The sequence below is a fragment of the Hordeum vulgare genome, chromosome 5H (genome assembly GCF_904849725.1).
Source record: "Hordeum vulgare subsp. vulgare chromosome 5H, MorexV3_pseudomolecules_assembly, whole genome shotgun sequence".
NCBI classification, from domain to species: domain Eukaryota; kingdom Viridiplantae; phylum Streptophyta; class Magnoliopsida; order Poales; family Poaceae; genus Hordeum; species Hordeum vulgare.
In genome coordinates this window covers 505,179,934-505,252,022 of record NC_058522.1, presented here as the reverse complement: position 1 = coordinate 505,252,022, position 72,089 = coordinate 505,179,934, and positions in this window count along the sequence as shown.

The following is a 72,089-nucleotide window of genomic DNA, read 5'->3' as shown; positions in this document are numbered from 1 at the left end:
GAACTCCTTCTTTGCTGATCTATTTTGAACTCTTTCAAAAACTTGTCAAGGCATGCATCTTGTTGAAACTTCTATTAAGCGCTTTTGATCTATCTGCATAGATCTTTGATGCTCAATGTTCAAGTAGTGTAATCTAGGTACTCCTTTGAAAACTTCTTTCAAACAACCTTGTATGCTTTACAGAAGTTCTACATTACTTCTGATCCACAATATGTCAACCACATATACCTATCAGCAATTCTATAGTGCTCCCACTCACTTCTTTGGAAATACAAGTTTCTCATAAACCTTGTACAAACCCAAAATCTTTGATCATCTCATCAAAGTGTATATTCCAACTCCGAGATGCTTGCACCAGTCCATTGAAGGATCACTGGAGCTTGCATACTTGCTAGTATCTTTAGGATCGACAAAACCTTCTGGTTGTATCACATACAATGTTTGCTCAAAGAAACCGTTGAGAAAACAATGTTTTGACATCCTATGTGCAATATTTCATAAATAATGCATCAACAACTAACATAATTCTAACAGACCTTTAACATCGCTACGAGTGAGAAAGACTCATCATAGTCAATAGTTTGATCTTGTCGGAAACATCTTTGCGACAAGTCGAGCTTTTCTTAATAGTGACTTATCACCATCATCGTCTGTCTTTCTTTTAAAGACCCATCTTTACTCAATAGTCCTCTGACCATCAAGTAGTTCTTCCAAAGTCTACACTTTGTTTTCATACATGGATCCTCTCTCGGATTTCATGGCTTCCAGCCATTTGTCGGAATCTGGGCCCAGCATCGCTTTCTCCATAACTCGTAGGTTCACTGTTGCTCAACAACATGACCTCCAAAACAGGGTTACCGTACCACTCTGTAGTAGTACGCGACCTTGTAAACCTGCGAGGCTTGTAGTAACTTGATCTGATGCTCGATGATCACCATCCTCAGCTTCCACTTCAATTGGTGTAGGCGCCACAGGAACAACTTCCTGCGCCCTGCTACACACTCGTTGAAGTGATGGTTCAATAACCTCATCAAGTTCTACCACTCTCCCACTCAATTCTTTCGAGAGAAACCTTTCCTCGAGAAAGGATCCGTTTCTAGAAACAAACACTTTGCTTTCAGATCTGAGATAGGAGATGTACCCAACTGTTTTGGATATCCTATGAAGATGCATTCATCCGCTTTGGGTTCGAGCTTATCAGACTGAAACTTTTTCACATAAGTGTCGAAGCCCCAAACTTTCAAGAAACGACAGTTTAGATTTCTCTAAACCTTAGTCTATACTGTGTCATCTCAACGGAAATACGCGGTGCCCTATTTAAAGTGAGCGCGATTGTCTCTAATGCATAACCCATAAACGATAGTGGTAATTCGATAAGAGACATCATAGTATGCACCATACCAAATAGTGCGTGGCTATGACGTTCAGACACATCATCACACTATGATGTTCCAGGTGGCATGAACTGCGAAACAATTTCCACATTGTCTTCACTGCGTACCAAAACTCGTAACTCAGATATTCATTTCCATGATCATATCGTAGACAGGTTATCCTCTTGTTACGACGAACTTCACTCTGAAACGGAATTGAACTTTTCAACATTTCAGACTTGTGATTCATTAAGTAAATACTCCTGTATCTACTCAAATCGTCAGTGAAGTAAGAACATAATGATATCCACTGCGTGCCTCAGCACCCATTGGACTGCATACATCAAAATGTATCACTTCCAACAAGTTACTATCTTATTTCATCTCAATGAAAACAAGACCTTGCTCATGTGGTATGATTTGCATGTCACTAGTGATTCGAAATCAGGTGAGTACAAAGATCCATCAGCATGGAGCCTCTTCATGCAATTTATACTAACATGACTCAAGCGGCAGTGCCACAAGTAAGTGGTACTATCATCATTAACTCGTATCTTTTGGTACCAATATCATGAACATGTGTAACACTACGATCGAGATTCAATAAACCATTGAAGATGAATATTCAAGAAAATAGAGTAACCATTATTCTCTTTAAATGAATAATCGTATCGCAATAAACACGATCCAATCATGTTCATGCTTAACGCAAGCACCAAATAACAATTATTTAGGTTTAACACCAATCCCGATGGTAGAGGGAGCGTGCGGCGTTTGATCATATCAACCTTGGAAACACTTCCAACACGTATTGTCACCTCGCCTTTAGCTAGTCTCCGTTTATGTCGTAGCTTTCATTTCGTGTTACTAATCACTTAGCAACCGAACCGGTATCCAATACCCTCATGCTACTAGGAGTACTAGTAAAGTACACATCAACATCATGTATATCAAATACACTTCTTTCGACTTTTGCCAGCCTTCTTATCTACCAAGTATCTAGAGTTGCTCCGCCTCAGTGACTGTTCCCCTTATTACAGAAGCACTTAGTCTCGGGTTTGGGTTTAATCTTGGGTCTCTTCATTAGTGCAGCAACTGTTTTGCTGTTTCACGAAGTATCCCTTCTAGCCCTTGACTTTTCTTGAAACTTAGTGGTTTTACAAACCATCAACTATTGATGCTCCTTCTTGATTTCTACTTTCGCAGTGTCAAACATCGCGAATCGCTCAAGGATCATTGTATCTATCCTTGATATGTTATAGTTCATCACGAAGCTCTCAAAGCTTGGTGGCAGTGACTTTTGGAGAACCATCACTATCTCATCTGGAAGATTAAGTCCCACTTGATTCAAGTGATTGTCGTACTCAGACAATCTGAGCACACGCTCAACGATTGAGCTTTTCTCCTTTACTTTGTGGACAAAGAATCTTGTTGGAGGTCTCGTACCTCTTAACAAGGGCACAAGCATGAAATCACAATTTCATCTCTTTAGAACATCACTTATGTTCCGTGACGTTTTACAACGTTTTCGGGGCCTTGCTTCTAAGCCATTAAGTATTTTGCACTGAACTATCGTGTAGTCATCAGAAACGTGTATGTCAGATGTTCATAGCATCCACAGACGACGCTCGAGGTGCAGCACACCGAGTGGTGCATTAAGGACATAAGTCTTCTACGTAGCAACGAGGACAATCCTCGATTTTACAGACTCAGCCTGCAAAGTTTGCTACTATCAATTTTCAACTAAATTTTCTCTAGAAACATATAAAAACAGTAGAGCTATAGCGCAAGCTACATCGTAATTCGCAAAGACCATTAGACTATGTTCATGACAATTAGTTCAATTAATCATATTACTTTAGAAATCCCACTCAAAAAGTACATCTCTCTAGTCATTTGAGTGGTACATGATCCAAATCCACTATCTCAAGTCCGATCATCACGTGAGTCGAGAATAGTTTCAGTGGTAAGCATCTCTATGCTAATCATATCAACTATACGATTCATGCTGGACCTTTCGGTCTCATGTGTTCCGAGGCCATGTCTGCACATGCTAGGCCCGTCATGCTTAACCCGAGTGTTCCGCGTGTGCAACTGTTTTGCACCCGTTGTATGTGAACGTTGACTCTATCACACCCGATCATCACGTGGTGTCTCGAAACGACGAACTGTAGCAACGGTGCACAGTCGGGGAGAACACAATTTCGTCTTGAAATTTTAGTGAGAGATCACCTCATAATGCTACCGTCGTTCTAAGCAAAATAAGGTGCATAAAAGGATTAACATCACATGCAATTCATAAGTGACATGATATGGCCATCATCACGTGCTTCTTGATCTCCATCACCAAAGCACCGACACGATCTTCTTGTCACCGGCATCACACCATGATCTCCATCATCATGATCTCCATCAACGTGTCGCCATCGGGGTTGTCGTGCTACTCATGCTATTACTACTAAAGCTACATCCTAGCAAAATAGTAAACGTATCTGCAAGCACTAACGTTAGTTTAAAGACAACCCTATGGCTCCTGCCGGTTGCCGTACCATCGACGTGCAAGTCGATATTAACTATTACAACATGATCATCTCATACATCCAATATATCACATCACATCGTTGGCCATATCACATCACAAGCATACCCTGCAAAAACAAGTTAGACGTCCTCTAATTTTGTTGTTGCATGTTTTACGTGGTGACCATGGGTATCTAGTAGGATCGCATCTTACTTACGCAAACACCACAACGGAGATATATGAGTTGCTATTTAACCTCATCCAAGGACCTCTCGGTCAAATCCGATTCAACTAAAGTTGGAGAAACTCACACCCGCCAGTCATCTTTGAGCAACGGAGTTACTCGTAGCGATGAAACCAGTCTCTCGTAAGCGTACGAGTAATGTCGGTCCGAGCCGCTTCGATCCAACAATACCGCGGAATCAAGAAAAGACTAAGGAGGGAAGCAAAACGCACATCTCCACCCACAAAAACTTTTGTGTACTACTCGAGAATACATCTACGCATGAACCTAGCTCATGATGCCACTGTTGGGGAACGTCGCATGGGAAACAAAAATTTTCCTACGCGCACGAAGACCTATCATGGTGATGTCCATCTACGAGAGGGGATGAGTGATCTACGTACCCTTGTAGACCGTACAGCAGAAGCGTTAGTGAACGCGGTTGATGTAGTTCGCGGGATTATTCGCGGGGCGGATCAAGGGACGTGAGGACGTTCCACTACATCAACCGCGTTCACTAACGCTTCTGCTGTACGGTCTACAAGGGTACGTAGATCACTCATCCCCTCTCGTAGATGGACATCACCATGATAGGTCTTCGTGCGCGTAGGAAAATTTTTGTTTCCCATGCGACGTTCCCCAACACCCAACCCCATGGCTGGGTGAAGACCGAAGATCCAAAATCTCCTCAGATTGGGTGACGGCGACAATGTGTGTCGTACCCTTCTTGGAGGCGATGCGTGGGACGTTCGGGTGCTCGATTAGAGGAACGACATGCGAAAGGGGATGGGACCAGTGGCAGCAGGTGGTGTTTGCGAAGTAGGAGCGACGTGACATCTAGCACGTCGACAACGACGAGTCTTGAAGGCTTGCAGCAGCGGGGTCTCTCCTGTGGGCGTGCGATGATGAACGAGCATAGGATGGTGGCGTTGTGTGGCATCTTGGTCGCGTAGATGACAGATAGACCTGATAAGGTCGATGCATGAGTAAAACTATGAAGATGGATCGATGGAAGACGCACTACACCACGACACTACAAAGGTGACATGCAACTGTTGGTATAGGTGGGCATCACCGACACTTTTTTCCAAACTATACCGACACACAATATGTGAGAGTTATATATGTTAGGGAACGTTGCATGGGAAATAAAAAAATTCGTACGCACACGCAATACCTATCCATGGTGATAATCATCTACGAGAGGGGAGACTGAATCTACATACCCTTGTAGGTCGTTAAGCAGAAGCGTATATAACGCGGTTGATGTAGTGGAACATCTTCGCGATCCAAATCGCAGCCCGTCCCGCAAAACCATCCCGCGATCCCATCACGATCCACCCCGATCTAGTGTCGAACAGACGACACCTCCTCGTTCAGCACACGTACAACTCGATGACAATCGTCGCCTTCTTGATCCAGCAAGACAGGCGGAGAGGTAGATGACTTCTCCAGCACGGTGGCGTGATGGTGGTGGTGGTGAACTAATCCAACAAGGCTTCGCCTAAGCACCGCCGAACTAGACTAGAGGAGAAACAGATCTAGAGAGAAGTAGAGGGAGCACGTGGCTGTTGGGGAACGTCGCATGGGAAACAAAATTTTCTTACGCGCACGAAGACCTATCATGGTGATGTCCATCTACGAGAGGGGATGTGTGATCTACGTACCCTTGTAGACCGTACAGCAGAAGCGTTAGTGAACGCGGTTGATGTAGTGGAACGTCCTCACGTCCCTCGATCCGCCCCGCGAACCGTCCCGCGATCAGTCCCACGATCTAGTGTCGAACGGACGGCACCTCCGCGTTCAGCACACGTACAGCTCAACGATGATCTCGGCCTTCTTGATCCAGCAAGAGAGACGGAGAGGTAGAAGAGTTCTCCGGCAGCGTGACGGCGCTCCGGAGGTTGGTGGTGATCTTATCTCAGCAGGGCTCCGCCCGAGCTCCGCAGAAACGCGATCTAGAGGAAAAACCGTGGAGGTATGTGGTCGGGCTGCCGTGGAAAAGTCGTCTCAAATCAGCCCTAAAACCTCCGTATATATAGGGGGAAGAGGGGGAGCCTTGCCTTGGGGTCCAAGGACCCCTAAGGGTTTCGGCCGAGACAAGGGGGCAGCCCTCCCCTTCCAAACCGAGTCCAACTAGGTTTGGAAGGAGGAGTCCTTCCCCCTTTTCCCACCTCCTCTTTCTTTTTCTCTTTGATTTTCTTCCTATGGCACATAGGGCCTTCTTGGGCTGTCCCACCAGCCCACTAATGGCTGGTGTGCCACCCCCAAGGCCTATGGGCTTCCCCAGGGTGGGTTGCCCCCCCCCGGTGAACTCCCGGAACCCATTCGTCATTCCCGGTACATTCCCGGTAACTCCGAAAACCTTCCGGTAATCAAATGAGGTCATCCTATATATCAATCTTCGTTTCCGGACCATTCCGGAAACCCTCGTGACGTCTGTGATCTCATCCGGGACTCCGAACAACATTCGGTAACCAATCATATAACACAAATACGCATAAAACAACGTCGAACCGTAAGTGTGCAGACCCTGCGGGTTCGAGAACTATGTAGACATGACCCGAGAGACTCCTCGGTCAATATCCAATAGCGGGACCTGGATGCCCATATTGGATCGTACATATTCTACGAAGATCTTATCGTTTGAACCTCAGTGCCAAGGGTTCATCTAATCCCGTATGTCATTCCCTTTGTCCTTCGGCATGTTACTTGCCCGAGATTCGATCGTAAGTATCCGTATACCTATTTCAATCTCGTTTACCGGCAAGTCTCTTTACTCGTTTCGTAATACAAGATCCCACAACTTACACTAAGTCACATTGCTTGCAAGGCTTGTGTGTGATGTTGTATTACCTAGTGGGCCCCGAGATACCTCTCCGTCACACGGAGTGACAAATCCCAGTCTCGATCCATACTAACTCAACGAACACCTTCGGAGATACCTGTAGAGCATCTTTATAGTCACCCAGTTACGTTGCGACGTTTGATACACACAAAGTATTCCTCCGGTGTCAGTGAGTTATATGATCTCATGGTCATAGGAACAAATACTTGACACGCAGAAAACAGTAGCAACAAAATGACATGATCAACATGCTACGTCTATTAGTTTGGGTCTAGTCCATCACGTGATTCTCCTAATGACGTGATCCAGTTATCAAGCAACAACACCTTGTTTATAATCAGAAGACACTGACTATCTTTGATCAACTGGCTAGCCAACTAGAGGCTTGCTAGGGACAGTGTTTTGTCTATGTATCCACACATGTATATAAGTCTTCATTCAATAAAATTATAGCATGGATAATAAACGATTATCTTGATACAGGAATTATAATAATAACTATATTATTATTGCCTCTAGGGCATAATTCCAACAGTGGCAATTAGGGTTAGTTCTCTCCTCTAAATCCTCTAGTATATTTATGAGGGAGGAAGGGGAGGAGGCAGCCTCCAACCCTCAAGGTTTGGCCGAAATTGAAGGTGGAGGAGTCCTACTCCAATCCTACTAGGAATAGGATTCCTCCTCTCCACTTGGAAACCTTTCCACCTTTTCCACATTTTCCACCTTTGGATTTTTCCCACACCTAGTCGCATGGGCCTTAGCGGTTGGTTCGGCCAGGCCACTAGGGGTTGGTTTGACTCCTCCCACATTCCATGAGGTCTTTTGGGTCGAGACACCCCTCCTGATGGCCCCCGGTACCCTCCCGGCACTCCCGGTACATTACTGAAGTACCTGAAACTTTTCCGGTGACCAAAACAAGACTTTCTATATATCAATATTTACCTTCGAGATCTCATTCGGGACTCCAAACAACTTCCAGTTACCAAACACACATAACTCAATAATACTGAAACGTCACCAAACCTTAAGTGTGCAGACCCTGCGGCTTCGAGAACTATGTAGACATGACCTGAGACACTCCCCGGTCAATAACCAATAGCGGGACCTCGATGTCCATATTGGCTCCTACATATTCTACGAAGATCTCTATAGGTTGAACCTCTATGTCAAGGATTCAGTTAATCTCGTATGTTGTTCCCTTTATCCTACGGTATGTTACTTGCCCGAGATTCGATCGTCGGTATCTCCATACCTAGTTCAATCTCGTTACTCGCAAGTATCTTTACTCGTTTTGTAATACAAGATCCCGTGACTAACTCCTTAGTCACATTGTTTGCAAGGCTTGTTGCGATGTTGTATTACCGAGTGGGCCCCGAGATACCTCTCCGTCACACGGAGTGATAACTTCTAGTCTTGATCCATGCCAATCCAACACACACCATCGGAGATACCAGTAGAGCACCTTTATAATCACCCGGTAGCGTTGCGACGTTTGATACACACAAGGTATTCCTCCGGTGTCCGGGAGTTGCATGACCTCATGGTCATAGGAACAGATACATTGACATGCAGAAAACAGTAGCAATAAACTGACACGATATTATGCTACGTTTATAGTTTGGGTCTTGTCCATCACATCATTCTCCTAATGATGTGATCCCGTTATCAAGTGACAACACTTGACTATGACCAGGAAACCTTGACCATCTTTGATCAACGAGCTAATCAACTAGAGGCTCACTAGGGACAGTGTGTTGTCTATGTATCCACACATGTATTTGAGTTTCCACTCAATAAAATTATAGCATGGATACTAAACGATTATCAAGAATAAGGAAATATAATAATAACCAATTTATTATTACCTCTAGGGCATATTTCCAACAATATAAGCTCATGCCATACTATCTGTTGACAAAACTCCATTAAAGTACCAACGTAATTTCTGTTGGTAGATGAAGTGTGTAACAATTGATAGTGTGTCGCCTATTCATGGGGACGGTAAAAGTGTCGGCATCGTTCGTGTCAGCTCCCACCGAAAAAATATGGCACGAAAAAGAGCCATCTCCATGCCATGCGAGCAGAAAAAGAAGGCAAAAAAAAACTTCTATCCCAAATCCCCAATCTCTCAGCCTCGACCTAGAAAGACTCAAGCGTCTAAGCATGGGGATGCCCCGGAAGGCATCCCCTTTTTCATCTTCAGTACTATCGGTATACCTTACTTTGAGCTATGTTTATTCGTCGCATAATATGTGTTTTACTTGGTGAGCTTCATTCTATTTTGTTATTATATGTGAGATGTTATTCATAATCATGTTTCTAATAAAAAGTTCCAAGATTGTCTTTAGAATGCTTCAATTGCATGTGTGAGGAGTGATCTATAAAAACAAAGAACAACTTTTGCTGTAATATTTGAATTATGAGATTTTACTGGAACGTGGGAAGTTTCTGAAATTTTATAACAAGAATTCTCCCATGTCCTCGAAACAATAGTAAGTACTCACTCTTGGGTAACGTAGCATAAATTCAAAAAAATTCCTACGCCATATTCAGATCTTCCTATGGAGAGACCAGCAACGAGAGAGCGGTGAGTGCATCTTCATAACTTTGAAGATCGCTAAGCGGAAGTGTTGCTAGAACGCGGTTGATGGAGTCGTACTCGCGGTAATTCAGATCGCGGTGTGATTCCGATCTAGTGACGAACCACGACACCTCCGCGTTCAACACACGTGCAGCCCGGTGACGTCTCCCGCATCTTGATCCAGCAAGGAGGAGGGAGAGGTTGGGGAAGATCTCTGGCAGCACGACGACGCGGTGTCGATGGAGAGACGAGGTCTCCCGGCAGGGCTTCGCCGAGCACCGTGGGAGAGGGGGAAGAAGGGGGGCAGGGCTGCGCCGAGGGAGATGGAAAACTGTGTGCAAAACAGGCCCAAAACCCCCCACTATATATAGGAGGAGGGGAAGGGGTGCCACCCCTAGGGTTGCCACCCTAGGTGGTGCGGCAGCCCCCCCTAGATGGGAGGTGCGGCGGCCAAGGCAGGGGGAGGGGGTGGCACACCCCTAGGTGGGCCTTAGGCCCACCAGCGCCTAGGGTTTCCCCCCTCTCCACCACCAGCGCCTTGGGCCCCCTTGTGGGAGGCGCACCAACCCACTTTGGGCTGGTTGCCCCCCCTCTTTTGGCCCATGCTACCTCTTGGGGCTGGTGGTCCCTCCCGGTGGACCCCCGGGACCATTTCCGGTGGTCCCGGTACATTACCGGTGATGCCCGAAACATTTCCGGTGTCCAAAACCATCCATCATGTATATCAATCTTTACCTCTGGACCATTCCGGAGCTCCTCGTGACGTCCGGGATCTCATCCGAGACTCCGAACAACTTTCGGTAACCTCGTATAACAATTCCCTGTAACCCTAGCGTCATCAAACCTTAAGTGTGTGGACCCTACGGGTTCGGGAGATAGGCAGACATGACCGAGACACCTCTCCGGCCAATAACCATCAGCGGGGTCTGGATACCCGTGATGGCTCCCACTTGCTCCACGATGATCTCATCGGATGAACCACGACGTCAAGGATTCAATCAATCCCGTATACAATTCCCTTTGTCTGTCGGTATAGAACTTGCCCGAGATTCGATCGTCGGTATACCTATACCTTGTTCAATCTCATTACCAGCAAGTCTTCTTACTCGTTCTGTAGCACGTCATCGTGTGACTAAATCCTTAGTCACATTGAGCTCATGATGATGTTCTATCGAGTGGGCCCAGATATACCTCTCCGCCACGCGGAGTGACAAATCTCGATCTCGATTCGTACCAACCCAACAGACACTTTCAGAGGTACCCGTAGTGCACCTTTATAGTCACCCAGTTACGTTGTGACGTTTGATACACCCAAAGCACTCCTACGGTATTCGGGAGTTGCACAATCTCACGGTCGAAGGAAAATACACTTGACATTAGAAAAGCTTTAGCATACGAACAATACGATCTAGTGCTATGCTTAGGATTGGGTATTGTCCATCAGATTATTCTCCCAATGATGTGATCCCGTTATCAATGACATCTAATGCCCATGATCAGGAAACCATGATCATCTATTGATCAATGAGCTAGCCAACTAGAGGCTTGCTAGGGACACATTGTGATCTATTTATTCACACATGCATTACTGTTTCCTGTTAATATAATTATAGCATGAACAATAGACGATTATCATGAACAAGGAAATATGATAATAACCATTTTATTATTCCCTCTAGGGCATATTTCCAACAGTCTCCCACTTGCACTAGAGTCAATAATCTAGTTACATTGTGATGTATCAAACATCCATAGCATTATGGTGTTGATCATGTTTTGCTCGTGGAAGAGGTTTAGTCAACGGGTCTGCAACATTCAGATCCGTGTGTACTTTACAAATCTGTTGGAATTATGCCCTAGAGGCAATAATAAATATAGTTATTATTATAATTCCTGTATCAAGATAATAGTTTATTATCCATGCTATAATTGTATTGAATGAAGACTCATTTACATGTGTGGATACATAGACAAAACACTGTCCCTAGCAAACCTCTAGTTGGCTAGCCAGTTGATCAAAGATAGTCAGTGTCTTCTGATTATGAACAAGGTGTTGTTGCTTGATAACTGGATCACGTCATTAGAGAATCACGTGATGGACTAGACCCAAACTAATAGACGTAGCATGTTGATCTTGTCATTTTGTTGCTACTGTTTTCTGCGTGTCAAGTATTTGTTCCTATGACCATGAGATCATATAACTCACTAACACCGGAGGAATACTTTGTGTGTATCTAACGTCGCAACGTAACTGGGTGACTATAAAGATGCTCTACAGGTATCTCCGAAGGTGTTCGTTGAGTTAGTATGGATCAAGACTGGGATTTGTCACTCCGTGTGACGGAGAGGTATCTCGGGGCCCACTCGGTAATACAACATCACACACAAGCCTTGCAAGCAATGTGACTTAGTGTAAGTTGTGTGATCTTGTATTACGGAACGAGTAAAGAGACTTGCCGGTAAACGAGATTGAAATAGGTATGCGGATACTGACGATCGAATCTCGGGCAAGTAACATACCGAAGGACAAAGGGAATGACATACGGGATTATATGAATCCTTGGCACTGAGGTTCAAACGATAAGATCTTCGTAGAATATGTAGGATCCAATATGGGCATCCAGGTCCCGCTAGGATATTGACCGAGGAGTCTCTCGGGTCATGTCTTCATAGTTCTCGAACCCGCAGGGTCTACACACTTAAGGTTCGACGTTGTTTTATGCGTATTGGAGTTATATGGTTGGTTACCGAATGTTGTTCGGAGTCCCGGATGAGATCACGGACGTCACGAGGGTTTCTGGAATGGTCCGGAAACGAAGATTGATATATAGGATGACCTCATTTGATTACCGGAAGGTTTTTGGAGTTACCGGGAATGTACCGGGAATGACGAATGGGTTCCGGGAGTTCACCGGGGGGGGGGGGGGGCAACCCACCCCGGGGAAGCCCATAGGCCCTGAGGCTGGCGCACCAGCCCTTAGTGGGCTGGTGGGACAGCACAAAAGGGCCCTATGCACATTGGAAGAAAAATCAAAGAGAAAAGAAAAAAAAGGAGGAGGTGGGAAAGGAAAGAAGGACTCCACCCACCAAACCAAGTAGGACTCGGTTTGGGGGGGAGTCCTTCCCCCCTTTGGCTCGGCCGACCCCCTTGGGGCTCCCTTAGCCCCAAGGCAAGGCCCCCCCATCTCCCACCTATATATACGGAGGTTTTAGGGCTGATTTGAGACGACCTTTCCGCGGCAGCCCGACCACATACCTCCACGGTTTTTCCTCTAGATCGCGTTTCTACGGAGCTCGGGCGGAGCCCTGCTGAGACAAGATCATCACCAACCTCTGGAGCGCCGTCATGCTGCCGGAGAATTCTTCTACCTCTCCGTCTCTCTTGCTGGATCAAGAAGGCCGAGATCATCGTCGAGCTGTACGTGTGCTGAACGCGGAGGTGCCGTCCGTTCGGTACTAGATCGTGGGACTGATCGCGGGATTGTTCGCGGGGCGGATCGAGGGACGTGAGGACGTTCCACTACATCAACCGCGTTCACTAACGCTTCTGCTGTACGGTCTACAAGGGTACGTAGATCACTCATCCCCTCTCGTAGATGGACATCACCATGATAGGTCTTCGTGCGCGTAGGAAATTTTTTGTTTCCCATGCGACGTTCACCAACAGTGGTATCAGAGCTAGGTTCGTGCGTAGATGTCTTCTCGAGTAGAACACAAAAGTTTTTGTGGGCGGTGATGTGCGTTATGCTGCCCTCCTTAGTCTTTTCTTGATTCCGCGTTATTGTTGGATTGAAGCGGCTTGGACCGACATTACTCGTACGCTTACGAGAGACTGGTTTCATCGCTACGAGTAACCCCGTTGCTCAAAGATGACTGGCAAGTGTCGGTTTCTCCAACTTTAGTTGAATCGGATTTGACCGAGGAGGTCCTTGGATGAGGTTAAATAGCAACTCATATATCTCCGTTGTGGTGTTTGCGTAAGTAAGATGCGATCCTACTAGATACCCATGGTCACCACGTAAAACATGCAACAACAAAATTAGAGAACGTCTAACTTGTTTTTGGAGGGTATGCTTGTGATGTGATATGGCCAACGATGTGATGTGATATATTGGATGTATGAGATGATCATGTTGTAATAGATAATATCGACTTGCGCGTCGATGGTACGGTAACCGGCAGGAGCCATAGGGTTGTCTTTATACTAACGTTTGTGCTTGCAGATGCGTTTACTATTTTGCTAGGATGTAGCTTTAGTAGTAATAGCATGAGTAGCACGACAACCCCGATGGCGACACGTTGATGGAGATCATGGTGTGGCGCCGGTGACAAGAAGATCGTGCCGGTGCTTTGGTGATGGAGATCAAGGAGCACGTGATGATGGCCATATCATGTCACTTATGAATTGCATGTGATGTTAATCCTTTTATGCACCTTATTTTTCTTAGAACGACGGTAGCATTGTGAGGTGATCTCTCACTAAAATTTCAAGACGAAATTGTGTTCTCCCCGACTGTGCACCGTTGCTACAGTTCGTCATTTCGAGACACCACGTGATGATCGGGTGTGATAGACTCAACGTTCACATACAACGGGTGCAAAACAGTTGCGCACGCGGAACACTCGGGTTAAGCTTGACGAGCCTAGCATGTGCAGACATGGCCTCGGAACACATGAGGCCGAAAGGTCGATCATGAATCATATAGATGATATGATTAGCATAGGGATGCTTACCACTGAAACTATACTCAACTCACGTGATGATCGGACTTGAGCTAGTGTAAGTGGATCATGAACCACTCAAATGACTAGAGAGATGTACTTTTTGAGTGGGAGTTTACCGTATAATTTGATTAAGTTAAGCTCTAATTATCTTGAACATAGTCTAAGTCCACTTTGAATATATTTGTGTTGTAGATCATGGCTCACGCGACAGTCACCCTGAATTTTAATACGTTCCTAGAGAAAGCTAAGTTGAAAGATGATGGAAGCAACTTTGTAGACTGGGCTCGTAATCTTAAGCTAATCTTACAAGCTCGAAAAAAGGATTATGTCCTTAATGCTGCGCTAGGAGATGAACCACCCGCTACGGCTGATCAGGACGTTAAGAACGCTTGGTTAGCACGTAAGGAGGACTACTCAGTAGTTCAATGTGCAGTCTTGTATGGCTTAGAACCGGGACTTCAACGTCGCTTTGAGCGTCATGGAGCATTTGAGATGTTCCAGGAGTTGAAGTTTATCTTTCAAAAGAACGCCCGGATCGAGAGGTATGAGACATCCGATAAATTCTATGCTTGCAAGATGGAGGAGAACTCGTCTCTCAGTGAACATGTGCTCAAAATGTCTGGGTACTCAAACCGTCTAGCTGAGCTGGGGATTGAACTCCCGCAAGAGGCTATCACTGACAACATCCTTCAATCACTGCCGCCAAGCTATAAAGGCTTTGTGTTGAACTACAACATGCAAGGGATGAACAAGTCACCCGCCAAGTTGTTTGCAATGCTGAAAGTCGCAGAGTCTGAACTCCGTAAAGAACATCAAGTGTTGATGGTGAATAAGACCACTAGTTTCAAGAGAAACGGCAAAGGCAAGAAGGGTAATTCAAAGAAGAGCGGCAAGCCTGTTGCCAATCCGACGAAGAAACCCAAAGCTGGACCTAAGCCTGAAACAGAGTGTTACTATTGCAAGGGTATGGGTCACTTGAAGCGCAATTGCCCCAAGTATCTGGCAGATAAGAAGGCGGCCAAAGAAAAATCAGGTATATTTGATATACATGTCATTGATGTGTACTTAACCGGTCTCGTAGTAGTGCATGGGTATTCGATACCGGTTCTGTTGATCATATTTGCAACTCGAAACACGAACTGCGGAATAGACGAAGGTTGGCGAAAGATGAAGTGACGATGCGCGTAGGAAATGGTTCCAAGGTTGATGCAATCGCCGTCGGCACAGTTTCACTTCAGTTACCAGCAGGATTAGTAATGAACTTAAATCATTGTTATTTAGTGCCTGCGTTGAGCATGAACATTATATCTGGATCTTGTTTATTGCGAGACGGTTACTCTTTTAAGTCAGAGAATAATGGTTGTTCTATTTCTATGAGTAACATCTTTTATGGTCATGCACCCAATGTGAGAGGATTGTTCATATTGAATCTTGATAGCGATACACAGATACATAACATTGAGACCAAAAGAGTTAGAGTTAACAATGATAGCGCCATATTTTTGTGGCACTACCGCTTAGGTCATATTGGTGTAAAGCGCATGAAGAAACTCCATGCTGATGGACTTTTGGAGTCATTTGACTTTGATTCACTTGACTCGTGCGAACCATGCCTCATGGGCAAGATGACTAAGACTCCGTTCTCCGGAACAATGGAGCGTGCAAGTGACTTGTTGGAAATCATACATACCGATGTGTGTGGTCTGATGAGCGTGGAGGCACGCGGCGGGTATCATTATTTTCTCACCTTCACTGACGATTAGAGTAGATATGGTTATGTCTACTTGATGAAGCACAAGTTTGATACATTTGAAAAGTTCAAGCAATTTCAGAGTGAAGTTGAAAATCATCGTAACAAGAAGATGAAGTTCCTACGGTCTCATCGTGGGGGTGAACATCTGAGTTTCGAGTTTGGTGCTCATTTAAGACAATGTGGAATTGTTTCACAGTTGACACCGCGTGGAACACCACAGCGTAATGGTGTGTCCGAACGTCGTAATCGTACTCTATTAGAGATGGTGCGATCTATGATGTCTCTTACTGATTTGTCGTTATCGTTTTGGGGTTATGCATTAGAAACAGCTGCATTCACTTTAAATAGGGCACCATCAAAATCCGTTGAGACGACACCATACGAACTGTGGTATGGCAAAAGGCCAAAGTTGTCGTTTCTTAAGGTTTGGGGATGTGATGCTTATGTCAAAAAGCTTCAGCCTGAAAAGCTGGAACCCAAAGCGGAAAAGTGCGTCTTCATAGGTTACCCAAAAGAGACAATTGGGTACACCTTCTATCTCAAATCCGAGGGCAAAGTGTTTTTGCTAAAAACGGAGCTTTTCTCGAGAAGGAGTTTCTCTCGAGAGAATTGAGTGGGAGGAAGATAGAACTTGACGAGGTTGTCGAACCTCTCATCCCTCTAGATGGTGGCGCAGGGCAAGGGGAAACCTCTGTCATTGCGATGCTGGTTGAGGAGGAAGTTAATGAAGACGATCATGAAACTCCGGTTCAAGTTTCTGTCGAACCACACAGGTCGACGAGACCACGTGCTGCTCCAGAGTGGTACAGTAATCCCGTCTTATCAATCATGTTGTTGGACAACAATGAACCTGCAAATTATGAAGAAGCAATGGTGGGCCCAGATTCCAACAAATGGCTAGAAGCCATGAAGTCCGAGATAGGATCCATGTATGAGAACAAAGTGTGGACTTTGGAGGTACTGCCTGAGGGCCGTAAGGCTATTCAGAACAAATGGATCTTTAAGAGGAAGACGGACGCTGACGGCAATGTGGCCGTTTATAAAGCTCGACTTGTGGCAAAGGGTTTTTCACAAGTTAAAGGAGTTGACTACGATGAGACATTCTCTCCCGTAGCGATGCTTAAGTCCGTCAGAATCATGTTAGCAATAGCTGCATTTTTCGATTATGAAATCTGGCAGATGGATGTCAAAACGGCGTTCCTTAACGGTTTCTTTAAGGAAGAATTGTATATGATGCAACCCGAAGGTTTTGTCGATCCTAAGAATGCTAACAAGGTGTGATAGCTCCAGCGATCCATTTATGGACTGGTGCAAGCATCTCGGAGTTGGAACAAACGCTTTGATGAGGTGATCAAAGCATTTGGGTTTATACAAGTGGTTGGAGAATCTTGTATTTACAAGAAAGTGAGTGGGAGCTCTGTGGCGTTTCTAATATTATATGTGGATGACATATTGCTGATTGGAAACAACGTAGAGTTTTTGGAGAGCATAAAGGATTACTTGAATAAAAGTTTCTCTATGAAGGACCTAGGAGAAGCTGCTTACATTCTAGGCATTAAGATCTATAGGGATAGATCAAAACGCTTGATAGGACTTTCACAAAGCACATACCTTGATAAAGTTTTGAAGAGGTTCAAAATGGAACAGTCCAAGAAGGGGTTCTTGCCAGTTTTACAAGGTACGAGATGGAGTAAGACTCGGTGCCCAGCAACTAATGAGGATAGAGAGCATATGCGCTCCGTCCCCTATGCTTCACCATAGGTTCTATCATGTATGCAATGTTGTGCACTAGACCGGACGTTAGCCTCGCCATAAGTATGGCAGGTAGGTTCCAGAGTAATCCAGGAGTGGATCACCGGACAGCGATCAAGAATATCCTGAAGTACCTGAAAAGGACTAAGGAGATGTTTCTCGTGTATGGAGGTGACGAAGAGCTCGCCGTAAAAGGTTACGTCGATGCAAGCTTTGACACAGATCGGGACGACTCTAAGTCGCAAACCGGATACGTATTTATTCTTAATGGGGGTGCGGTAAGCTGGTGCAGTTCCAAGCAAAGCGTCGTAGCAGATTCTACATGTGAAGCGGAGTACATGGGTGCCTCGGAGGCGGCTAAGGAGGGTGTCTGGATGAAGCAGTTCATGACGGATCTTGGAGTAGTGCCAAGCGCACTGAATCCAATAACCATGTTATGTGACAACACGGGTGCCATTGCCTTAGCAAAGGAACCACGGGTTCACAAGAAGTCCAGACACATCAAACGACGCTTCAACATCATCCGCGACTACGTCGAAGGAGATGACGTAAATATATGCAAAGTGCACACGGATCTGAATGTAGCAGACCCGCTGACTAAACCTCTTCCACGGCCAAAGCATGATCAACACCAGAACTGTATGGGTGTTAGATTTATTACAATGTAATTCGCATGATGATGTGAGGGCTAGATTATTGACTCTAGTGCAAGTGGGAGACTGTTGGAAATATGCCCTAGAGGCAATAATAAATATAGTTATTATTATAATTCCTGTATCAAGATAATTGTTTATTATCCATGCTATAATTCTATTGAATGAAGACTCATTTACATGTGTGGATACATAGACAAAACACTGTCCCTAGAAAGCCTCTAGTTGGCTAGCCAGTTGATCAAAGATAGTCAATGTCTTCTGATTATGAACAAGGTGTTGTTGCTTGATAACTGGATCACGTCATTAGAGAATCACGTGATGGACTAGACCCAAACTAATAGACGTAGCATGTTGATCGTGTCATTTTGTTGCTACTGTTTTCTGCGTGTCAAGTATTTGTTCCTATGACCATGAGATCATATAACTCACTAACACCGGAGGAATACTTTGTGTGTATCAAACATCGCAACGTAACTGGGTGACTATAAAGATGCTCTACAGGTATCTCCCAAGGTGTTCGTTGAGTTAGTATGGATCAAGACTAGGATTTGTCACTCCGTGTGACGGAGAGGTATCTCGGGGCCCACTCGGTAATACAACATCACACACAAGCCTTGCAAGAGATGTAACTTAGTGTAAGTTGCGGGATCTTGTATTACGGAACGAGTAAAGAGACTTGCCGGTAAACAAGATTGAAATAGGTAGGCGGATAGTGACGATCGAATCTCGGGCAAGTAACATACCGAAGGACAAAGGGAATGACATACGGGATTATATGAATCCTTGGCACTGAGGTTCAAACGATAAGATCTTCGTAGAATATGTAGGATCCAATATGGGCATCCAGGTCCCGCTATTGGATATTGACCGAGGAGTCTCTCGGGTCATGTCTACATAGTTCTCGAACCCGCAGGGTCTGCACACTTAAGGTTCGACGTTGTTTTATGCGTATTAGAGTTATATGGTTGGTTACCGAATGTTGGTCGGAGTCCCGGATAAGATCACGGACGTCACGAGGGTTTCCGGATTGGTCCGGAAATGAAGATTGATATATAGGATGACCTCATTTGATTATCGGAAGGTTTTTGGAGTTACCGGGAATGTACCGGGAATGACGAATGGGTTCCGGGAGTTCACGGGGGGGGGGGGGGGAACCCACCTCGGGGAAGCCCATAGGCCTTGAGGGTGGCGCACCAGCCCTTAGTGGGCTGGTGGGACAGACCAAAAGGGCCCTATGCGCATTGGAAGAAAAATCAAAGAGAAAAAAAAGGAGGAGGTGGGAAAGGAAAGAAGGACTCCACCCACCAAACCAAGTAGGACTCGGTTTGGGGGGGAGTCCGTCCCCCCTTTGGCTCGGCTGACCCCCTTGAGGCTCCTTGAGCCCCAAGGCAAGGTCCCCCCTCTCCCACCTATATATACGGAGGTTTTAGGGCTGATTTGAGACGACTTTTCCACGGCAGCCCGACCACATACCTCCACGGTTTTTCCTCTAGATCGCGTTTCTGCGGAGCTCGGGCGGAGCCGTGCTGAGACAAGATCATCACCAACCTCCGGAGCGCCGTCATGCTGCCGGAGAACTCTTCTACCTCTCCATCTCTCTTGCTGGATCAAGAAGGCCGAGATCATCGTCGAGCTGTACGTGTGCTGAACGCGGAGGTGCCGTCCGTTCGGTACTAGATCGTGGGACTGATCGCGGGATTGTTCGCGGGGCAGATCGAGGGACGTGAGGACGTTCCACTACATCAACCGCGTTCACTAATGCTTCTGCTGTACGGTCTACAAGGGTACGTAGATCACTCATCCCCTCTCGTAGATGGACATCACCATGATAGGTCTTCGTGCGCGTAGGAAATTTTTTGTTTCCCATGCGACGTTCACCAACAAAATCTCTATTACTCCACTCTGGACATGGTCCTGGATGGAGCTGTAGCGGCGTTTGATGTGCTTCGTCTTCCGGTGAAACCTAGGCTTCTTGGCTATGGCAATGGCCCAGTGTTATCACAAAAGAGTGTCATTGGACACGACGCGCTTGGAACCACTCCAAGGTCGGTGATGAGCTCCTTCATCCAAATTCCTTCATGAGCTTCTTGTGAAGCAGCTATGTACCCCGCTTCACATGTAGATGCTGCCACGACTTCTTGCTTGCTGCTGCACCAGCTCACTGCCCCACCATTCAAAACATATACATATCCGCTCTGTGACTTAGAGTCATCCGGATCTGTGTCGAAGCTAGCGTCGACGTAACCCTTTACGACGAGCTCTTGGTCACCTTCATAAACGAGAAACATCTTAGTCCTCTTCAGGTGCTTAAGGATATTCTTGACTGCTGTCCAGTGTTCCATACCAGGATCACTTTGGTACCTCCCTACCAAACTTATGGCAAGGTTTATATCAGGTCTGGTACACAGCATGACATACATTAGAGAGCCTACGGCTGAAGCGTAGGGGACAGTACTCATCTTCTCTCTATCTGCTCCCGTGGTCGGTGACCGAGTCTTACTCAATCTCATACCTTGCAAAACTGGCAAGAACCCTTTCTTTGAGTTTTCGATATTGAACTTCTCCAATATCTTGTCAAGGTATGTACTGTGCGAAAGACCTATGAGGCATCTCGATCTATCTCTATAGATCTTGATGCCTAATATGTATGCAGCTTCTCCAAGGTCCTTCATTGAAAAAATCTTGTTCAAATAGGCCTTTATGCTCTCCAACATCTCTATATTATTCCCCATCAATAATATGTCATCCACATACAGTATGAGGAAAGCTACAGACCTCCACTCACTTTCTTGTACGGACAGGCTTCTCCATAAACCTGTATGAACCCAAACGCTTTAATCACCTCATTAAAGCGAATGTTCCAACTCCGAGATGCTTGCACCAGCCCATAGATGGAGCGCTGGAGCTTGCACACTTTGTTAGCACCCTTAGGGTCGACAAAACCTTCTGGTTGCATCATACACAACTCTTCCTTAAGGTACCCGTTAAGGAACGCTGTTTTGACGTCCATTTGCCAAATTTCATAATCATGAAAGGCGGCAATTGCTAACATGATTCAGACTGATTTCAGCTTCGCTACGGGAGATCAAGTCTCTTCGTAGTCAATTCCTTGAATTTGTCGAAAACCCTTTGCGACAAGTCGAGCTTTATAAACGGTTACATTACCGTTTGCATCAGTCTTCTTCTTAAAGATCCATTTATTTTCTATGGCTCGCCAGTCATTGGGCAAGTCCACCAAAGTCCATACTTTGTTCTCATACATGGATCCTATCTCAGATTTCATAGCTTCAAGCCATTTGTTGGAATCCGGGCCCGCCATCGCTTCTTCATAGTTCGAAGGTTCATCGTTGTCTAACAACATGATTTCCATCACAGGGTTGCTGTACCACTCTGGTTCAAAGCGTGCCCTTGTGGACCTTCGCGGTTCAGTAGTAACTTGATCCGAAGCTTCATGATCATTATCATTAACTTCCTCTTCAGTTGGTGCACGCGCCACAGGAACAATTTCCCGCGCTGCGCTACTTTTCTGTTCGAGAGGGGGTGTAATTACCTCATCAAGTTCTACCTTCCTCCCACTTACTTCTTTCGAGAGAAACTCTTTCTCTAGAAAGGATCCGTTCTTGGCAACAAAGGTTTTACCTTCGGACCTAAGATAGAAGGTATACCCAATAGTTTCCTTAGGGTATCCTATGAATACGCATTTCTCCGCTTTGGGTTCGAGCTTTTCTGGTTGAAGTTTCTTCACATAAGCATCGCAGCCCCAAACTTTAAGAAACGACAACTTAGGTTTCTTGCCAAACCATAGTTCATACGGTGTCGTCTCAACGGATTTAGACGGTGCCCTATTTAAAGTGAATGTTGCAGTTTCTAATGCATATCCCCAAAATGATAGCGGTAAGTCGGTAAGAGACATCATGGATCGTACCATATCTAATAAAGTGCGATTACGACGTTCAGACACTCCGTTGCGTTGCGGAGTGCCAGGCGGCGTCAATTGTGAAACGATTGCACACTTCCTTAGGTGTGTGCCAAACTCGTGACTCAAATATTCTCCTCCACGGTCAGATCGTAGACACTTAATTTTTCTGTCACGTTGATTCTCGACCTCACTCTGAAATTCCTTGAACTTTTCAAACGTCTCAGATTTGTGCTTCGTCAAGTAGATATACCCATACCTACTCAAATCATCGGTGAGAGTGAGAACATAACGATAGCCACCGCGAGCTTCAACGTTGATTGGACCACACACACCAGTATGTATTATTTCCAATAAGTCGGTTGCCCTCTCCATTATTCCTGAGAATGGAGTCTTAGTCATCTTGCCCATGAGGCACGGTTCGCATGCGTCAAATGATTCAAAGTCAAGAGACTCTAATAGTCCATCAGTATAGAGCTGCTTCATGCGCTTAACACCGATATGACCAAGGCGGCAGTGCCACAAGTATGTGGGACTATCATTATCAACTTTACATCTTTTGGTACTCACACTATGAATATGTGTAACATCACGATCGAGATTCATCAAGAATAAACCATTCACCAGCGGAGCATGACCATAAAACATATCACTCATATAAATAGAACAACCATTATGCTCTGACTTAAATGAGTAGCCGTCTCGCATTAAGCAAGACCCTGATACAATATTCATGCTCAAAGCTGGTACTAAATAACAATTATTAAGGTTTAAAACTAATCCCGACGGTAGATGTAGAGGTAGCGTGCCGACGGCGATCAAATCGACCTTGGAGCCATTCCCGACGTGCATCGTCACCTCGTCCTTGGCCAGTCTCCGCTTATTCTGCGGTTCATGCTTTGAGTTGCAAATGTGAGCAACATCACCGGTATCAAATACCCAGGAGCTACTACGAGCGCTGGTAAGGTACACATCAATAACATGTATATCACATATACCTTTAATGTTGCCGGCCTTCTTGTCCGCTAAGTATTTGGGGCAGTTCCGCTTCCAGTGACATTTTCCCTTGCAATAGAAGCACTCAGTCTCATGCTTGGGTCCATTCTTTTTCTTCTTCCCGGCATCTGGCATACCGGGCGCGGCAACGGCTTTGTCGTCTTTCTTGAAGTTCTTCTTACCCCTGCCCTTCTTGAAACTAGTGGTCTTGCTGACCATCAACATTTAATGCTCTTTCTTGATTTCTACTTCTGCAGACTTGAGCATTGAGTACAACTCGGGAATGGTCTTCTCCATCCCTTGCGTGTTGTAGTTCAGCACAAAACCTTTGTAGCTTGGTGGGAGAGACTGGAGGATTCTGTCAATTATAGCATCATCCGGAAGTTCGACTCCAAGTGAAGTCAGACGACCGTGTAACCCAGACATTTTGAGTATGTGCTCACTCACTGAACTGTTCTCCTTCACCTTACAGCTAAAGAACTTGTTGGAGACTTCATATCTCTCGACACGGGCATGAGCTTGAAAAACCAGTTTCAGCTCTTGGAACATCTCATATGCACCGTGTTGCTCAAAGCGCCTTTGGAGCCCCGTTTCCAAACTGTATAACATGCCACACCTAACCACAGAGTAGTCCTGGGCTGCTGCGGGAGCGGGAGGGTCACCTAGCGGCGCATCAAGGACATAAGCCTTTTTAGCTGCTTCAAGGATGAGCTTCAAGTTGCGAACCCAATCCGCATAGTTGCTACCATCATCTTTCAGCTTGTTTTTCTCTAGGAATGCGTTGAAATTGAGGTTGACGTTGGCCATCTACAATATTTATAAAGACAACTTTTAGACTAAGTTCATGACAATTAAGTTCATTTAATCAAATTAAGTATGAACTCCCACTTAAATCGACATCCCTCGAGTCATCTAAGTGATACATGATCCATGTTGACTAACCCGTGTCCGATCATCACGTGAGACGGACTAGTCACCATGGTGAGCAACTTCATGCTAATCGTATTCAACCATACGACTCATGTTCGACCTTTCGGTCTCTTTCATTCGAGGTCATGTCTGTACATGCTAAGCTCGTCGAGTCAACCTAGGTGTTTCGCGTGTGTAAATCTGGCTTACACCCGTTGTATGCGAACGTTAGAATCTATCACACCCGATCATCACGTGGTGCTTCGAGACAACGATCCTTCGCAACGGTGCACACTTAGGGGAATACGTTCTCGAAATTTAAAGAGGGATCATCTTATTATGCTACCGTCGTTCTAAGCAAGAAGATGAAAAACATGATAAACATCACAATGCAATCATATAGTGACATGATATGGCCATTATCATCTTTGCTCTTTCGATCTCCATCTTCAGGCATCGCATGATCATCATTGTCACCGGCGTGACTCCATGATCTCCATCATCATTGTCACCGGCGTGACTCCATGATCTCCATAATCATGTCTCCGTGAAGTCGTCACGCCAACTACTACTATCACTACTACTATAGCTAACCGTTAGCAATGAAGTAAAAGTAGTAAGCACATGGCGTTGCATCTCATACAATAAATTAAGACAACTCCTATGGCTCCTGCCAGTTGTCATACTCATCGACATGCAAGTCGTGAGACCTATTACAATAACATGATCATCTCATACATCATACATGCAACATCACAACTTTGGCCATGTCAAACCCTGCAAAAACAAGTTAGACGTCCTCTAATTGTTGTTGCAAGTTTTACGTGGCTGATTTGGGTTTCTAGCAAGAACGCTTTCTTACCTACATGATAGCCACAACGATGATATGCCAAAGCTATTTACCCTTCATAAGGACCCTTTTCATCAAATCCAATTCGACTAGAGTAGGAGAGACACACACCCGCTAGCCACCTTTATGCACGGTGTCCATGTCTGTCGGTGGAACCAGTCTCACGTAAGCGTACGTGTAATGTCGTTCCGGGACGCTTCATCCCACAATACCGCCGGAAAAGAATAAGACTAGTAGCGGCAAGCAATTGACAAATCATCGCCCACAACCTTTTGTGTTCTACTCGTGCATAGAATCTACGCATAGAAAACCTGGCTCGGATGCCACTGTTGGGTAACGTAGCATAAATTCAAAAAAATTCCGACGCCATATTCAGATCTTCCTATGGAGAGACCAGCAACGAGAGAGGGGTGAGTGCATCTCATACCTTTGAAGATCGCTAAGCGGAAGCGTTGCTAGAACGCGGTTGATGGAGTCGTACTCACGGCGATTCAGATCGCGGCGTGATTCCGATCTAGTGCCGAACCACGGCACCTCCGCACCTTGATCCAGCAAGGAGGAGGGAGCGGTTGGGGAAGATCTCCGGCAGCACGACGGCGTGGTGTCGATGGAGAGACGAGGTCTCCCGGCAGGGCTTCGCCAAGCACCGTGGGAGAGGAGGAAGAAGGGGGGCAGGGCTGCGCCGAGGGAGATGGAAAACTGTGTGCAAAACAGCCCCAAAACCCCCACTATATATAGGAGAAGGGGAGGGGGTGCCACCCCTAGGGTTCCCACCCTAGATGGTGCGGCAGACCCCCAAATGGGAGGTGCGGTGGCGAGGGCAGGGGGAGGGGGTGGCGCACCCCTAGGTGGGCCAAAGGCCCACCAGCGCCTAGGGTTTCCCCCCCTCTCCACCTCCTGCGCCTTGGGCCTCCTTGTGGGAGGCGCACAAGCCCACTTTTGGCTGTTTGTGCTCCCTCTTTTGGCCCATGCTACCTCTTGGGGCTGGTGGCCCCTCCCGGTGGACCCCCGGGACCATTTCCGGTGGTCCCGGTGGTCCCGGTACATTACCGGTGACGCCCGAAACATTTCCGGTGTCCAAAACCATCCATACTATATATCAATCTTTACCCCCGGACCATTCCGGAGCTCCTCGTGACGTCCGGGATCTCATCCGGGACTCCGAACAACTTGCGGTAACCTCGTATAACAATTCCCTATAACCCTACCGTCATCGAACCTTAAGTGTGTAGACCCTACGGGTTCGGGAGACAGAGAGACATGACCGAGACACCTTTTCGGTCAATAACCATCAGCGGGGTCTGGATACCCATGGTGGCTCCCACTTGCTCCACGATGATCTCATCGGATGAACCACGATGTCAAGGATTCAATCAATCCAGTATATAATTCCCTTTGTCTGTCGGTATAGAACTTGCCCGAGATTCGATTGTCGGTATACCTATACCTTGTTCAATCTCGTTACTGGTAAGTCTCTTTACTCGTTCCGTAGCACGTCATCGTGTGACTAACTCCTTAGTCACATTGAGCTCATGATGATGTTCTATCGAGTGGGCCCAGAGATACCTCTCCGCCACGTGGAGTGACAAATCCCGATCTCGATTCGTACCAACCCAACAGACACTTTCAGAGCCCGTAGTGCACCTTTATAGTCACCCAGTTACGTTGTGACGTTTGATACACCCAAAGCACTCCTACGGTATTCGGGAGTTGCACAATCTCACGGTCGAAGGAAAAGACACTTGACATTAGAAAAGCTTTAGCATACGAACAATACGATCTAGTGCTATGCTTAGGATTGGGTCTTGTCCATCGCATTATTCTCCCAATGATGTGATCTCGTTATCAATGACATCTAATGCCCATGATCAGGAAACCATGTTCATCTATTGATCAACGAGCTAGCCAACTAGAGGCTTGTTAGGGACACATTGTGATCTATTTATTCACACATGCATTACTGTTTCCTGTTAATACAATTATAGCATGAACAATAGACGATTATCATGAACAAGGAAATATGATAATAACCATTTTATTATTGCCTCTATGGCATATTTCCAACACTCACACCTCATCAACATGTTAAAGATCACACGTATAATAATAGTAATTAAGGATCTGAATATAATATCTTGCACCAAGTAAGCCAACAAGCATCAACTACGATATGTAATCAACACTACTAGTAACCCACATGTACCAATTTGAGGTTTTGAGACAAAGATTGAATACAAGAGATGAACTAGTGTTTGAGATGAGATGGTGATAGTGAAGATGTTGATGAACATTGGTCCTCCCACGAAGTTAGAAGCATTGGTGATGACGATGGCTTCCATTTCCTCCTCCAGAAGGGAATTTTCCCCGATAGAATCTCTCTGCCGAAGAGAAAAAGGGCCTTTGCTCAGATTTTCGCCTTGAGAATGTGGCGCTTCATCCCGAAAGTATCCTTATGATTTTTTCTAGGTTAAAACACACCGTATAGGAGAAGGGGGTGAGGAGACCTCTGGGGGCCCCACAAGGCAACATGCCACGCCTAGGGGGTGGGCTCGCCCTGTCGGGTTGTGGCCAGGAGGTGCCCCCTGTGAAATATTTTTGGCCCAATATTTGTTAAAAATCCATCAAAATTCTCCGTGAAGTTTCGGGTCATTTGGAGTCTAGTGATTTTTGAGTCTTTTTCTTAGTTTTCACGTCTAGAATTCCAGTTTCCAGAAAATTCCCTCTTTGTGATATACCTTGCATATTCACATAGAGTAGTCCTAAGAATTGTATCATAATGAGGAATAATGAACAAGAATACCATAAATATCAATACGAATTCACGATGCAAAACTGACGTATCACGGGGTGGCAATAGGGTCGTGTCCGCCCGAATTTGTGGATGCGCCGGTCGTTCACCCAACGCGTGGACGCATTTCGGCCGCATCTCGTCCGTTAGAGATCAACATGCAGCAAATAGTTCGAACAAAACATAACAAATAGTTCCAAATCCGAAAGAGTGTTATTTTACAACCCAATCAAACTAAACACAATATCAAATATTCTTACAACCCAATCGTAAAAAAATAATGAAAAAAAAATAAACTCATAGATCTACTGATTGCCAATGTGAGTCCACATGTGCTCAATCAAGTCATTTTGAAGTTGGACATGAGGATGCCAATCACGTAGTTCACGTTGAAAATGGACAAATTGTGTGAAGGTTGTAGCAGGTGCATGCTGAGACTCAACATTTTCAACGTGAAAATCCAAAACTTGGTCATAGATGCTATCATCACGCTCATCCTCCACGATAGCTAGCGTCTCGTTATGCTTAATAGCTTTCCAATTTGTTAATAATAATGACTACTTGTATCTCTTTTGTTTCTCTTGGATGATTTGTTTCACTACTTCAAATAAAACAATGAACCTTTTACTATGTGGCCAAAGGGACTACATTCCTAAAGTTTGAATTGATCATTCAATCGGACAAACAACATAAGCATTTCCCAATATATTTATTGAGCCTGGAGCATCACACCAGCTAAAAGAGGGATATCTTGTTCCATATAATCCAATAATTGGGCCCTATTGTCCTTCAGAGAAGACACTTGAACCCCGTCATGCGCTATTGACCCTTTTGAACCTAAGTGCGGAAAGCTTTTGTGTGCTCCATGTTAATGGAGGGTTTCGAACAATACCGCATCGTGACTAAAGCACACCGAAAGCACGTTCCACATCCATCCTAGTAGTCTCTTGCATTTGGGAAAACCCGTGTCTCTTCTCTCCTTGTGGATCGGATATGGTCTTCATAGGAGTGAACCACTGATGGTAGATAGCATCAGCTAGCTAATATCCATTGTTGTACTGGTGGCCATTGACCTTAAAGTTGACCTCCGGGAAGTGACCTTCTACAAGCCTTGCAAATACTAGAGAACGTTGAAGAACACTGATATCATTATGAGAACCAGCCATGTCAAAGAAAGAATGGCATATCCATAGATCTTGTGAAGACACCGCTTCAAGTATGACAATGGCATCTTTCACATACCCCTTGTACTTCCCCTGCCAAGCGAATGGACAGTTCTTCCACTTTCGGTGCATACAATCGATACTACCAAGCATGTCCGGAAATCCCCTCTCGTCATTGATCACCAACAACTTCTCTATATCAACGACATTTGGCTTTCAAAGGTACTCAAGGCCAAACACAACCATCACACCATTTGCAGAAATTGTACATTGATTGGAGATATGTGGACTCACTCATACGGACGCACTCATCGACAAGATCACTTGAAATTCCATATGCAAGCATACGACTAGCCTCGGTGCATTTTTGGTAAGAATAGAAGCCAAGCCTGTCAAGGGCATCCTCCTTGCACTCAAAGTATGGGCCATATGCTACCACTCCCTCCCTAATACTATTGAACGCATGTATCTACATACGGAAGCGGTTGCGAAATTTGTGTGCTTTGAAAAGTGCGTTATTCTCAAAGTAATCGGCATAGAGAAGTGCATGGCCTCTCTCCCTATTGCGGTTCCAGGCTGGAGTGTGGACGGGAATTGATCCCCTAAACCAAGGCTGCATCCTACTAATGCGGTCCTAGACAACCAATGCAGCCGCCACAAGCTCTTCATCATCCGATGAAAAAATGAAGTTGTGAAAGAAAAACTCATCACCGCTATCCATAATACCTTGTGAGCAAATTATCGAACACCTTGCGGGCGTGGTGAAGACGCGGCCGAAAAAATCAAGTCCGTTTCGCAAAGCGAGGTTGTTGTTGGTGGGTGCGCGGTCTACGACACTGCAGAAGCCGTCAGAAGTTGATGGGGTCAATGTTCGGCGCCGGCGGTCGTAGCTTCTCTCCCACCGACAAGAAGGAACCACGAATGCTAGCAAAAGGTTGTGACGAAACGCGGGGTGTGGACCGTGTATCAAATGACGTCGTTGTGGGGCGGACGACCTCGATGAAAGGCGACGCGACCGGGAACTGGGATGGCGATGATGACGAGGACGACGGGCGAAGGGCACAGGGAAAAGACACTGCGTCCATCTGCACATGTCCATTCGACCGCAAGTGCGGCCTAGAATTGGACCGAAAATAGATCGAAAACGAACATTGATTTGTTTGCTCAACGCATTAGACAACTTTTTTGTCCGTTTACCATTAAACGAGCACGGCCGAACCATTTGAGATCCCCAGTTGAAGTTGGTCTAAGCCATAGCCGACGACGGGTTGCTGCTACGAACTACTCCCTCCGTTTCAAAATATAAGACCTTTTAGGGATTTCACTAGGAGACTACATACGGAGCAAAATGAGTGAATCTATACTCTAAAATATGTCTATGTACGTCCGTATGTAGTTTATAGTACAATCTCTAAAAGGTCTTATATTTAGGAACGAAGGGAGTAGATACGGCCGGTCCCATCGGAGATCCTTTAGGCCTCGTTTGGTTAAGGGGGATTGAGGAGGTTTTAAGAGGGAGGGATTTCAGGGGATTGAGTGAATCCCTTTGTTCCACCCAATCCTTTCGAATCCCTCGGGTTTTGGTTACATTAGTCCCTCAAAGAGGGTTTTGAAACACATGGATGGAAAGGGATTGAAGGGAACGGAGGGGATTGAGCTAAGCAAACTCCTTCTACCAAATGCACACCCGAGAATCTGTGAGGTTTCTGGCCCTTCCGGAAATTTTCCTTTCAAAATCTCCCAACCCCTTAACCAAACGATGCCTTATGCGGACGCCATGCGGTGGGGATCAATGCGATGCGGACGCCATGCATGCATCGCGTCGCGTACAAGTGGCGCGGTTCCCCCGGCTGTGGCACGGCCCATCAAAAGCGAGCGCAGGAATATTTGACGTGTCCAATGCCGGGGCGCCGACGTACATCGCCTCCCGCGTACCGTCGCCACTCGCCAGCGTACGGCCGGAGGCGCACGATCGAGCGCCGCGCCAGGCCGGGGCGCCGGCGTGGACGAAGGCGTGCGCGGGCGGAGCGAGAACGTACGTTTTGAGCACCCGTGAGACCGTTCTGGATTAGCATGCGTCGGCCGCGGTACGCCGGACGCACGTACGCACGCACGACTGCGTCGGCCGTGTACTCGTGCAGGAGGATCCCGCCGCTTTGCTCGACGGGCAGGATGCCAAACTGTGCGTCCCCAGGGGAGACCAATCAGAGAGTAGAGTAGAGTAGAGAGAGAGAGCGTGTGTGACTGTGTGTGCGCGCCGCTACGCTTGACCAGACCAGCACCGTCAGCTGGGTCGTGGTCGTTGTCGGGGCGATGCCGATGGCAGTGCTTTGGCCTGCGTCCACGGCTGGTACAAGGCGGCATGTGGGAGGGCCGTCCTTGGGGCCGACCCCAAGCGTGCGTTTCAAGCCAGCCTCGCCTGCCGCACCGTACCTTTGGACACCCGGGCTGGACAAAATTGACACACCACGCACCGCGCCCGTCCCGCCCTGCGCGCTTCGCCTTGGTTTATACCCGAGCAGGCCTAGCTACTACGCCTACTACTCGTACTGGATGCTGCTCGTAGGAGCACTAGTACTAGTATCTTATATAGCTAGAGCCTAGCATGTGAGAGCAGTCCATCGAGGTCGGTCTTGGAATCAATGGACCAGCCAAAGGCAGCAGCAAGCGAGCTAGAGACCAATCGGTTGCCAGGTGCGTGCGTTTGTGTACCATTGTACCCTCACCAGTATTCTGTTTTGGACGGCACACCAAGATACCGGGCCAGAGTTGTCAAGCAAACATGTGCAGCACGCATAGAGCAACTCCAACCGTGGGACCCAAACGGACACGCGGGTTGTTCGTATTTTGTTTGTTTGGGTCGGTCCAGCGATCATTCATGTTTGCTTATGTAATTGGATCGACGCTTGCGTTCAACACGGTCGTGATCCATTTTTAAACGACGTGAAAAAGCATAATAAATATTTCAAATATATATATAAATTATTAAACATTAATGTTAGCATCAAAGGCCAGCGATAGTCCCGCGAGTCCACATTGCATTAAGTAAAAACTTTAAGCAGCTAAAAACGAGGAGGTGCGTTGTCTTAGGCGTCCTCCTCCTCGTCGTTGTCGGGGCCGGTGAGGTCGACGAGCGTCGGTGTCGGACCAGCCCAGCGAAAGGCCAACTCCCATGCGACGGCAACGTCGTTCGCCGGTGGTTGCACTGACGTTGAATGGGCATCATGGTGCTTCTTTCTTCTTTGAGTCTAAAGGAGTGCAAATTGCTTTCGCACATCTAGTCTTATCTCTAGCGTCTACTTTAGCAAGAAACGCACAAACATCTATTAATTGCATGCTATCAGTACATCGATGTATTCTTTCTCCCAAAACCAAATGTTGCATCCATCCAACACAATAAATATTTGATTGTAAGCAAAACAAACCGAATCCAGAATCACAACCGAAGCTAAACTAGCACATACACCATCACTTTTGAACTAGACAAACACCCATCTAGGGTGTTCCGACATTGTAGACATGTGGTGCACGACCTTTAGTGGACATTCGTCGCACTTTTATGAGTGGCATTGGTGCGCCAATGACGGTCGTTGGTGTATTTGCCGAACAGCCGACTGAGTAGATACGAGAGGCTAAAGGCGGAGTCAGTACCTACATGCGGATTCGAGGCCTTGACGGGGTTGTGCGGATCGGTAGTCGGCCAGTCCATGGCACACCACGGCCTCCAGTGGCCTGCCACGCATAAACCCGGCTAGACCCGCTCCAAATCCGGTTGTCGGTTGCGTTAAAGGCAGGGCGAGGGGTTGGATATCTCGTGGTGTGGAGAAAACTATTGGAATTATGCCCTAGAGGCAATAATAAATGTAGTTATTATTATAATTCCTGTATCAAGATAATAGTTTATTATCCATGCTATAATTGTATTGAATGAAGACTCATTTACATGTGTGGATACATAGACGAAACACCGTCCCTAGCATGCCTCTAGTTGGCTAGCCAGTTGATCAATGATAGTCAGTGTTTTCTGATTATGAACAAGGTGTTGTTGCTTGATAACTGGATCACATCATTGGGAGAATCACGTGATGGACTAGACCCAAACTAATAGACGTAGCATGTTGATCGTGTCATTTTGTTGCTACTGTTTTCTGCGTGTCAAGTATTTATTCCTATGACCATGAGATCATATAACTCACTCACACCGGAGGAATGCTTTGTGTGTATCAAACGTCGCAACGTAACTGGGTGACTATAAAGATGCTCTACAGGTATCTCCGAAGGTGTTAGTTGAGTTAGTATGGATCAAGACTCGGATTTGTCACTCCGTGTGACGGAGAGGTATCTTGGGGCCCACTCGGTAATACAACATCACACACAAGCCTTGCAAGCAATGTAACTTAGTGTAAGTTGCGGGATCTTGTATTACGGAACGAGTAAAGAGACTTGCCGGTAAACGAGATTGAAATAAGTATGCGGATACTGACGATCGAATCTCGGGCAAGTAACATACCGAAGGACAAAGGGAATGACATACGGGATTATACGAATCCTTGGCACTGAGGTTCAAACGATAAGATCTTCGTAGAATATGTAGGATCCAATATGGGCATCCAGGTCCCGCTATTGGATATTGACCGAGGAGTCTCTCGGGTCATGTCTACATAGTTCTCGAACCCGCAGGGTCTGCACACTTAAGGTTCGACGTTGTTTTATGCGTATTTGAGTTATATGGTTGGTTACCGAATGTTGTTCGGAGTCCCGGATGAGATCACGGACATCACGAGGGTTTCCGGAATGGTCCGGAAACGAAGATTGATATATAGGATGACCTCATTTGATTACCGGAAGGTTTTCGGAGTTACCGGGAATATACCGGGAATGACGAATGAGTTCCGGGAGTTCACCGGGGGGGCAACCCACCCCGGGGAAGCCCATAGGCATTTGGGGAGCCACACCAGCCCTTAGTGGGCTGGTGGGACAGCCCACAAGTGCCCAATGCGCCAAGAGAAGAAAAATCAAGAGGAAAGAAAAAAAAAGGAAGGAGGTGGGAAGGGAGGGGGACTCCTCCCACCAAACCAAGTCCAACTCGGTTTGGGGGGGGAGTCCTCCCCCCCCTTGGCTCGGCCGACTCCTTGGGGGGTCCTTGGACCCCAAGGCAAGGCCCCCCTCCCTCCTCCTATATATATGGAGCTTTTAGGGCAGATTTGAGACGACTTTCTCACGGCTGCCCGACCACATACCTCCACGGTTTTTCCTCTAGATCGCGTTTCTGCAGAGCTCGGGCGGAGCCCTGCTGAGACAAGGTCATCACCAACCTCCGGAGCGCCGTCACGCTGCTGGAGAACTCTTCTACATCTCCGTCTCTCTTGCTGGATCAAGAAGGCCGAGATCATCGTCGAGCTGTACGTGTGCTGAACGCGGAGGTGCCGTCCGTTCGGTACTAGATTGTGGGACTGATCGCGGGATTGTTCGCGGGGCGGATCGAGGGACGTGAGGACGTTCCACTACATCAACCGCGTTCCCTAACGCTTCTGCTGTACGATCTACAAGGGTACGTAGATCACTCATCCCCTCTCGTAGATGGACATCACCATGATAGGTCTTCGTGCGCGTAGGAAATTTTTTTTTTCCCATGGGACGTTCCCCAACAGTGGTATCAGAGCTAGGTTCATGCGTAGATGTCTTCTCGAGTAGAACACAAAAGTTTTGTGGACGGTGATGTGCGTTTTGCTGCCCTCCTTAGTCTTTTCTTGATTCCGCGGTATTGTTGGATTGAAGCGGCTTGGACCGACATTACTCGTACGCTTACGAGAGACTGGTTTCATCGTTACGAGTAACCCCCTTTGCTCAAAGATGACTGGCAAGTGACGGTTTCTCCAACTTTAGTTGAATCGGATTTGACCGAGGAGGTCCTTGGATGAGGTTAAATAGCAACTCATATATCTCCGTTGTGGTGTTTGCGTAAGTAAGATGCGATCCTACTAGATACCCTTGGTCACCACGTAAAACATGCAACAACAAAATTAGAGGACGTCTAACTTGTTTTTGTAGGGTATGATTGTGATGTGATATGGCCAACGATGTGATGTGATATATTGGATGTATGAGATGATCATGTTGTAATAGAAATATCGACTTGCACGTCGATGGTACGGCAACCGGCAGGAGCCATAGGGTTGTCTTTATACTAACGTTTGTGCTTGCAGATGCGTTTACTATTTTGCTAGGATGTAGCTATAGTAGTAATAGCATAAGTAGCACGACAACCCCGATGGCAACACGTTGATGGATGATCATGGTGTGGTGCCGGTGACAAGAAGATCGTGCCGGTGCTTTGGTGATGTAGATCAAGAAGCACGAGATGATGGCCATATCATGTCACTTATGAATTGCATGTGATGTTAATCCTTTTATGCACCTTATTTTGCTTAGAGCGACGGTAGTATTATGAGGTGATCTCTCACTAAAATTTCAAGACGAAATTGTGTTCTCCCCGACTGTGCACCGTTGCTACAGTTCATCGTTTCGAGACACCACGTGATGATCGGGTGTGATAGACTCAACGTTCACATACAACGGGTGCAAAACATTTGCGCACGCGGAACACTCGGGTTAAGCTTGACGAGCCTAGCATGTGCAGACATGGCCTCGGAACACATGAGACCGAAAGTTCGATCATGAATCATATAGTTGATATGATTAGCATAGGGATGCTTACCACTGAAACTATACTCAACTCACGTGATGATCGGACTTGGGATAGTGTAAGTGGATCATGAACCACTCAAATGACTAGAGAGATGTACTTTTTGAGTGGGAGTTTAGCATATAATTTGATTAAGTTGGACTCTAATTATCTTGAACATAGTCTAAGTCCACTTTGAATATATTTGTGTTGTAGATCATGGCTCACGCGAGTGTCATCCTGAATTTTAATACGTTCCTAGAGAAAGCTAAGTTGAAAGATGATGGAAGCAACTTTGTAGACTGGGCTCATAATCTTAAGCTAATCTTACAAGCTGGGAAGAAGGATTATGTCCTTAATGCTGCGCTAGGAGATGAACCACCCGCTACGGCTGATCAGGATGTTAAGAACGCTTGGTTAGCGCGTAAGGAGGACTACTCAATAGTTCAATGTGCAGTCTTGTATGGCTTAGAACCGGGACTTCAACGTCGCTTTGAGCGTCATGGAGCATTTGAGATGTTCCAGGAGTTGAAGTTTATCTTTCAGAAGAACGCCCGGATCGAGAGGTATGAGACCTCCGATAAATTCTATGCTTGCAAGATGGAGGAAAACTCGTCTGTCAGTGAACATGTGCTCAAAATGTCTGGGTACTCAAACCGTCTAGCTGAGCTGGGGATTGAACTCCCGCAAGAGGCTATCACTGACAGAATCCTTCAATCACTGCCGGCAAGCTATATAGGCTTTGTGTTGAACTACAACATGCAAGGGATGAACAAGTCTCCCGGCGAGTTGTTTGCGATGCTGAAAGTCGCAGAGTCTGAACTCCGTAAAGAGCATCAAGTGTTGATGGTGAGCAAGACCACTAGTTTCAAGAGAAACGGCAAAGGCAAGAAGGGCAATTCGAAGAAGAACGGCAAGCCTGTTGCCAATCCACCGAAGAAACCCAAGGCTGGACCTAAGCCTGAAACAGAGTGCTTCTATTGCAAGGGTATGGGTCACTGGAAGCGCAATTGCCCCAAGTATCTGGCAGATAAGAAGGCGGGCAAAGAAAAATCAGGTATATTTGATATACATGTTATTGATGTGTACTTAACCGGCTCTCGTAGTAGTGCCTGGGTATTCGATACCGGTTCTGTTGCTCACATTTGCAACTCGAAGCAGGAACTGCGGAATAGACGAAGGCTGGCGAAGGATGAAGTGACGATGCGCGTAGGAAACAGTTCCAAGGTTGATGCAATCGCCGTCGGCATAGTGTCACTTCAGCTACCATCGGGATTAGTGATGAACTTAAATCATTGTTATTTAGTGCCTGCGTTGAGCATGAACATTATATCTGGATCTTGTTTATTGCGAGACGGTTACTCTTTTAAGTCGGAGAATAATGGTTGTTCAATTTCTATGAGTAACATCTTTTATGGTCATGCACCGAATGTGAGAGGATTGTTCATATTGAATCTTGATAGCGATACGCATATACATAACATTGAGACCAAAAGAGTTAGAGTAAACAATGATAGCGCCATATTTTTGTGGCACTGCCGCTTGGGTCATATTGGTGTAAAACGCATGAAGAAACTCCATGCTGATGGACTTTTGGAGTCACTTGACTTTGATTCACTTGACACGTGCGAACCATGCCTCATGGGCAAGATGACTAAGACTCCGTTCTCCGGAACAATGGAGCGTGCAAGTGACTTGTTGGAAATCATACATACCGATGTGTGTGGTCCAATGAGCGTAGAGGCACGCGGCGGATATCGTTATTTTCTCACCTTCACTGACGATTTAAGTAGATATGGTTATATCTACTTGATGAAGCACAAGTCTGAAACATTTGAAAAGTTCAAGCAATTTCAGAGTGAAGTGGAAAATCATCGTAACAAGAAGATCAAGTTCCTACGGTCTGATCGTGGGGGTGAATATCTGAGTTTCGAGTTTGGTGCTCACTTAAGACAATGTGGAATTGTTTCGCAGTTAACACCGCCTGGAACACCACAGCGTAATGGTGTGTCCGAACGTCGTAATCGTACTTTGTTAGAGATGGTGCGATCTATGATGTCTCTTACTGATTTGCCGTTATCATTTTGGGGTTATGCATTAGAGACAGCTGCATTCACTTTAAATAGGGCAACATCAAAATCCGTTGAGACGACACCATACGAACTGTGGTATGGCAAAAGGCCAAAGTTGTCGTTTCTTAAAGTTTGGGGATGTGATGCTTATGTCAAAAAGCTTCAGCCTGAAAAGCTGGAACCCAAAGCGGAAAAATGCGTCTTCATAGGTTACCCAAAAGAGACAGTTGGGTACACCTTCTATCTCAAATCCGAGGGCAAAGTGTTTGTTGCTAAAACGGAGCTTTTCTCGAGAAGTAGTTTCTCTCGAGAGAATTGAGTGGGAGGAAGATAGAACTTGACGAGGTTGTCGAACCTCTCATCCCTCTGGATGATGGCGCAGGGCAAGGGGAAACCTTTGTCGTTGCGACACCGGTTGAGGAGGAAGTTAATGATGATGATCATGAAACTCCAGTTCAGGTTTCTGTTGAACGACGCAGGTCGACGAGATCACGCGCTGCTCCAGAGTGGTACGGTAATCCCGTCTTATCAATCATGTTGTTAGACAACAATGAACCTGCGAATTATGAAGAAGCAATGGTGGGCCCAGATTCCAACAAATGGCTAGAAGCCATGAAATCCGAGATAGGATCCATGTATGAGAACAAAGTGTGGACTTTGGAGATACTGCCTGAGGGCCGCAAGGCTATTAAGAACAAATGGATCTTTAAGAAGAAGACGGACGCTGACGGTAATGTGACCATTTATAAAGCTCGACTTGTGGCAAAGGGTTTTTCACAAGTTCCAGGAGTTGACTAGGATGAGACTTTCTCACCCGTAGCGATGCTTAAGTCCGTCAGAATCATGTTAGCAATAGCTGCATTTTTCGATTATGAAATCTGGCAGATGGATGTCAAAACGGCGTTCCTTAACGGTTTCCTTAAGGAAGAGTTGTATACGATGCAACCCGAAGGTTTTGTCGATCCTAAAAATGCTGACAAGGTGTGCAAGCTCCAGCGATCCATTTATGGACTGGTGCAAGCATCTCGGAGTTGGAACAAACGCTTTGATGAGGTGATCAAAGCATTTGGATTTGTACAAGTGGTTGGAGAATCTTGTATTTACAAGAAAGTGAGTGGGAGCTCTGTGGCGTTTCTAATATTATATGTGGATGACATATTACTGATTGGAAACAACGTAGAGCTTTTGGAGAGCATAAAAGGTTACTTGAATAAAAGTTTCTCTATGAAGGACCTAGGAGAAGCTGCTTACATTCTAGGCATTAAGATCTATAGGGATAGATCAAAACGCCTGATAGGACCTTCACAAAGCACTTACCTTGATAAAGTTTTGAAGAGGTTCAAAATGGAACAGTCCAAGAAAGGGTTCTTGCCAGTTTTACAAGGTACGAGATTGAGTAAGACTCAGTGCCCAGCAACTGATGAAGATAGAGAGCATATGCGCTCCGTCCCCTATGCTTCAGCCATAGGTTCCATCATGTATGCAATGTTGTGCACTAGACCGGATGTTAGCCTGGCCATAAGTATGGCAGGCAGGTTCCAGAGTAATCCAGGAGTGGATCACTGGACAGCGGTCAAGAATATCCTGAAGTACCTGAAAAGGACTAAGGAGATGTTTCTCGTGTATGGAGGTGACGAAGAGCTCGCCGTAAAAGGTTACGTCGATGCAAGCTTTGACACAGATCCGGACGACTCTAAGTCGCAAACCGGATACGTATTTATTCTTAATGGGGGTGCAGTAAGCTGGTGCAGTTCCAAGCAAAGCGTCGTAGCAGATTCTACATGTGAAGCGGAGTACATGGCTGCCTCGGAGGCGGCTAAGGAGGGTGTCTGGATGAAGCAGTTCATGACGGATCTTGGAGTGGTGCCAAGTGCGCTGGATCCAATAACCTTGTTCTGTGACAACACGGGTGCCATTGCCTTAGCAAAGGAACCACGGTTTCACAAGAAGACCAGACACATCAAACGACGCTTCAACCTCATCCGCGACTACGTCGAGGAGGAGGACGTAAATATATGCAAAGTGCACACGGATCTGAATGTGGCAGACCCGCTGACTAAACCTCTTCCACGGCCAAAACATGATCGACACCAAAACTGTATGGGTGTTAGATTTATTACAATGTAATTCGCATGGTGATGTGACGGCTGGATTATTGACTCTAGTGCAAGTGGGAGACTGTTGGAATTATGCCCTAGAGGCAATAATAAATGTAGTTATTATTATAATTCCTGTATCAAGATAATAGTGTATTATCCATGCTATAATTGTATTGAATGAAGACTCATTTACATGTGTGGATACATAGACGAAACACCGTCCCTAGCATGCCTCTAGTTGGCTAGCCAGTTGATCAATGATAGTCAGTGTCTTCTGATTATGAACAAGGTGTTGTTGCTTGATAACTGGATCACATCATTGGGGGAATCACGTGATGGACTAGACCCAAACTAATAGACGTAGCATGTTGATCGTGTCATTTTGTTGCTACTGTTTTCTGCGTGTCAAGTATTTATTCCTATGACCATGAGATCATATAACTCACTGACACCGGAGGAATGCTTTATGTGTATCAAACGTCGCAACGTAACTGGGTGACTATAAAGATGCTCTACAGGTATCTCCGAAGGTGTTAGTTGAGTTAGTATGGATCAAGACTCGGATTTGTCACTCCGTGTGACGGAGAGGTATCTCGGGGCCCACTCGGTAATACAACATCACACACAAGCCTTGCAAGCAATGTAACTTAGTGTAAGTTGCGGGATCTTGAATTATGGAACGAGTAAAGAGACTTGCCGGTAAACGAGATTGAAATAGGTATGCGGATACTCACGATCGAATCTCGGGCAAGTAACATACCGAAGGACAAAGGGAATGACATACGGGATTATACGAATCCTTGGCACTAAGGTTCAAACGATAAGATCTTCGTAGAATATGTAGGATCCAATATGGGCATCCAGGTTCCGCTATTGGATATTGACCGAGGAGTCTCTCGGGTCATGTCTACATAGTTCTCGAACCCGCAGGGTCTGCACACTTAAGGTTCGACGTTGTTTTATGCGCATTTGAGTTATATGGTTGGTTACCGAATGTTGTTCGGAGTCCCGGATGAGATCACGGACGTCACGAGGGTTTCCGGAATGGTCCGGAAACGAAGATTGATATATAGGATGACCTCATTTGATTACCGGAAGGTTTTCGGAGTTACCGGGAATATACCGGGAATGACGAATGGGTTCCGGGAGTTCACCGGGGGGGCAACGCACCCCGGGGAAGCCCATAGGCATTTGGGGAGCCACACCAGCCCTTAGTGGGCTGGTGGGACAGCCCACAAGTGCCCAATGCACCAAGAGAAGAAAAATCAAGAGGAAAGAAAAAAAAGGAAGGAGGTGGGAAGGGAGGGGGACTCCTCCCACCAAACCAAGTCCAACTCGGTTTGGGGGGGGGAGTCCTCCCCCCTTGGCTCGGCCGACTCCTTGGGGGGTCCTTGGACCCCAAGGCAAGGCCCCCCTCCCTCCTCCTATATATATGGAGCTTTTAGGGCAGATTTGAGACGACTTTCTCACCGTGCCCGACCACATACCTCCACGGTTTTTCCTCTAGATCGCGTCTCTGCAGAGCTCGGGCGGAGCCCTGCTGAGACAAGGTCATCACCAACCTCCGGAGCGCCGTCACGCTGCCGGAGAACTCTTCTACCTCTCTGTCTCTCTTGCTGGATCAAGAAGGCCGAGATCATCATCGAGCTGTACGTGTGCTGAACGCGGAGGTGCCGTCCGTTCGGTACTAGATCGTGGGACTGATCGCGGGATTGTTCGCGGGGCGGATCGAGGGACGTGAGGACGTTCCACTACATCAACCGCGTTCCCTAACGCTTCTGCTGTACGATCTACAAGGGTACGTAGATCACTCATCCCCTCTCGTAGATGGACATCACCATGATAGGTCTTCGTGCGCGTAGGAAAATTTTTGTTTCCCATGCGACGTTCCCCAACAAAAACATGGACGAGCACGCGGTCGTACTCGGCAGCTACATGGTTGCACGGGAGGCGCACCGGGACGAAAACCGAGAGGGTTGGGTGTACGGCCGAAGTTTGGGGGGGTAGAAAAAGGGACGTTGATACGTCCCAAACATATCTATAATTTCTGCTTGTTCCATGATCTTTTGGGTGACATTGTTATATGTTTTGCTACACTTTTATATATTTTTATAAATATTTGGACTAACCTACTAACTCAGTGCATCCAGTGCCAATTTCTGTCTGCTGATGTCTTTTTTGCACGAGCTTTTACTCAATTTTCCGAAGCCCCAAAAATCCCAAAATATATATATATAAATCAGCGCACCAGAAGCTTCACGGAGCACGAAAGAGGCCAGAGGGGGGCCAAGGGCCGCCCAGGCGACCTCTGGGCGCGGCCCACCCCTAGGCCGCGCCAAGAGGCCGCCTTGGTGGGGCCCATGCCCTCTAGTGCCCTCATTTCCGTTGGAAATATGCCCTAGAGGCAATAATAAATTAGTTATTATTATATTTCCTTGTTCATAATAATCGTTTATTATCCATGCTAGAATTGTATTGATTGGAAACTCAAATACATGTGTGGATACATAGACAACACACTGTCCCTAGTGAGCCTCTAGTTGACTAGTTCGTTGATCAAAGATGGTCAAGGTTTCCTCACCATAGGCAAGTGTTGTCACTTGATAACGGGATCACATCATTAGGAGAATCATGTGATGTACAAGACCCAAATTATATACGTAGCATATTGATCGTGTCATTTTATTGCTATTGTTTTCTGCGTGTCAAGTATTTGTTCCTATGACCATGAGATCATATAACTCACTGGCACCGGAGGAATACCTTGTGTGCAAAAAACGTCACAACGTAACTGCATGACTATAAAGGTGTTCTACAGGTATCTCCGAAGGTGTCCGTTGAGTTAGTATGGATCAAGACTGGGTTTTGTCACTCCGTGTGACGGAGAGGTATCTCGGGACCCACTCGGTAATACAACATACACACAAGCCTTGCAAGCAATGTGACTAAGTGTAAGTCACGGGATCTTGTATTACAAAACGAGAAAAGAGACTTGCTGGTAACGAGATTGAAATAGGTATGCGGATACCGACGATCGAATCTCGGGCAAGTAACATACCGAAGGACAAAGGGAATGACATACATGATTGCCTGAATCTTTGACATTGAGGTTCAACCGATAAGTTATTCGGAGAATATGTAGGTTCCAATATGGGCACCGAGGTCCCGCTATTGGATATTGACCGAGGAGTACCTCGGGGCATGTCTGCATAGTTCTCGAACCCGCAGGGTGTGCACACTTAAGGTTCGACGATGTTTTAGTATAGTTAAGTTATATGTGTGGTTACCGAATGTTGTTCGGAGTCCCGGATGAAATCAAGGACGTCACGAGGGTTTCCGTAATGGTCCGAAGATGAAGATTGATATATAGGATGACCTCATTTGATTACCGAAAAGTTTTCATGCATTACTAGGAATGTAACGGGAGTGACGAATGGGTTCCGGATGTTCACCGGGAGGGGGCCAACCCACCCGGGGAATTCCATAGGCCTTAGGGGTGTCGCACCAGCCCTTAGTGGGCTGGTGGGACAGCCCAAGAGGCCCTATGCGCAGGAGATAAGAAATCAAAGGAAAAGGAAAAAAAAGAAAGGTGGGAAAGAAGGGAAGGACTCCACCTTCCAATCCTAGTTGGACTAGGATTGGAGGTGGACCCCTCCACCTCCTTGGCCGGCGGACCCTTGGGGTCTTGGACCCCAAGGCAAGCCTTCCCACCCATCCTCCTATATATAGTGAAGGTCTAGGGCTGATTTGAGAGAACTTTACCATGGCAGCCCGACGACAAAACATCACGGTTTTTCCTCTAGATCGTATTTCTACTGAACTCGGGCGGAGCCCTGCAGGAGTAGATCCTTCACCACCACCGGAACACTGTCACGCTGCCGGAGAACTCATTTACTTCTCCGTCTTCCTTGCTGGATCAAGAAGGCCGAGATCATCGTTGATCTGTACGTGTGCTGAACGCAAAGGTGCCGTCCGTTCGGCACTAAATCGGAGCGGATCGTGGGACGGATCGCGGGACGGTTTGTGGGACAGTTCGCGGGGCGGATCGAGGGACGTGAGGACGTTCCACTACATCAACCACGTTTCTTAACGCTTCCTGCTGTGCGATCTACAAGGGTATGTAGATCCAAATCTCCTCTCGTAGATGGACATCACCATGATAGGACTTCGTGTGCGTAGGAAATTTTTTGTTTCCCATGCGATGTTCCCCAACCGTGGCATCATGAGCTAGGTTCATGGGTAGATGTAATCTCGAGTAGAACACAAAGGGTTTTGTGGACGGTGATGTTCGATTTGCTGCCCTCCTTAGTCTTTTCTCGATTCGGCGGTATTATTGGATTGAAGCGGCCCGGACCGACATTATTCGTACGCTTACGAAACACTGGTTTCATCGCTTGACATGAAACATCGTTGCATAAAGATGACTGGCGGGTGTCGGTTTCTTCAACTTTAGTTGAATTGGTTTTGACCGAGGCGGTCCTTGGAGATGTTAACTAGCAATTTGCCCATCTCCGTTGTGGTTTTTGCGTAAGTAAGATGCGATATACTAACTTGTTTTTGCAGGGTATGCTTGTGATATGATATGGCCAATGACGTGATGTGATATATTGGATGTATGAGATGATCATGTTGTAATAGTTAATATCGACTTGCATGTCGATGGTACAACAACCGGCAGGAGCCATAGGGTTGTCTTTAAACTAACGTTTGTGTTTGCAGATGCGTTTACTATATTGCTAGGACGTAGCTTTGGTAGTAATAGCATAAGTAGCACGACAACCCCGATGGCGACACGTTGATGGAGATCATGGTGTGGCGCCGGTGACAAGAAGATCGTGCCGGTGCTTTGGTGATGGATATCAAGAAGCACATGATGATGGCCATATCATGTCACTTATGAATTGCATGTGATGTTAATCCTTTTATGCACCTTATTTTGCTTAGAACGACGGTAGCATTATGAGGTGATCTCTCACTAAAATTTCAAGACGAAATTGTGTTCTGCCCGGTTGTGCACCGTTGCGACAGTTCGTCGTTTCGAGACACCACGTGATGATCGGGTGTGATAGACTCAACGTTCTCATACAACGGGTGCAAAACAGTTGCACACGCGGAACACTCGGGTTAAACTTTACAAGCCTAGCATGTGCAGACATGGCCTCGGAACACAAGAGACCGAAAGGTCGAGCATGAATCGTATAGTTGATATGATTAGCATAGAGATGCTTATCACTGAAACTATTCTCGACTCACGTGATGATTGGACTTGAGATAGTGGATTTGGATCATGTACCACTCAAATGACTAGAGAGATGTACTTTTTGAGTGGGAGTTCTTAAGTAATATGATTAATTGAACTAATTATCATGAACATAGTCGAATGGTCTTTGCGAATTACGATGTAGATTGCGCTATAGCTCTACTGTTTTTATATGTTCCTAGAGAAAATTTAGTTGAAAGTTGATAGCAGCAACTTTGCGGACTGAGTCCGTAAAATGGAGGATCATCCTCATTGCTGCGCAGAAGGCTTATGTCCTTAATGCACCACTCGGTGTGCTGCACCTCGAGCGTCGTCTGTGGATGTTGTGAACATGTGACATACACGTTTTTGATGGCTATGTTATAGTTCAGTGCGCAATACTTAATGGCTTAGAAGCAAGGCGCCGAAGAAAATTTTGAAAACGTCGCGGAACATAAGAGATGTTCTAAGAGATGAAATTGAGATTTCATGCTCGTGTCCTTGTGGAGAGGTATAAGACCTCCGACAAGATTCTTTGCCTACAAAGTAAAGGAGAAAAGCTCAAACCGTTGAGCATGTTCTCAGATTGTCTGAGTACAACAAACGCTTGAATCAAGAGGGAGTTAATCTTCCAGATGACATAGTGATGGTTCTCCAAAGTCACTGCCACTAAGCTGCTAGAGCTTCGTGATGAACTATAAACAAATCAAGGATAGATATGATGATCCTTGAGTGATTCGCAATGTTTGACACTCCGAAAGTAGAAATCAAGAAGGAGCATCAATTGTTGATGGTTAGTAAAACCACTAGTTTCAAGAAGGGTAAAGGCTTAAAGGGATACTTCGTGAAACGACAAACCAGTTGCTGCTCTAATGAAGAAACCCAAAATTGAACCCAATCCCGAAAATAAGTGCTTCTGTAATGAGGGGAACGGTCACTGAGGCGGAGCTACCCTAGATACTTGGTAGATAAGAAGGCTGGCAAAGTCGACAGAAGTGTATTCGATATGCATGATATTGATGTGTACTTTACTCCTAGTAGCACGAGGGTATTGGATACCGGTTCGGTTGCTAAGTGATTAGTAACTCGAAATGAAAGCTATGGTATAAACGGAGACTAGCTAAAGGCGAGGTGATGATACGTGTTGGAAGTGTTTCCAAGGTTGATGTGATCAAACATCGCACGCTCCCTCTATCATCGGGATTGGTGGTAAAACTTAAATAATTATTATTTGGTGATTGCGTTGAGCATGAACATGATTATATCGTGTTTATTGCAATACGATTATTCATTTAAAGAGAATAATAGTTATTCTATTTGCTTGAATAATTACCCTCAATGGTTTATTGAATCTCGATCATAGTGTTACGCATGTTCATAATATTGGTGCCAAAAGATACAAAGTTATAATGATAGTACCACTTAGTTGTAGCACTACCACTTGAGTCATGTTGGTATAAAATGCATGAAGAAGCTCCATGCTGATGGATCTTTGTACTCACTAATTTTTGAAACGATTGTGACATGCAAACCATACCTATTGGTATAAACGCATGAAGAAACTCCATGCGGATGGACCATTTGGACTCACTTGATTTTGAATCACTTGAGACATGCATATCATGCTACATGAAACAAGAGAGTAACTTGTTGGGAGTAATACATTTTTGATGTGTGCAGTCCAATGAGTGTTGAGGCACGCAGTGGATATCGTTATGTTCTTACTTCACTGACGATTTGAGTAGATACAGGAGTATTTACTTGATGAATCACAAGTCTGAAATATTGAAAAGTTCAAAGCTATTTCAGAGTGTAGATCGTCGTGACAAGAGGATAAACTGTCTACGATATGATCATAGAGATGAATATCTGAGTTGCGAGTTTTTGGTAAGCACTTAAGACAATGTGAAAATTGTTTCGCGGTTCATGCCACCTGGAACACCATAGTGTGATGATGTGTCTGAACATCATAGCCACGCCCTATTATGATATGGTGCATACTATGATGTCTCTTATCGAATTACCACTATCGTTTATGGGTTATGCATTGGAGACAACTGCATTCACTTTAAATAGGACACCGCATATTTCCGTTGAGATGACTGCTACTTCTCAAACAACAGCGCCATCAATTGACACGTTGACGGAGACTTGCTTGCGTTGGTTTTTCCCTTCAAGAGGAAAGGGTGATGCAGCACAGGAGCAGTTAGTATTTCCCTTAGTTTGAGAACCAATCTATCAATCGAGTAGGAGAATCTCGTCAAGTCGAGAGTACATGCGCAAACACAAAAGAGCTTGCACCCAACGCTATAAAGGGGTTGACAATCCCTTCAAGATTGATTGCAAAGTGAGATGTGAAGGCGGAAAGTGCAACGAAGTAAAAGAGTAAGGCTGAAAATATGGTGTGGAGTAGACCCGGGGGCCATGGTGTTCACTAGAGGCTTCTCTCAAAATAGCAAGTACTACGGTGGGTGAACAAATTACTGCCGAGCAATTGATAGAACCGCACAAAGTCATGACGATATCTAAGGCAATGATCATACATATAGGCATCACGTCCGAGACAAGTAGACCGATACTTTCTGCATCTACTACTATTACTCCACACATCGACCGCTATCCAGCATGCATCTAGTGTATTGAGTTCATGACGAACAGAGTAACGCCTTAAGCAAGATGACATGATGTAGAGGGATAATCTCAAACCAATGATGAAAACCCCATCTTTTTACCCTTGATGGCAACGACACGATGCGTGCCTTGCTACCCCTTTTGTCACTGGTGAGGTCACCGCACGGTATGAACCCAAAAACAAGCACTTCTCCCATTGCAAGAATCATAGATCTAGTTGGCCAAACAAAACCCACAACTCGAAGAGAATTACAAGGATATGAAATCATGCATAAGAGAGATCACAAGAAACTCAAATAAGAGTCATAGATAATCTGATCATAAATCAACAATTCATCGGATCTCGACAAACAAACCGCAAAAGAAGATTACATTGGATAGATCTCCATGAAGATCATGCAGATCTTTGTATTGAAGATCCAAGAGAGAGAAGAAGTCATCTAGCTACTAGGTATGGACCCGTAGGTCTATGGTGAACTACTCACGCATCATCGGAGAGGTCATGGTGTTGATGAAGAAGCCCTTCGTACCCGAATCCCCCCTCCGACAGGGCACGAGAACGTGCCCCAGATGGGATCTTGCGGAGACAGAAGCCTGCGGCGGCGGAAAAGTACTTTCGATGATCTCCTGATTTTTTCTAGGATTTTAGGGAATATATAGGCGGAAAACCTAGGGCAGGGGAGCCACGGGGAGCTCACAAGCCTGGTAGGGCCCCCCTAGGCCGGGCCTGCTGGGCTTGTGATCTCCTTCGAGGTCCCGTGCCTTGGTTCTCAAGTTTCCCGTGCGTCTTCTGTTATGGAAAAAATCATTCCGCAGATTTTATTCCGTTTGGACCCCGTTTAAAATTATCCTCTGAAAAGGGTCAAAAACACGGAAAAACAGGAACTGGCACTTGGCACTGAGTTAATAAGTTAGTCCCAAAAAATATATAAAAGGCATACAAAACGTCCAAAGTTTGACAAGATAATAGCATGAAACCATCAAAAATTATAGATACGTTTGAGACGTATCAATGACACAGTATAGATTATGGTTTAGAGAAACTTCAGCTGTCGTTTCTTGAAAGTTTGGGGCTGCTATGCTTATGTGAAAAGGTTTCAGTCTGATAAGCTCGAACCCAAAGCGGATAAATGCATCTTCATAGGATATCCAAAACAGTTGGATACGTCTCCTATCTCAGATCCGGAAGCAAAGTGTTTGTGAAACGGATCCTTTCTCGAGGAAACGTTTCTCTCGAAAGAATTGAGTGGGATGGTGGTGGAACTTGATGAGGTTAGTGAACCGTCACTTTAACCAGTGTGTAGCAGGGCGCAGGAAGATGTTCGTGTGGCGCATACACCAATTGAAGTGGAAGCTAATGATGGTGATCATTAGAGCTTCGGATCAAGTTACTACAAACCTCGTAGGTCGACAAAGGTCGCGTAGTAGTACAGAGTGGTACGGTAACCCTGTCTTAGAGGTCATGTTCTTGAACAACAATGAACCTACGAGTTATGGAGAAGCAATGGTCGGCCCGTATTTCGACAAATGGCTGGAGGCCATGAAATCCGGGAGAGGATCCATGTATAAAACAAAGTCTAGACTTTCGAAGAACTACTTGATGGTAGTAAGACTATTAAGTAAAGATGGATCTTTAAAAGGAAGACAGACGATGATGGTGATAAGTCACTATTAAGAAAAGCTCGACTTGTCGCAAAGATGTTTTCGACAAGATCAAAGAGTTGACTATGATGTCACTTTCTCACTCGTAGCGATGCTAAAAGTCTGTTGGAATTATTTTAGTAGTTGCTGTATTATTTGTGAAATATTTCACATAGAAAGACAAAACATTGTTTCCTCGACGGTTTCCTTGAGGAAAGATTGTATGTAATACAATCAGAAGGTTTTGTCGATCCTAAGGATACTAACAAGTATGCAAGCTCCAGCGATACTTTTATGGACTGGTGCAAGCATCTCGGAGTTGGAATATACGCTTTGATGAGATGATCAAAGCTTTTGGGTTTGTACAAGGTTTATGAGAAACTTGTATTTCCAAAGAAGTGAGTGGGAGCACTATAGTATTTCTGATAAAGTATATGTGGTTGACATATTGTTGATCGGAAGTAATGTAGAATTTCTGTGAAGCATAAAAGGTTGTTTGAAAGGAGCTTTTCAAAGGAAGACCTGGATAGAGCTACTTGAACATTGAGCATCAAGATCTATGGAGATAGATCAAAATTCTAAACATAACTTTCAAATGAAAAGCATGCCTTGACAAGTTTTTGAAGGAGTTCGAAATAGATCAACAAAGAAAGAGTTATTGGATGTGTTGTAAGGTGTGAATATGAGTAAGACTCAAAAGCCCGACCACGGCAGAAGAAAGAGAAAGGACGAAGGTCGTCCCCTATGCCTTAGCCATTGACTCTAAAGTATGCTAAGTTGTGTACCACACCGGATGTGTGCCTTGCCACAAGTCTGTTAAGAGGAACAGAGAGTGATGCATGATTGAATCACTGAACAACGGTCAAAGTTATCCTTAGTAACTAATGGACTAAGGATTTTTCTCTCGATTATGGAGGTGGTTAAAGAGTTCGTCGTAAAGGGTTACGTCGATGCAAGCTTTGGCACTAATCCGAATGACTATGAGTAGTAAAACGGATTCGTATAGTAGAGTAGATATTTGGAGTATTTCCGAATAGCACGTAGTAGCAGCATCTATGAGATGACATAAAGATTTGTAAAGAACACACGGATCTGAAAGTTTCAGAACCTTTGACTAAAACCTCTCTCGCGAGCAAGACGAGATCAGACCCCAGAACTATATGGGTGTTGGATTCGTTGAAATCACATGGTGATGTGAACTAGATTATTGACTCTAGTGCAAGTGGGAGACTGTTGGAAATATGCCCTAGAGGCAATAATAAATTAGTTATTATTATATTTCCTTGTTCATAATAATAGTTTATTATCCATGCTAGAATTGTATTGATTGGAAACTAAAATACATGTGTGGATACATAGACAACACACTGTCCCTAGTGAGCCTCTAGTTGACTAGTTCGTTGATCAAAGATGGTCAAGGTTTCCTGACCATAGGCAAGTGTTGTCACTTGATAACGGGATCACATCATTAGGAGAATCATGTGATGAACAAGACCCAAATTATATACATAGCATATTGATCGTGTCATTTTATTGCTATTGTTTTCTGCGTGTCAAGTATTTGTTCCTATGACCATGCGATCATATAACTCACTGGCACCGGAGGAATACCTTGTGTGATCAAATGTGACAACGTAACTCGGTGACTATAAAGGTGTTCTACATGTATCTCCGAAGGTGTCCGTTGAGTTAGTATGGATCAAGACTGGGTTTTGTCACTCCGTGTGATGGAGAGGTATCTCGGGGCCCACTCGGTAATACAACATCACACACAAGCCTTGCAAGCAATGTGACTAAATGTAAGTCATGGGATCTTGTATTACAGAACGAGAAAAGAGACTTGCTGGTAATGAGATTGAAATAGGTATGCGGATAGCGACGATCGAATCTCGGGCAAGTAACATACCGAAGGACAAAGGGAATGACATACGGGATTGCCTAAATCCTTGACACTGAGGTTCCACTGATAAGTTATTCGGAGAATATGTAGGATCTAATATGGGCATCCATGTCCCGCTATTGGATATTGACCGAGGAGTACCTCGGGGCATGTCTGCATAGTTCTCGAACCCGCAGGGTCTGCACACTTAAGGTTCAACGATGTTTTAGTGTAGTTGAGTTATATGTGTGGTTACCAAATGTTTTCCAGAGTCCCGGATGAGATCACGGACGTCACGATGGTTTCTGGAATGGTCCGGAGACAAATATTGATATATAGGATGACCTCATTTGATTACCGGAAAGTTTTCACGCATTACCGGGAATGTACCGGGAGTGACGAATGGGTTTCGGATGTTCACCGGGAGGGGGCCAACCCACCCGGGGAAGCCCATAGGCCTTAGGGGTGCCGCACCAGCCCTTAGTGGGCTGGTGGGACAGCCCAAGAGGACCTATGCGCACGAGATAAGAAATAAAAGGAAAAGGAAAAAAAAAAGGTGGGAAAGAAGGGAAGGACTCGACCTTCCAATCCTAGTTGGACTAGGATTGGAGGTGGACTCCTCCACCTCCTGGACCGGCGGACCCTTGGGGTCTTGGACCCCAAGGCAAGCCTTCCCACCCTCCTCCTATATATAGTGAAGGTCTAGGGCTGATTTGAGACAACTTTGCCACGGCAGCCCGACCACAAAACATCACGGTTTTTCCTCTAGATCGTATTTCTGTAGATCTCAGGTGGAGCCCTGCACGAGTAGATCCTTCACCACCACCGGAGCGCCGTCACGCTGCCGGAGAACTCGTCTACTTCTCCATCCTGCTTGCTGGATCAAGAAGGCCGAGATCATCGTCGAGCTGTTTGTGTGCTGAACGCGGAGGTGCCGTCCCTTCGGCACTAGATCGGAGCGGATCGTGGGACGGATCTCGGGACGGTTCGTGGGACGGTTCGCGGGGCGGATCGAGGGATGTGAGGACGTTCCACTACATCAACCGTGATTCTTAACGCTTCCTGTTGTGCGATCTACAAGGGTATGTAGATACAAATCTCCTCTCGTAGATGGACATCACCATGATAGGTCTTCGTGCGCATAGGAATTTTTTTGTTTCCCATGCGACGTTCCCCAAGAATTTCGCCTATATTTACCGCTCGACAAGGAAAACCCTACACGAGATCCAGAATCGCGAATTTCTCCATCGTTCCGCCACCGCAGCGCTTCCGATATCGGGAACGCCAGGAGACCTCCTCCCGGCACCCTGGCAGAGGGAGGATTGACCTCCGGGAGCTTCTCCATCGCCATGGACTCTTTCTGGATGTGTCGTGAGTAATTCTCCTTGGACCATGAGTCCATGACCAGTAGCTATGTGATGTATTCTGTCCAATCTTGTGCTTCCATGATTAGTCCTTGTGATCTGCCCTACATGATCAAGGCACCTATGTAATTTTCATGCTATTGCTATGCTCGGTTTGATGGGATCCGAAGGATTATGAGATTATGTTTAGATTGTTATGAGTTATATATTTGATTATCCTTTTATACTATTTCTTTAGTGATTCATGCATGTTCTCCATTGCTTTGTATTGCTTTGGCGAGTACTAGATTGTAACTCCAAGAGGGAGCGTTATGTATGATTGTGGGTTCATGCCCCCTGATGTCTAGCTTGAGTGACAGAAACATGAGACAAGGGGATGTGCTATTGCCACCAGGGATAAAACAACGGTGCTTGTGACCACGGTTGCAAGGATTGTTTACCTTACGCATAGTTCGTTAATGCAGTTGTCCGTTGCTTTGAGTTTACACTTTGGGTGGGGCTCGCAACTTAATACCAGCGAGATGTTCTAGATAGATATCTCAAGATGGATGATTAGTAAGTAGATGCTGATGAATAGACGATCTACTTGTCTTGGCATACTGCCCATTACTATTGAGTCTCTAACTTTCAAGTAGCATAATTAGCATTGTGGTGCATTCATAATTATGTCAATTGCCCAGCTGTAATTTGTTTACCCAAGCATAGTTGTTTATCGTCTTTTGGGAGAGAGACATCACTAGTGAAATCATGTGACTCCGGTCCATATCACCACCATTGCTTACACCTCCATCATTTACTGTTTTCTTTTACTTTCTCGTTGCAATCACTATTACTATTCCCACTTGTGTTTTGATCCTTTGCAAACTACAAGGCCGGAGAGATTGACAACCTCTTTGTACTCGTTGGGAGCAATGTTATTTGTGTGTGTGCGGGTCCACGTCTTCTGCTAGCGCCAGGGTGGGAGACACCTACTTGTTGATCCTATGAGTCCTCCTGGTTCGATAAACTTGCATTCTCTGTGTAAGGGAAAACTTGCTGCTGACTACATCTCTCAACCTTCCACTTGGGAAAACCAATGAGGAGCAAGAAGCATATACATCATCTCTTCATCAAGCAAAGTTTTCTGGCACCGTTACCGGGGACTCCAGTCTTCAAGATAGGGGAGTTGCACACTATCTTTTACCCTTGCTTTTTAGTCTTGTAGTTTACTTTCTAGTTTTGCTTTAGAGTCTTATACCAAAAACCACAAAAAAATTAGTTGCTTTGTTCTTGCTTGCTGCTGTTGCTATGGGTTCCACTCAGAACACCAAGTTGTGTGACTTCACTAGACACAACAACAATGACTTTATTTGCACTCCTATTGCTTCTTCCGCCACTGGAGCCATGTCCTATGATATTAAACATGCTTTACTGAACCTTGTTATGAAAGATCAATTCTCCGGTGCTGGAGATGATGCTGCTTTGCACTTGAACAATTTTGTTGAGCTCTCTGATATGCAAAAATATAAAGAAGTAGATGGTGATATTGTTAAACTTAAGCTTTTTCCTTTCTCCTTGAGAGTAGGAGCTAAAGTGTGGCTTCAATCTTTGCCTAGGAATAGCATAGATTCTTGGGATAAGTGCAAAGATGCTTTTATTGGGAAGTACTGCCCGCCTGCTAAGATTATCCAGTTAAGAAGCAACATCATGAATTTTAGGCAACAGGATAATGAACATGTTTCTCAAGCTTGGGAACGTATGAAATCTCTTGTTAAGAATTGCCCTACACATGGTTTGACTACCTGGATGGTTATCCAAACTTTCTATGCAGGATAGAACTTTACCTCGCGGAATCTGTTAGACTCGGCTGTGGGAGGAACCTTTATGTCAACTAAACTCGGTGCTTCCACAAAGCTATTGGATGAGATGATGGCAAATTATTCTCAATGGCACACCGAGAGAGCTCCAACAGGTAAGAAGGTAAACTCTGTTGAGGAGATCTCCTCCGTTAATGATAAGGTTGACATGATCATGAATTTACTTACTAAGCAAGCTCCTATTGATCCTCATGATGTTCCTTTAAATTCTTTGGTTGCTCGAGAAAGAGAGAAAGTTGGTGTTAAATTTATCGCTAGGAACAACTTTAATAATAATGGTTACAGGAGTAATTTTGGTAGCAATCCTAGACCGTTCCCATCTAACAACTATGGGAATAGCAACACCTATAGTTACACTCCTAATGATAGAAGAATGCCTAGTTATGAAACAATTTTAGAGATAGAAAAAGCTACAAAGAATTATATGCACACCCAATATGAACAAAACAAGGCCTTCTCTAAACTATTAGATGAGCATTCTTCTATCTTGCAAAACATTGGAAGACAACTTGAGAGCCTTAATAGTGAGATTTCCAATCTCCAAACTAGACTCACCACCACGGATACCCAAGTTTCCAATATGTATCACACACAGTCCACTTTGATAAATCAAATGGCATCCAAACCCGAAGTGGTTGTAACTCAAGAAGAGGAAGATAGGATTACGAGAATTCCTACACACACTACCATTGCTACTATACAAGTTGTTGAGGACCTCAAAACTTTTAGCACCCATCACACCCCTAGTCCCAATGGACCTATTAATGGTGATGCTAATACCTCAACTATAGGACAAGAAGGTCCTTTGAATTTAGAGACTACCAAAAGAATGAGCTTAGATGACATTACCACCACTTTAATTAATGGTAGTAGTCTTGATTTTGACAATTGTTGTCTTTCCGAAGGTATCACCTTTTTGCAAAGAATGGCTAAAGACACCCACACTAGTACACTCAATATTGCCTTCACCTAGCATATTACCAATGCTCTTACCAAAGCTAGGGACGAGAAGCTCAAGCTAGAAACTTCTATCCCTAGGAAACTAGAAGATGGTTGGGATCCTATGGTCAAGATTAAATTGAATAATATCTCTTGCTTTGCTTTATGCGATGTTGGAGCTAGTGCCTCCGTTATGCCCAAAAGAATGTATGATATGCTTGATTTGAAACCTTATGATCAATGTTCTTTCGGTGTTCGTCTTGTTGATTCTTCCATAAAGAAACCTTTAGGGAGAATTGATGATGTGCTTATTATTTTCAATGATAATTATGTGCCCGTTGACTTTCTTATTATGGACAATGAGTGTGATCCTTCATGTCCAATTATTTTGGGACATCCTTTTCTCCGCACCGTTGGTGCTATCATTGACATCAAAGAGGCGACCATTAGATTCCAATTTCCTCTTAAAATGGGAATGGACCACTTCCCTCGAAAGAATATTAAGTTACCTTATGAGTTCGTCATTTGGGCAAGCTATTCTTATGAAGTTGATAATACTTGATCTTTTTGCATCATGCGTAGCTCAAAGGCATAGAAGAAAGCGCTTGTTGGGAGGCAACCCAATTTGTTTTTTACTTTCAGTTTTAGTGGTCTTGATGCTTGTTACTACTGTAGCAACATCATTCTATCTTTATTTTTAATCTTTGTGCCAAGTTTTAGCCTCCGATTGCAAGAAAGTTCAAAAGTTGTGACATGCTATCGAGAAACAGATTTTGTCTGCTTGACGGAAAAATTCACCAAAACTCATGAGATCATCTTTTTTATCTGAATTCTTTTGACAGTATGCCCTATACAATTGGCTTTCTGGCATCTCTTCTGAGTTTTTTGATTTGAGTTGCAGAAGTGCCCTAAAAAATTATTTACTACGTGTTGGTGTGTTTTCACAGATTCTGCCACATTTTGCGTTTTCATCGTTTTGCAAATCTTAAGCTTTCTTTTGTTACAATTTTTTTTGGCAATCTTAAGAAACAGGAGCTCTTCACGAAAATATTTATTTCCAGTGGAGAAAAATTATTTTATTATGGGTACTAACCACTCTAATCAGCTTGTGATGAGTTTCGTATAAAGGGAGTTTTCAAGTATGCGATGGAAGATGATGAACGAAGATCCAGGAGTGTCAAACGCTCAAGCTTGGGGATGCCCCCATGCACCCCCAAGTAATATACAAGGATATTCAAGTGTCTAAGCTTGGGGATGCCCTCGTGCATCCCCTTCTCCATCAACGATCATCAGTTCGTCCTTCTCCATACTATATTTTTATCACTTCATATGTAATGGCTATGCTTGGAGCGTCCCGCTCTTTAATTCTCAGTTTGTTTAGTTTTCGTTGCTATAATAAATGGTTGGATCTGAGCATATTAGTTTGGAGAGAGACACGCTCCGTTTGAATTGCTTAGAACACTCTAGTTTTCAGTCTTATTGTTCAGTGAGTGTTGACTTTTTGCTAGTACTGCGTTTAGCTCTTGTTTTCCACTCATATTTTGTTTAGAGCTGGTTAGTTTGCTTCAGTTATATATGATTATCTCTCTGGTCTTTAATTAATATTATCTATGAGAGTTTTTTCAAGAATGTTGATTGGTGTTGGAGAAGAGTAAAATATTTCACGCTTATAGTGGTGCAATAGGAAGCCTATTTAGACTATGGCTTAGACTTTAACATGTCATGTTAGATATTATATTAATTATATTCTTAGTACTTATTGATGTAGCATGACTTGTCTCAAATAGCTGAGAGTGCTTAATGTGCCATTGAAAGAATCATGTGTAGTTTTTATCATATCGAAGCATAATATTGTGGTATTCTCCTTTACCACTTCATTTGGGTTGACTTGGCGCATGCTCACACCATGTTATGACTACAAACCAGTCACTTATAGCCTCTATGATCATTTAGTTTTTGACTTGTAATACCATTTATGCTTTGATTAATAATGTTTTTGTCGCTATGCATGATTAGGGCCATTATTGCTCCCTTAATTTGTCGGTCTCAATCTTTTGCTAGCCTTCACCTGTACTCAGTATGAGCTATACTCGTGCATCCAACTCCCAAAAACCAAAGTTTGTCAAATGTGTCCACCGTACCTACCTACATGTGGTATTTAATCGCCAGTCCAAGTAAATTTCTCATGTGCTACCTTTAAAACTTTCAAAATTATTCCTGTTTTGTGCCTCTGTTTTAGATCATGAGGAAGTAGTAGATAATTCATGATCTTCTCATACTGGACAAGCTTTATCTTGGGTTTGCATGTCTAATCTGCGAACCCTAATATGAGGAGGGACTGGCATGAGTGCGCCCAGCTCGTAAAATATAATAGCAACAAACACAACTTCCTTCACGCTTTGCTCATGAGAAATCAGAATAGAGATAAAGAAAGGAGACTAAGGGGATGTGATCGTCCCCACTTTGGGAGCCGTTCCTCAAAACTTGTCCAGCATGAGAAGTATTGGGCTATCTGCTAGCATTCGTTGATGAATTATGCACCTCCCAAAAGCCTGTTTTACAATCTTATAAATTTCAAAAATCTCTGAAAGCTCTAGCACATGAGTAATCCCTGCTTCCCTGTGCGAAGGGCCCTTCTTTTACTTTTATGTTGAGTCTTCATCTTCTAACTTTATGCATCAATTATGAGAGCATAGTTGTCATTCTGAGTGTAATGTGCATAGTCCCAACATTTATTATTTTGATAATTGTTTTTATATTAAGTTTATGATTTATTTGGACTAACCTATTAATATTGGCAAAAGTACGCAATGTTCTTGTTTTACACTTTTATGTGGAGAAACTATCAAAAGTAGAAGATGAAACCTTGTTGCACTACTGGAATCTGCTGGTTTGCCGACAGCCAGAGCTGACGACAAAGGACAGCTTAACTGATGGCAAAGGCTTTGCCGTCAGTGTGCTGTCGGTAAAGGTACCTGCCAAGATTTTATCGGCAATCACCTTCTTTGCCGCCAGCTGAAGGTCGACCGACGGCAAAGACTGTGCCATCATCTTTGTGGCACGGGCTGACGGCAAAGAGAAGTGGCAGCAACGGCGCAGGCTGAACTCCGTTAGAAGGTTAACGGCAGGCTTTGCCCACAGCCGTAGCAAAGCTGACGGCAAAGCCGAAACCCCTAGGCCCCCTAGGTCCCCTTTTTGCCCACAGCCGTAGCAAAGCTGACGGCAAAGCCGAAACCCCTGGGTCCCCTTGGTCGCCTGTTTGCCGACAGCTGGAGCACAGCTGACGGCAAAGCCGAAAATCTGGGAAAATTTGGTATTCCCAGAGTTGCCAGGATACACAGGCTGCCGCCACGTGTCTTCTTTGCCGTCAGTCCACCGACGGCAAAGCCTTTGCCGTCAGTAAGCTGTAGGCAAAGACCCTCTCTGCTTTTTTTTCATATTTTTTTTTCTGTTAAAGCCCTGCATTTGCAAAACATAGATACAAACAGAAACATATATATATATGCCCAGCCCCTAAATAGCACCACAAGTGCATCACAAAGTGCAAACAGCACAACACAAGTGCAAACAACACGAATATATGTAATTAAAGTGCAAACAAGATCACAAAGTATTACAAAGCATCACAAGTGCATCCACAAATACAATTGCATTACAAAGTTCATCTAAGACTACACAAGTGCATTACAAAGTCCCTCGAGCATCCATCCATATGCCATGCTGCTTTATCAAAATCTGCATAATGAGAAAGAAGTTAGAAGAAGAATACAATAAGAAAGAAGTTATCTAAATTAAGTTAAGCAATTAGAAGAAGAAGTGGAAGAAGAAGAAGAAGAAGAAGAAGAACAAGAACAAGAAGAAGAAGTGGAAGAAGTGGAAGAAGAAGAAGAAGATAGAGAAAAAGAAAGAAGAGAAGTTATCTTTTTCTCCTCTTTCTTCTTCTCTTATTTCTGCATCTCTTGTTTGTTCTTCTCTTCTGGTTTCTTTTAAAACTTTCTAAACTAATTATGTCATTTTTGAGCTCTAATATCAACTAGAATTTAGTAAGCTAACTAAACCATGGCTAATATCAACTAGAATTTACTAAGCTAACTAAAGCCTGGCATAATCTAAGTTGATCTAAATAATAAGAAGAATAAGAAGGATTGGAATAACTTACCGAATGCCAAGAAACGGAGGAGAAGCTGCATCTCCGTTGGTCGCTTGGTTGCTAGGGCTCTCACCAGGAGAAGTAAAGGGATCGTGGGATTCAACTCTGGAATGATGCTGCAACAAGGCAAGAGTTAAAATATGTGGTTAGCACGGCGACAGACAATGGTATAAGACCGTGCAAGGTTGGTCATTGAAAGGGAACTCACCGTTCCCACTGGAGAAGGCATCGGCGGAGGGGCGGCAAACCTTGCTTCTCACACATAGCCTGCAAATTAGTTTTCGAGGAGTCAATGAAATAGCCTTGTTGCGTCTCACACATAGCCTTGCTTCTCACACAACTGACTTACCGCAACGAAGTCGTGCATGGCCTTTGCATGGGCATTATTGCGTGCCCTCTCCTCATCAAGCAACCTCTACGTATTTCGGTCCCTCTCCTCCAACAAGAGCCTGGTGGCCTCCCTCTCCTTCGTAAGTGCGACCTGCAACCACTCCTCAAAAGAAACTTTCATCATCCATCCAGGGACAAAAGAACGAAAGAAATAATGAAGAAAACTAACCTCGATGGCAAGATCAACTGGCCTCGCGCGTTGCCGTATTACAGGAGCAGAGCTCGTTTGCCTCGACTTGATCTGAGATAGAGTCTCAGTGATAGGGACGAAGCCATCACACATGGCCAGCGTGCCATGACTCTTACCGCCACCAGAGATCATTAACGCCTCTCGATCGATAGGATTCTGGCTCGGGTCAAAGTCAGGCCCGTGCAGCTGTTTGACCACCTCAGAATAAGACGTCATCTTGTTGTAGGCGGACAGGCTTGTGTACGCCGACGGCCCGTCCCCCTCAGAATATGCCTTCACCGTCTTGTACGAGCCCTTATGGGCCATGCTAAACGCGGCGTATCCCTCAGGCTCGGGCTGGTTATTGTGTTTGGCCTACACGAAAAGACAAAGAATTAGTACAACAAAAATCATGAATGAATGAATTATTGATGAAACAAAACAAGGCACACATACCCATTTTTTGGCGTATTGCTTGATGTTGGCATTGCCTTGGTGGTGTGGCACGCCAACCAATTGGGCACGACGGTCCTTGGCCATAGTGTGGGTGCTCAACTAAGCCTCTGTGCACCACCTGTCCGCTATCATCTCCCAACAATCCATCTTATCGGCCAACCATCTCGGGGGCACCTATGAATGTAAGTTAATGAAGAATGAAACTAAGTATTATAACTAAATGGACCTAACTAGCCCTAAGAATTGATCTTTGGAATGTACATACCTCCATGTACTCGGTCTTATCAAGGAAAATCTTTTGACATTCAGTCTTTGTCTTCGGCTCCCCTTGCTTGGCGTACCAATCTCGAACAGCCTGAACACGCAGCTCGTGCCTCGTGTTATTCAATAAACTCTTGCACTCTTTCACGAGGTTCTTCTTGGCCGCCTCCTCCGTCCCCTCCTCGACCCTAAAGTAACTCTGCAATTATGCCAAATAGATGCATTGATGAATAGTGAAATGATTTGGAAGGAAATAACAATATATAACATTGTATACTTTTTATTGGGTAAAATAATAGTTACCCAAAAATCAGCCAACACCTTGTCTGCCACGCTCACGCAAACAACACCATTGACATGTGTGTTTTCCGGGAGCAGAGCGGCTTGGTAGTGCTCCCACTTGAGTCCTGGCTCGCGAACCATACCCTCACCGGGCAACTGCACTATCCCGGGGAAGTGCTCCCTAAGTAAAGCACCAAGGAGGCAGTTTGGATTCTGGGATTCTGCGGGTAATCCCACCCCCTACATAATGATAAGGCAAAGACATTAGCTACTTGGTGAAATATAATGATATAAGGTACACAATATATATCAACTTACTTCTCGCCATCTGGCTTAATGAACGCCCTGTGCTGCAACTCCAATCGGTCTGGAACTCGTGTCATACCATGTTGGTAGACCGACTTGCTGGCAGCCCCCTCAGCCTCTGCCTCAGCCCCCTCCGCCTCAGCCTCCTCCTCAGCACCCTCCGCCTCAGCACCCTCCGCCTCAGCCCCCTCCGCCTCAGCCTCCGCCTCAGCCCCCTGCATCGGTGTCTGCTCCTGGACGGGAGGATCCCGCACCGGTGACACCCTCGTCTGCAAGGGTGAAGTGGCTGAGACAGAAGTAGCCGAGGATGGTGGCGACTGGCTCCTATCATGCAGCCTCCCTATCCCACGACCACGTCCTCTGCCTCTCCTCTTTCCTATGCCTCTCCCACGGGGCTCCTCGGCAAAGCTCTGCAACAAAGTTCTCCGTAGCTGCCCAGGTGCTATCCTCAACTTATCCCCGCCTGCCATGTCTCACCACCTGTAATGATAAATAGTTAAATAATCAGTACAAATTCAAGGACAATAATTAAATGAACAATAATAAATACATGAATAATTCAACTAATAATTGAATAATTAAACAACAATGTTTGGATGCATACAAAGTACTAATAGTCTGGATCATCTGTCTCTTCTCCATGGTCAATTGAAGCAAAATCATCATCAGTATCACACATGTCGTCATGACTGATATCGTCATAGGGTCCAGGGACATCATGTGGAAGGCCTTTTTGTAACCGATCAAGCATTGATAGCTCATCGGCATTGGTAACTTCTTCTACTTCCACTTCTTCCTCATCATCACGCGAGTCTTGTTCCTCCGTGTTTAGGGTGGACGTAGAGCAGTTTCGGGTACGACGTTTGACACCACGTGATTCTTGGAAGAATTCTCCATCATATGTTATTGGGTCAATTTGAGGTTCATAATCGTCTTCATTTGGGGGAGGTGGTCTAAGATGTGGCGGCACATCGAACACGACATACCAACCTTCTAGGTTCTTAACACTTTGACGACAGTATGGCAGATAGAAAACTTGGGTGGCCTGTTGAGCCACAATATAGACATCGGCACCGCTTAACTGCCTGTCTTGTCGAATTTCGACAATCCCAAGATGTTCATGAGTCCGTCTTGTCTTAGCAGGATCGAACCAATGACATTTGAACACAACAACGTTCGGAGGATTTTTCACCATAATAATGAAGTTCGTAGACTTCTTCAAGTCTTCCATAATACTCGACACCTCCTCGCCTATAGCAGAGACACCAGAATTGTTTGTTTTTCGACCGGGCATTGAAAGCTCTTTGCTAGCAGTACGAAAGTGATACCCGTTGATGTCGTACTTCTGAAATGTACTGACCTTAAAGTCAAAACCATTAGCTATTTGTCTCAATTCATCGTCGACTTGCTCATCTGAATTAGCCTAGAAGTTAAGAAAAGATAGAGTTTGGCGTGTTACTCATGAGTAATAGCAACAAAGGAAATCACTTATTATATATAAGGGAGGTACCGTTTTTTTGAACCAAGAGATGAAACCGGGATAGCCGCCTCGTGTCTTTTCAAGAAGTTCATACTCGAGAATGGATTCTTTTTCGATTGCAACACCGTTCGAGAATTGTTCGACGTATCGACTGTATCAATTAATAATAGTTATTAGACACAAAACTTGTTAAAAGTTGCGAAACAATGTACAGAGCACTTACTCGATGTATGGCCGAACTTCTGTTAAATTGTTCAATATATACATCGTTAGTGTGCGCCACTCCTCGAATCACAGCAACTTTGGTTTGCCCACACCAGAAGGTGCGAGCTTCCCTTTGAAAAGGCTGAGATTGGATTCACGTCGTTTGGGGTCGCCCAGATTGTACCGAGGCTTTGGAGTATGTAAGCTGTGCATAGTGGCATCATAGTGTGCTGTTACGAATTTTGCCGCCTCCTCGGTAATGAACGCCTCAGCCATCGATGCTTCTATTCTACGTTTATTTTTACATTTTCCTCGAAGTGTCTTCTGCATTCTTTCAGTTGCGTAGCACCAACGATTTTGCACAGGGCCACCCAATCTTGCCTCGGTTGGGAGATGCAAAATCATGTGTTGCATCGGATTAAAGAAGCCCGGTGGAAAAATCTTCTCTAACTTGCAGAGCAACTCAGGCGCCAACTCTTCCATGTCATCTATCAAGGCACGCGAAAACTCTTTAGCACAAAGAACATGGAAGAAATAGCTCAACTCGGCCAATACTAGCCATTCAGCCTCGGGGATATAGCCACGCAACATCACCGGCATTATCCGCTCAAGCCATATGTGCCAATCATGACTCTTGAGCCCAAAAAATTTCATTTTTTCAATGCTCGCTCCCCTCGCTAGATTCGCAGCATACCCATCGGGGAACAACAACTTTTATTGCACCTACAAGAGGATTTCCCTTATTGCTCCCTTCTCAAGATTGTACCAGGCAGGTGGTTTGGACCAATTTTTTCTTCCTTTCGGTTCTCGCATGTTTAGTGATGGCCTATCACATAGAGTCTCCTGGTCAACTCTAGCCTTTGTATTGTCTTTGCCCTTATCAGTGCCGAAAAATGTGCCAAGAAGGGCTTCGGCGATATTCTTTTCAGTGTGCATCATGTCAATGTTGTGTGGAAGTAAGAGGTCTTCGAAGTAGGGGAGATCCCAGATGCATGGCTTGTGGGTCCAAGCGTGTTCCTCATTATAACCCAAGAAATACCCTGGACGGTTTGGATCAGGCTCCATAGATTTTAACTCTTCATTAATTTGTGCCCCCGTCAACGCAGGTGGTGGTGAGTGTTTGACAACTTTACCTTTCATGAAATTCTTCTTGTCTTTTCTGAATGGATGGTCCATAGGCAAGAACTGTCTATGCAAGTCAAAGCAGGAATACTTCCCACCCAACGGAAACCAATGAAACTTAAGAGCTGCCTTGCATTGTGGGCATGGGAACCTTCCATGCACACACCAGGCAACAAAAAGCGCAAATGCTGGCAGATCATGCAACGAGTATTGGTTCTCTTTCTTAGCTGCGTCGTATGTGTTGACCCCATTCACCCAAGCTTCTTTCAAGTCATCCATCAGCGATTGCATGTACACACTCATATTCTTCCCCGGGTATTTTGGCCCTGGAACTATCAACGTCAGAAATATGTGCTTTCTTTGCATAATGGATGATGGTGGAAGATTGAGGGGAATGACAAATATAGGCCAGAAACTATATTGGGTAGCCGTCATACCAAAAGGATTGAACCCATCGAGGCTGATGGCGATTCGACAATTCCTTGGTTCTTTAGCTTTTTCCTTATGTATACTATCGAATGCCTTCCATGCGTCACCATCTGAAGGGTGTACCAACATCGGAACTCCGTGTTCATCTAATTCTTTCCTAATTCCATGTTTGTGCCATGTCATCTGTTTTGCTGTTTCTTCGAGCATGTAAACTCGTTGAAGTCTTGGTAGGATCGGCAGATACCGTAGGACACTCACGGGGATTTTGCTCTGCTTCTTCTCACCTTCACCGTTTTCTACCTCAACATATCTGGAGGACTTGCAAAATGGACAATATGTTTCGTCCGCATACTCTTTCCTAAATAAGGCACATCCCTTCTCACAAGCATGTATCTTCTCATACGGCATCTTGAGTGCACTAAGGATTTTGTCTGACTCATATAGGTTTGAAGGCATAATATGACCTTCTGGTAGAAAGCGCCCAAATAGGGTCATAACTGAGTCAAACAGGTCTCTTCCAATGTTGAACTGGGCTTTCAGAGCCATTACTTGTGCGATGGCATCTAGCTGAGAAATCTTAGTGTGCTCGTGAAGAGGACGTTTTGAAGACTCCAACATGGCATAGAAGGCTTTCGCGGATTCCTCCATCTCTTCGTCCTTGTTCCGAGCATCATCAAAGTCATTCACCATGTCTTCAATCCCTGTACCATAATCATCGGTGTGCCGACGCAACACCTCGTCTCTGTTACGTTGGGCAGACTCACCATGAAATGTCCACAAGGTATAGCCGGGAGTAAAACCACGCATCTGCAGGTGTTTACCCATTACATCCTTTGTCTGTCGCGAATAATTCTTGAACTTAGTGCAGGGGCACCATGTTTTTGGCTGGCCTTTAGAAAACGTCGTTTCCACGAATTCATAGGTTTTGCTCAACCATTTATCGGTCATATCTCTCTGACTATGGTGACAGGTGTACATACATTCACGATCAGTCATTCTGGCAAGCTAGCTACATAGTATCCACATATAAAACAATATAAATTATCAATTCATCAAGTATGTTAAATTAATTATGGCCATTTTTAATCATGGTTAATACATTGGGATGCGCGGCATGCACACCTACCAGTTACTAGGTAAAGATGGGTCCTAATCCCACCCGAGTATGTGTAGATTGGGTCATTTCCCCATGCTCTCCTCCCGACCCAATGCAAAATTTTGGCAGCACCTCCCCGTTGTTCTCCTGATACACGTCTCGGCAACTAACCGAGAGGATGTGTACCCAGAGAACAACAAGGAGGAGCTGTCGAAACTCTGCATGGGATCCGGAGCAAAGCGTGGGAAACGACCCAATCTACACATACCCGGGCTGTCCATGGATAACGTTGAACAATTCGAAAGAATCACCGTTATAAATATGCAAATGCATGCATATTTATGACAGGAACCCTTTCGAACGGGAGACGCATATTGGTTACGCAACACCTTTGCATTTTAATACTAAAAATACCTAGCTAGATAGTGTCATCAGCACGAAGGCCGGAATAGAGCAAAATAAAGGGGGTGGAGGAGGAGTTAACAAATGTGCTCACTTTCGAATGCAGGGGAGGTCGTCGAAAACCAATCCCTCGCGGAGAAGCTACTGCACATTTAAATGCACTCAATCAACACAAATACGCACTCGCGGTAATTAAGCTAACTAATACTAACATCTATTATTAATAATTTATTATTCAAGTTTGAAACAGAGTGCTCTAAATATTCCGATGCCCGCACACGGATGCAAGTAAAAAAGCTCAGAAGGTGGCTGAAAAACAGTTGATGGATGAATTTTCGCGAAGAAGGTACTACGTACCCTATTTCATAGTTCATGGAATATTTCTTCTATTATGCAAATCCTAGGCTGCTTATATAGTTCTGTATTTTCATGTTTTACTTCAGGTTCAGGAAGATATGGACTTGTTAAAAATTTGGTAGTATTCTGTTATGGTCTTGAATTTGTGTCGTGCTTCCCTGCGATTGAAGCGATGGTTTTCTCATTGTGTCTTGCGGCCATGTTCATCCTCCATGTCACTCTCCCTTCCGTGTCCCTCTCCTCCACTCTTCCTACTTGTTCTTCTGATCCTATGTTAAAGTGAGCCTGATGCTCCCAAAGATGGTGACATATTGACTACGAGCAGGTGCAGATGCTCCCGACCTGCTTGTCCTGCATTTGTTTTCTTATACAAGAATGGTAGCTAAAGTATGTTTTGTACTCGTGGTTTGATCAGATGGATGTGCAAGTTTATCAGTTCAAGCTGTATTTATAAACAACATTGAACAGTATAAAAAATGCAGAGACTGTACTATGCAAGTGTATCACTATAAACTGAATTTGTAAATAAAGTTTAACAGCACAAATAAAATGCAGACCAGAATAAAGTTTAACAACACAAATAAATTTATAGATGTGAAGCATAGAAAAGCTTATACCTTGCCAGACCGGAGTAATGGAGCTGTAGGAGATGTGTGCCTCTGAGCAAGAAGAGCACGGTCGGCGGATGACCGTAGGAGATGTGTGCCTCGAGCTGTAGGAGATGTGTACTCGTGGTCGCAGATGAGCTTGCCGCCTGAATGAACGGGAAGGGGCGGCGGCGGATGGAGACCGGCGGGGAGGCGCGAACCGGTCGGTATCCTCACTCACGGTGGGGCGGGAACGCAGCGGAGACCGACGCCGACGACGATAGGTGAGGGCGGCGACCACCGATAGGGTAGCAGCTGCGACCTACGAGGCCGGCGGCGGCGACCGAGGAGGCCGGCTGCGGCGACCGAGGAGGTTGGCGGCGGTGGGGAACCCTAGCGGTGAGGTCGCGAGAGAAAGGTGGGCACGGAGAGATGCTCTCGACCAGGGGTGGCTGGATAAGGCACGTTGCAGGCGTTAGTCTTTGCCCTCAGCCAGCTGTCGGCAAAGACAGTCGTTAGTCTTTGCCCTCAGCTGGCTATCGGCAAAGACGGCCCCCGTTAAGCACTGGTCGAACGTGCGACCGGGTTAGCCCCCTATGCCGTCAGCCTCCCTATACCGATAGTGTTTTTGTCCTTTTGCCGTGAGCTGGCTAACGGCTTAGATAAAGCGGACGACATAGATTATCTATGCCGTCAGCCTCTCCTATGCCGTCAGCATTTATTTTGGCTGAGGGCAAAGTCTCTTTGCCGTCAGCCCTGTGAAATTGCTGACGGCAAAGCTGAAAGCTATCGGCAAATTATGTTTTTCCAGTAGTGTTGGAGTCGAATTGGGACTATCCTGAAATCTGTGTGAAAACTCTTTTTAAAGATTGCCACGTTACAAGTCGAAGACGGCCTCACACGGAAATCTCACAGAAGACCAAAGTGTGGGGAATTTTATGCTGATAATTATAGACATACAATTCGGCCCATTTGAAGTTCGGACGCTCCGGGAAAGGCTGTTTTATTGGAGGACAAATATTTGATTACGGGATTACGGGAATCGGTGACGTGATTGAGTCCAACTCTTACCATATTTGATGTATTCGGCCAAACCATGACTTTGGGACCTCATTAGGCCTTAGAGGGTCCCTAGGAAGGTTCTAGAGGTTCCCAAGAGCCCTTGGATCAAAGGGGCATCCATCGGAGGGCCAAGGATGATCGTCCCAGCTTATAAAAGGAGAGGAAAACCCTGATCCCTGAAGAGCCACGAGGAGCCACGAAATTTCCTCCTCCCAGGCAGCCGCCTTGGGGTGGAGAACCACCTCCATACCAACACCATCTCAAAGGAATAAGGGGGGCCAAGGTTCGTGGCTGCCGCCGTGGCTGCCGTCGGCCGCCGTCTCCTCTCCGGGCTGCACCTCTCCATCAACCTCTTGCTCACCATGGCCATGTGTGAGTAGTCTCCCTCGGGGATGAGGTCTCTACGTGTAGCAATGTGGTTATTTCTCTCTCCCATGATGTGATCTTGATTGTGATCATAGGCTATGTTAATCTAGGGTGATCTCATGATGTTTCCCCTTCTTCTATTTATTGGATTGATGTACTCACTTGATCTTATCTAGTATAATCCCCGAGACCATGGTGATAGCGGTCTATTGGATATGGATTAGAAGAATATTTTAATGAGTGATTTCCTCTTTGTGAATTGATTGAAGATTGAGAGTCTCTTGGTGCTTGTCTTTGACTATCCTTGAGATATTTTGTGGTGATTGTCGTACTCTCTTTGGATGGTCGCGGTGACATTGGGAAATCCATAGATGAGAACTATGAACTCTCAGGTGTACTTTTGTAGCCCTACATAATTCTCGCCCTCTCTTGATCACAAAGGAATGACCTCCGAGTATGTCTTCATTGCATGTTTTAGTGGAAATATCATGTGAATAACTATGTTAATGTTGTTGGGAGTTGCCACTAGTGAAAGTATGAAGCCTAGGACTTGTTTTCCACCATTGAACACCATTTACTGTCAGTTTTGTTTCATGTTTGCTTGCTGTCATTTTTATTTCAGATTTACAATACCTTGTTTTACCATCCATATCACTTGCCTTTTAACATTACTTCGTCGAACTAGTGCACCTATACAACTGACAATTGTATTAGGTGTGTTGGGGACACAAGAGACTTCTTGTATATTAATTGTAGGGTTGCTTTAGAGAGACCATCTTCAACCTCTACTTCCCTGAGTTCGATTAACCTTGGGTCACCCACTTGAGGGAAATTGATGCTGTCCAACAAACCTCTGGGCTTGGAGGCCCAACATAGTCTACAAGAATAGAAGCATGTGTAGACATCAGTTATCACGTATCACCATCACTTTTATCATTACCATCTATCTTAGTTTGATCATAAGTTATATAGTGATTTAGAAAAATAAAATTTCAGATTTGCTTTGCTTAGATTTTTGCTTTGAGATCTATCTATCCCTGTAACCAAGTGTGAGGATTATATAATAAAGATTAGTTGAGTTTGTGTGCTTTACTCTCATGCATCTATCATCATAGCAATGAAATAAAATAAATAAAAATATCATATGCTAATCCCATGAGGAGTAATGACTTCACATAGAAAAAGTATTAGTGATAAAAGTTCTGAGGAATAAACAAGTATAACATTAGTCATTGTTACAATCTATGCAAGATTATGATAGAGGAGAGGACACTCACATACATTCACCTAGAAGTTAGATCTTTTGCTAGCCAAAAAAATTCGCCCTAAGTAGAGATACTACTTGTGCATCCATAACCCTGAAACCCAGTTTCTTGCCATGAGAGTCCACCATATCTACCAATGGATTAAGTAAGATACTTCAAGTAAGTAGTCATCGGTGCACCTAGAAATAAAAATTCCTCCTAAACATGTATGTTCTTTTATTGCAAGGGAAAATAAGCTTTGTATGATCTTGTGATGGCAAAGAAATAAGTTTGCTATCAACCATGATGTTTTGATTTCGTCGTAATTTTGCCACGTAGGACTGGGTTTGATTGGCAACGACGATTTACTATCGTCGTAAAGGTTACGACGATCCAGGAATCGTCGTAAAAGTTACGACGATTTTGATCAAAACGTCGTTGTTGTTCATTTGTGACGCTCCGTTTTCGACGCTTGGTTTTTTGTCGTGAGATCGTCGTGAATTAAAAATCGTGACGATGTAGCGACGAAAAAATAGCGTCGTGTATTAGCATATTGCTTGTAGTGCCTTGGTCCTCTTCCCCGCGAGAACACATTCAGCGGGAAGGGGCGCCACAACAACCATTTTAAAAGGGGACAAGACTGCGTCCTCCCCTGGCAAAGGTGGTCTTCGGCTGCAAAATCCCTCCTCCATGACATGCTGGGGGGCTCTGGGGTGACCTCCGCCCTGCCGAGCCCCCAGCCTTAGTCCTCTTGCACCGATCGGGAAACCTTTGGGGTTGCTTTGGGAGCCCGCTAGCTAGCCCCGCTTCCTTAGCACGAAAGTGGAAATCCCTCATGTCCACGCGTGGTGGCACCGCTACTGCACCGGCTGTGCAGCATGCGTCACCGATGTGAAGGCACAGGGTCATGAGACCCTGCGAGGTCGCCCTTGGCGATCCCGCCTCGTGAGAGCTTCAAGGCTGGCCTGAGGACGCGTCCTTGCAGCGGGCAACCCCTCATGGTCCTTGACGATGATCCTCAGGTGCTCACCTCGCGAGGCAAGGGCCCTTGCGAGGGTCTTCCTTATTGGGCTTGCCGATGGGCCAAGCCGAGCTTGTGCAACGCGTCGTGCCTAGGGCCGCAAGCCAATGAGCGCGGCACCCTCGGTCCCTGGGCCCGACAGTAACCCCGGGCCCACGTCATGCACGACTCTGCCCCACGGGAGGGGCGAAGTGACGCGGGCCTGGCTCGATGCATGGCGCCCAGCGGGTCGTGGGACTCTTATTCTTCCTGAAACACTTCGGGAACCGCCCCCCGGTGAGTTGATGTAAAGCTTGTGTGCAGCGCCGGTCATCATAGCTCTTGACCAACACCACCCACTTGCACCATCCTTCGTGTGTAAGATTGCTCCTCTGTGGCTAGGTTGTCGCTCTGCATCGTGCCTTGCTCAATGAGCCCTGCCGCGAGGCGCCCTCCTCCAGACTTTGCATGCTTGTCAGATCGTGCTTGGCCCCGCACGAGGGGCCCACCACCGAAGGTCTTGGTGAAGCGGCCGAAGGCCCCGGTAAGATGGCATGCGTGGGGGCAGGCCTGTGATACGTCTCCAACGTATCTATAATTTTTTATGGTTCCATGCTATTATCTTGTAAACCTTGGATGTTTTATATGCATGAATATGCTATTTTATATCTTTTTTGGGACTAACCTATTAACTCAGTGTCAAGTGCCAGTTTCTGTTTTTTCCGTGTTTTGACCCTTTTTCAGACGGAGTCCAAATGGAATAAAACTTTGTGATGATTTTTTTGGATCAAAAGAGACCCCCGAAGCTTTGGAAGAAGGCGAGAAGAGCCATGAAGGAGTCACAAGCCCATGAGGCGCGCCCCCCTAGGCCGCACCTAGCAGGCTTGTGACCTCCTCGCGGGCCCAACCGACGTAATTCCACCGCTATAAATTCCTATAAATTCAGAAACCCCCAAAAAGAAACCTAGATCGGAAGTTCCGCCGCCGCAAGCCTTTGTAGCCACCAAAAACCAATCTGGAGCCCGTTCCGGCACCTTGCCGGAGGGGGAATCCATCTCCGGTGGCCATCTTCATCATCCCGGCGATCTCCATGATGAGGAGGGAGTAGTTCTCCCTCGGGGCCGAGGGTATGTACGAGTAGCTATGTCTTTGATCTCCCTCTCTCGTGTTCTTGAGATGTCTTGATCTCGATGTACCGCGGGCTTGGCTACTATAGTTGGATCTTATGATGTTCTTCCCCCTGTCCCTTCTTGTAATGAATTGAATT